The 72,089-nt window shown below is 46.0% G+C and overlaps 1 protein-coding gene across 1 annotated transcript; it reads left to right on the top strand.

Annotated features, from left to right (window-relative positions):
* Nucleotides 1–34,301: 34,301 nt before the first annotated feature.
* Nucleotides 34,302–65,899, top strand: LOC142924608 (uncharacterized). Its single transcript, XM_076067148.1, has 3 exons — nt 34,302–34,307; nt 58,552–58,702; nt 63,543–65,899. Exons 1-3 carry the CDS (start codon nt 34,302–34,304, stop codon nt 64,775–64,777), a joined length of 1,392 nt encoding a protein of 463 aa, XP_075923263.1. The 3' UTR covers nt 64,778–65,899.
* The last annotated feature ends 6,190 nt before the right edge of the window (nt 65,900–72,089 follow it).

Raw genomic sequence — 72,089 nt, 5'->3', positions numbered from 1 at the left:
TATTTGCTTAAAGTAATCACAGCATAACAGCATTAAGAGTCTATGTCTATATCCTGTTTCACTCATTATTCTATCCTTGCCCCCCTACCCATTCTCAAAATATACCCCAGTTATCCAATTCGGGTTTGTCACTCTCTTTGTGGCATCATTTCCACTTGCGCCATTGCTCGCACTGCTCAACAACATCATTGAAGTGCGGGTCGACGCGTGGAAGCTCGTAACAAAGATGAGGAGGCCTGTGGTTTCACGAGCAAGAGGAATTGGAGCCTGGGCCGACATTCTGAGTATCGTTGCCACCCTCTCCGTAATCACCAATGTAAGTCGCCAGATTGTCCGCTCGCTTTCTCGCTCAATATCCCATCTTATGAGTGACATAACATGTCATGTTAGCCGTGTGGGTTCTTTTTACCATACTTCACCATTCTGGTCATGGCAGGTTTGAGAAGAGGTGTAGTGGGGGACTAGGAGCGGTTCGGGTATCACTCGTCACTGATGTTAGTCGTAGCTGGAAGTCAATTGCATGTGTGCTGAATTCAAAGTGCAGTGCACGAATCACTGCACCACCGCTCCTATCCACTCTCTCCCAAAATCGCAAAAGGTAAAGCCTTGCAATTGCTTGCTCATGTCACTGCTGGCAGAAGGGCCTCAACTAAAGGTAGCTCTCGAGAACCCCTCTACACGGTATTTGGCCTACTCTTCCATGATGACCAGACATGTTGTAAGATGTGGAATTACCTGTGCTAAAACAGTGATGAACCCATTTATATTGCGAATTGGACAGAGGTGGGGGAGATTTAAGAAAATGATCCATTGCTTCAACTGTTGTGTCAGGAGATTGAACTGACGACTGCCAGATTGCAAGTCCTTATATGCTAACCATTACACTCTGGCAGCAACCCCCCAAATTGTATTTGTGAAAATGAATGTAATTGTCAAGGTGAGATGTTCAGAAGCCTTGGTAAAATCATTGCATGCTAAGTGACTGCTATCGCTGTGCCTCCGTATGCTTATTCCACAGTCATGCATCTTGGCGTTCACAACGGACATCATCCCACGCCTGGTGTATTATTATGGATATTCAGCAGAGTATGGAACAGGTTCGCCTACAATGCATGGGTACACGGAGGACAGCCTTTCAATTTTCAAGATCAGCGACTTCAAGGAGCAAAATCATCCCAACATCCTGCCAGCCTGGTTTGATCCGGCAATCCACACAACCTGCAGGTTTGTGCTATTCAGTGTCATGCCCAGCTATCGGGGGTGCCGTCCCTGCGAATGTGATGCACTGATGTCTGGGTGTGTTGTCCAGGTAGATGCGACATCCTTCTGGGTGTGGCGTCCTCCTGGCTCCGCCCCTTCCTGATTAGGCTCGTTCTCTTCCTCTTTTCACTCCGTGACTTTCCTTTTAAGACCCACACTTCCCCTAGGCCCCACCTCTGTTTATGCCCTGCCCCTTACCGTGGACACAGGGTTTGGCTTAGTTGGGTAGTAAGGGGTTGTGGTAGGGTTGGGGGAAGAGTGTGCGTGGTGGGCGGGGACAGTAAAGGGGGTGGGGGAGGGGGAATTGGAGGGGGGGAGCAGTGGGTACGGGTGGGATGGCTTCACAACCAAAGTCCCACTCAGAGAAGTATAATAATAGATTGATATAAATTCTAGCTCATTCTTACCTTGCTAAAGAGTAATGTTATTTATTTTTCTATCAATCCACGACTGCTTAATTGAGTCTCAAGATCCCTTTGCAGGAAGACTGCGCATTGGGATTCCAGTTTAAGTTGGTTTTATGCATGTGGGATGCAATAAGAGGTGCTGGAGAACCCATGATAATGAAATGAAGCTTAAAGGTCCACACAGACATGAAACCACTTGCTCTACAGCCATCTTCTGGTCACCTCACAGCACAGTTAGTTAAGAAATTGATGCGATCTACCAACCCTTTTCTCTAACGTTTTTGAATTGCTGACATACACAACTATAATCAATATAACCATATTGATCGATATTTAATATAACCTTCCTTGACTATGACCAAATCACCACGAATGCAGCTGATCTTAGATTCCGGAAGTCAAGCAGGCTTGAGCCTTGTTCGTGCTTAGATTTATGATCACCATGCACAATGCAGGTGCAGTAGGTGACTGCGGAGCTAGGTTGTCAGCAGTGGGTAGTTCAGCAAAATTAACAGTTGTGCTATATTGCTCTCCCATTATCTTTAATCCCTGCCTTCACCAACCTGGCACGGACCAGCGTGAACCATGGTCAAAAGAGCCCCCACAAGCTGCACGTTGTGGGAAGGCCCTCTTTCAGAAGCGGATTTTTTAAAGGGCTGTGAACGCATATACCGTTTGTGCACAACCATACTTGTTCATCTTCTTTGGTTCTTTCGGTAAAGTCACGTAGAATGAGAATAAAATAATAAATTGATAAAATAAAATAACACAATAATATTCTCACGACGTTTCGGCCACAACACAAGCGGCCTTCATCAGGTGAAGGGGGCGAGACTGTCTGGTAGGACAGCGCTGGAGTGAGAGAGCCACGTTCAGATCACGGCTTTTAAGCTGTGTGAGAGGAACAAAGAGCCTTGACGAAGGAATTAGCATAAAATTTAGCATTGAAATGGCTGAATGATTAGCTTGTGACTGGTCACAGAAATAGCTATGTTAAAAGTTAAAGCATACACATCCGCAGAGGCACCCATTGTTAAAAGGAATTAGCATAGAATTTAGCATTGAAATAGCTAAGTTAAGGCCACCTAGCAACATCAGCAAAGACGAACGTTTTGAATTATCTCAATTAAAAAAGAGGGATGATATTGTCGTTCTCTCAGCCGACAAAGGCAATGCCACTGTCATCATGGACAAAACAGAATATAACAACAAAATTCAAGAACTACTCAACGATGGCAGCTATACAAAAATAAAAAGAGATCCCACCAACAGCCTGGTCACCAAAACGAACAAAATTATCTCTGATTCAACAGCATTAATTGATGAGAACAAACAGTTCTCGTTGAAACCCTCTGCTGCCAGACCACCAAGATTATATGGCCTTCCAAAGATACACAAAGAAGATACACCCCTTCGTCCCATCGTCTCTACTATCAGCTCCCCCACCTACAAACTGGCACGTTTTCTGGCTGATATACTGTGACCTTTCACTGGAAAAACCACCTCTGCGGTACTAAATTCTACTCACCTGGTATCGACAATCAAAGACATTTCCCTGTCCCCAAACGACCTGCTTGTCAGTTTTGATGTGGTGTCCTTGTTCACCAAAGTCCCGGTACCTGACACCATCGCTATCATTGAAGACCTGGTTCATCAAGGACTGCATACTGATGTACCCCCCCTGGTGAGACATTGCTTAACCAACACATACTTCACCTGGAATGGAACTTTCTACAAACAAACTGAGGGCACCCCAATGGGCTCCCCCCTATCTCCGGTTGTAGCCAACGTATTCATGGAAAAATTTGAAACTGACGCCATCCAGACTGCCACTCTACGCCCGACCTTATGGAAGAGGTACGTTGATGACACCTTTGTCATCTGGCCACATGGCCAGCCTGCTCTAGACCAATTCCGCGACCACATCAATTCCATACACCCAGCCATCAGATTTACCATGGAGGTCGAAAAAGATGGCAAACTACCCTTTCTGGATGTCTTAATTAAAAGGAGACATGATGGTTCAATGAGCCACTCTGTCTACAGGAAAGCTACCCATACAGACGCTTACTTGAAACCGGATTCCCACCACCATCCATCCCAGAAGAACTGCCTCATCAAGACTCTATACCATAGAGCCCAATGCATTTCCGACCAGGAACACATTACCAGTGAACTCAAGCACGTACACCAGGCTCTCAGGGCTAATGGCTACTCCGACTACACAATCCGCAAAGCCATCACTCCAGTCATGAAGAAGGATCCTCTTGTGGAGCCACTCAAAACCATCACCTTACCCTACATTGCAGGGGTCACTAAAAAGATCTCCAAAATCCTGAATAAACACAAGATCCAGGTCCGATTCAACACAGTACACAAAATCCGTGATTTAGTTCCATCTGTAAAAGATGCTCTTCCAGACATACAGTACCCGGGCGTTTACAAACTAAAGTGCCTCTGTGGTAGTAGCTACATTGGAGAAACCAAAAGACATATCTCGGACCGCATCCGCGAACATAAAGCAGACTTGAAACACGGTAAGACGAACTCCTCTGCCGTGGCAGATCACTGTTACAATTCAGTGGGCTCACATGACATTGACTTCTCCAAGACGGAGGTTCTTTGCAAACCAACTGGCTACCATGAGAGATTCGTTCATGAGGCCATTCACATATACAAGCACAGAGACAATTTCAACCGAGAAGATGGATTCAGGCTTAGTAACCACTGGAAAGATGTGTTAAATCATTTCTGTTCTTAATTAATTGTAATTTTACGATCACCTTCAGACCGCAGCTCTTTCGCCAGCATTCCCTCTTAATACCTCTCACACCACGGTTAATAGTATGGTTTACAACATGGAGTATACTTGGGCTTCGCAGCTGTCTCTCTCCCCCTCCTCTGTTCCGACCATGGACGAACTCGTCCGTCTGAACGGGGCCCGTAGCTATCCGTGGTACGGAAATTTGAGGGTAAGAATCCACCCATTTTTTCGCCATATAGCATTGTGATATATAACGACTTATGGTTGGTAGCTTAGCTGATTGGAGAATATAGAGTTTATTGATAACATGAAGGTAATTTATATTTTAGTTTTTATTGGTTCACTATATAGTACTGTGAATAGCTCAGATGTGTAGTCATTTCTGTGACCAGTCACTAGCAAATCACCCAGTTATTTCAATGCTAAATTCGCCTAGTTATTTCAATGCTAAATTCTCCTGTTTGATTTGTACTAAGTGCCTCGGTGAATGTGTATGCTCTGACTTCAACGTAACTATTTCTGTAGCAGTTACAAGCGAATCACTCAGCCATTTCAATGCTAAATTCTATGCTAATCCCATTGTCAAGGGGTGCCTCTGCGGATGTGTATGCCTTAACTTAGCTATTTCAATGCTAAATTCTATGCTAATTCCTTTTAGCAATGGGTGCCTCTGCGGATGTGTATGCTTTAACTTTTAACATAGCTATTTCTGTGACCAGTCACAAGCTAATCATTCAGCCATTTCAATGCTAAATTTTATGCTAATTCCTTCGTCAAGGCTCTTTGTTCCTCTCACACAGCTTAAAAGCCGTGATCTGAACGTGGCTCTCTCACTCCAGCGCTGTCCTACCAGACAGTCTCGCCCCCTTCACCTGATGAAGGCCGCTTGTGTTGTGGCCGAAACGTCGTGAGAATATTATTGTGTTATTTTATTTTATCAATTTATTATTTTATTCTCATTCTACGTGACTTTACCGAAAGAACCAAAGAAGATGAATCATTGCAGTCACGAAAGCTTTAAATCGAAACATACTTGTTCAATTTAGCGCCAACTCTACTTTCGAGGCACTTTGCTCAATATAGTCCATGCGTGCTTGTGGTTGTACGTGTGTAGGTATCCTGGTTATCGCTACCCACCGGATCATCCCCAAGCCTACTCCGTCACCAAGCAGTACTGGCAAGTACTGACGGCAAAGCTGGCCTTTGTCATTGCCATGCAGGTACACATCAACATGCACACACACATTCATAAACCCATTGAAAGATAAAGGTACAGCCCTCCAATTACTTGCTCATGTCACTGATGGCAAAAGGGCTCGCTCCTGCTATAGTGAGCTCAAGAGAGACCCTTAAGATGTATTTTAACTGCTCTTCCACACTTGTCAGACGTCTTGGGAAGATGTGGGAGTTCCCACACTGGACAGCACCAAACTCAGCCGACCAATTGACTGGATGTATTCCATTTACACTGCTAGGTGGATAGAGGCAGTGGAATGTAAAAAAACTTTCACCATTGTTTACACTGCCACGACCAAAGATCAATTCACACCCGCGACCTCTGGATTGCAAGTCTAGTGTGCAAAGCCTTACACTACTGCACCATCGTATAGACTCATCTGTGAGCAGTTGTTAAGGTCAGCAGAGCAAACCGTGATCATTGTCAATGGGTCATTACAGATAATGTCAGTAATGCTATTACACCTCACAATTGCACAGTATTTCTGAGATCACAAATAATAGTGGTAATACAATACTCACTTTCATCATGCAGCAGACGATTCATGTTGTTGATGCAATTTGTCACACATTAGCATGTGTGCGTGTGGGTGGGAAGGGGAGCGGCTGCGTTGTTGTTTGTGAACTGCGCTACCAATCCTGTGTGACCGGAGTACTATTTCTGGCCACAGCCAACAACAGTGGAAAATATTAGAACCAGTGTTGAGCTTCCCTTAAGTTGATTCTGTCTTAAAATGAGTACTTGATGAAGTGTGTGAAAATCATCACTGGCGAGATAAAGGTGCACACCACCCCCACAGGCACTGTGCCACCCTTCATAGATGCACTTGTCTCAGTCTGTGAAAGGCTACACAGGGAATCTTTGTAGTGGTGACATGGCCGAGTGTGTTTGCTGATTGTTGCGGTAATTTGCGGCTGCCCAGGTGAATACGGTGGGTGCATTAACTGCACATCATAAATGTTGCCTGCTGCATAGTGAACGTAAAAAACCCATTAAGTAATTAAAAAAGTGCCTCGGTATAATTTGCCAAATGTTCAAAAATTACTCAAGTGACTTAATTTAATTTGGGAAAAACGACGTAACAATATAATATGCCTAGGCTGCAGGTCCCCGGAATAGTTGATCTGAGATGTAAAGCACTTTGAGATGCTGCCATATTATATTTAGTAAGCACCCTTTACATGCATATCCTGAAACTGAAAATCCTTTACCTGTGTGTGGACGTGTGCAGCACGTGGTGTTACTCACGAAGGCCTGCATTGCATGCATCATCCCGGACACGCCATCCCATGTGCGCGCCTGCATGCGCCGCGAGCGCTTCGTCGTACAGACGATTCTGCAGCAGGCAGAGCTGGGCCGTCTCCGTAACACCCTCCTCACCGATGCCCCCAGCTCACCGCCATCGCCTCAATTCCACGTTGAGGATGAGCAGGCAGAGATGGGCCTGCTTCGCTGCTCGCTGCATAAGGAGTCTCCTGGCGTATCGCACCCACCCCAGCGGTGCCACATGGAGAATGAGCAGGCAGAGAAGACTGGTGACGATTCACTGCTGAAGGGATCCGAGGAGGAATCAAGCAGCGAGGATTCGTCAACTGTCTTCTACAGCGTATAAATCTACTCTGACTTTTAAAGGAGGCTGCTATCCTAACTCTGTTTGCACGTGGACAAGGACATTGCTGTCGAGGACTATCTGTATATATATATTAATAAATAGTTTATGATTTAACATGTCTCAATCATCTCATGTCTTTTCATACGAATCACGATGTGAATGAGGAAAACTAGAAATTATTGTTATTTTGTATATATTTTTAATTTTGGTTTAACACGTAGGCTTTCGGGCCCAATATCATCCATAGAGGTGTTTTTTGGGTTAGATCGCGTACATATTTAAACGTGTCGTTAAAACCCGCCACCACTCGACACAGCCAATTTGTCACTGGTACTTTGGAGAGCCAAGCCACAACATTTACAATCGGAGTACGACGTTTTGCCAGTAATTACAACTAGCTTCATCAGGCGACAGCCAGATTTGTGACACTCTCGCGCAAAGTGGGGGCGGGGGGGGAGATTACCGAGTCAACGTACATTATGCATGTGCATTATGAGAGCCCTTTGATCTTGTCCTTCCTGTCTATTGTGTATTAAAATAGCCGTACCAATGGTAATCCCTATTGAAGTATGCTGCCCTTTATAGGCATGCATTTAAATAATGTATTATTTGTTGGCACCCGTGTTCAGCAGTAACAGAGCACACGTGCCAACAAGGACACTCAGTTGATTTTAATGTTGAAGTTCTGTGCAAAACTAGCTACTGCTGGCCAAGAATAATTCGAGAATCTATCGAAATTGAAAGAAAAATTTACAGTTCGGATAGCTACCGCCTTTGTGCTGTGTGGAAGCGACTCATCAAATAGTACATTAGATGAAACTCCGAGTACCCACTCAGGAGGTATAGTGGTAAAGCAGTGGAGGAAAAAAAAGCAATTTTTTAAATTTGCCCTTGTTGAATGATAGAGTCGATACACACAGCAAGCGAGATTAAGAAAGCGCATCAGAAGAAATAACGGAGGTGAGAGAGAGAAGACAATTGCCTGCTGGAGAAGGAAAGGCATTCCTACCGAGGCAGACAAGTTGAGAAAGATTTTGATCATGGGAACCGGTGGCGTGGCTCGATCTTCCCTATGTGCGCAACACGCTACCGAAATAAAACAGAAAATGCTATTCAAAGGCTAAAATAAGCTCCATTTTTTGTATAATAGCCCGATAAACAATAACCCCATACATAGACTGAGGAAGAAAGGGAAGAGCCTGAACAAAGGGGAGGAGATTACGATGGAGATGGGTTGGAGGTGGAGAGAAGGGGAGAGGGGAGGCCGTAAAGGCGGCTGCACATTCAAGGAAAGCGGCATAGAAAGAGTTGAACGGGGACATGGAGACAACAGACAAAGGGTGGAGAAAGAGGAAGAGAGGATCTTTCAGTACTCCCTACAGGAAACCCACAAAACTGAATTTCCTAAACTCGTGTCGCCTCCGTGACAGCAGCACCACCAACGCCACAGACTCACGCTCCCCTAATCGATAATACCATCTCCATTGCCGACCAGCCACGAGATGGCTGCTCTCAACACCTCGGTCGTGGTGTATGCAACAAAAGACTTCCGGCTGGTGAGCAACCGGCCATTGCGAGGGTTGGAAATAAACTGAAGCACGGGGCGACTCCCACAACCTTCGGGTATTTCCCAACTGGATGACGTCTTGGGATGAAGCCAAAAGTAAGCCAAATCCGCACTCAATAAATGGGACAAAAATCCCAGAGAAGCCTCCAGAAATGTCACAGGAGGCTCGGGTGTGAGAAACCAGACTCCATGTGGGGTCCTCCAGACCTTTGCCCTCCAGTTCATCAACATTTGTAAAAGCAGGACGTATCATAGGTACGTAGCATGGGTGAGGGACGATGTTGAGAACCACGTTCAAAGATTAGGCGCTTTGACAGGTTGGGGTCCGAGTAAACTTTTAATGGAGCTCACCCTACGACATTACGGATAGAAGGATAGTGTGCCGGCACAATCCGGACACCCTGCTACACCGAAACACTCTGCTGCATAAAACTCCCTGGTACAGCTAAACACTGGCACGATTACGCTCAAATACACACAAACTCTCGCTCGGCCAGTTGGTACACAGGTTGTCAGTTGTGGGGGACGCGGGCCCCCGGCTCCCCCCCCGGGGGAGGGCTGATCTCGAGAGGGCTGCGAGCTCCGGACTCCTCGGTCGAGTGAGAGCAGCCGCTACTCGATTCCTCGCTCGCGGGGAGAGGGCTGCCGCTCTCCGGCTCCTTTCCTCACGCCGCAGCCCCTCGGGTCCGCAGGTCCTTATAGCTCGGGGCTGGCACGTGGCTGCCTGGAATCAATCCGTCGCTTCTCAGCCACTCAAACGCGACGTCTCTGCTCACACAACCCCGCGCACCACTCACACGAGCTGAACGGGGGGTCAGGGGTCAGAGCGAATGACGTCCTTCGCACACGCATTGCCGCCGAGGGCGGGCAATGGAGATTGTTGAAAGGGCTGCGGGGCGGGGATTTTTTTAGAGCGACACACCAATCGCACGCGCGGGACGGGGGGGTCGGGGGTCAGAGGGCAGGGACGTCACTCGTACACGCGTAGCCGATTGGGGGGTTGTATTGGAGTTTATTTAAAGGGCTGGAGGGGCGGATATTTGGGATTGGTGATAGCCCACACGCAGCAGGGCGGGAGTCCGGGGTCACAGGACGAAGCGCTCACTCGCCGAGTCCTTCGGGCGCAGCGTTTCTTCTACCGTGACACCGCGCACCGACCACACGCGTTCCGGCGAGCGCAAACACACCACCATGCACTTTCCCCACACTCGTAGAAACCACACGAGGCTGTTATCGATCACTAACGATTTATTCCCGGTGTGTCTGCGAGCCATTATTACCCGAATCAGTCTGAGTCAGCAGGGTGTGGTGCCGCCGCAGCAGAGCCGCTCCAGCGGAGCCGTGCCCACAGCCGCGACGCCGTCACCGATGCCTCGGATTTCCCGCCACTCTCCCGGGGCCGGTGCCTTCTCAGACGTCCGCGTTTTGCCCACTGCACAGTCGTGAGGCCGCCGCAGCAGAGCCGCTCTGCCGAGGCCGTGCCCACCACCGTGAAGCCGCCACCGGGGGATGCCGACGCCGACGCGGTGCACCCTCGCCACACCCCCCCCCCCCCCGCACGAACGCACACACGCCCCACGTAGAGCCGGGAGGGGAGGTCACCCGGCCGATAGGTTTTTTTCCAGAAGTCCCTAATGGGATCGAACTTCATGGTTTCTTGCGGCCGGGAAATTGGGCGATCTTCCCCCTGTAGCTGACATGCACTGCGGCACCATGACCTAATATTAAAGTTGCCTGGTCACGGCAAGGGCCATCGTGCCACCGCGAGTGGAACCACGCACGCACAAGCACAGGTCAGTGGACTGGTAGCGGGAGAACAGAGAGCGGACGTCGGAGAGATCACTGCGGCGACATCACCCGAGCTGGGATCCGGGTATCGAAAGGGCGGGAAAATCCGAGCCCCTGATTGGACGGGAGGCCAAGGGAGCGAAACGGCGAAATTCCTTTGTTGTAGGTGGGATAAAGGGAGGGGGATTCAGGTAGCAAGACAGTCTTCTTCAAAAATCATCGCGGTCCACGCAGGAGGGGAGTCAGCCGTTCGAGACGTCCGCGTGACGAACTTCAGCGCACCCAAGCTCAACCCTCTACTGATCGCTTTGCTACAGCTTCCAGCGCAGCAGAGTGGAAGTACACGTGAGTAAGAAAGAGAGGTAAGTTTGGGCTATTTGATCGAGGGTAGAAAGCAGAGCGATAGGCAGATGAAATACAGTCTAGGATCCCAAGGGGAATAGGCTGACATCCACTGACCCACACAATTATGCGTAGCTTAACGGGTTGCTCGCAGTAAATAAAATAACTGGTAGGGGAATAAACTGTTTCGTGTGGTCCTTTGGAGGGTGAAGAGGAGGGTGGAGAGTGTTTTGTGTTCGTGCGCACACGCGGCTGTTTGCGGCGAATAAAGGAGTAGAGCGTGCTTGGTGTCCGTACCTGTACGATCGTTTACAGTATTGTTCAGCGCGCGCGTGCCTACACGACTATTTTCGGTGGTGCCCAGCGCTCGCGTACCTGCGCAATCGCCTACAGTAGAGCTTTGCGCTCGCGTGCGTGCGCGGTTGTTTACAACGAGGCGGAGTGCTCAGTGTGCGCGTGCCTACGCGTCTGGTTTTGGTTGCGTTTAGCGCTCGTGTACCTGTACGATTGTTTACAGTAGGGCTTAACGCTCGCGCACCAGTGTGATGGGGTGGCGGGGTGGCGGTCGCGCCCCCCGCGATTGTCTAATAGCGAGATAGCGAATTAAGCAACTAGCGTGCGCGAATACGCAGCTCTGTAAACAGCCCGTTAAATCGGAGCAAAGTAATCGCGGTGTGTTTGTTTTTGCTTAACCGCGTGGAGCGTGGGTGGGAGGGAATCCAATGGTGGCACGCCGCACCTGTTTATTCCCGTGCAGGACGGGGTTTTACTTTGCGAGCGCGCTCACCGTGGCACGCCGTCGTTGAACAGGGTAGCGCATCGCAAGCGCAAAGCGTACGAGCCGCTAATTAAGCTACGCAAACGTGGTCGACATCCCAGGCAGAGGTACAGGGGGGCGAGGCATTAGTGGTCAGTAGTCTGGACCTGACAAAGCAACCGGGGGGATAGCGGTATGAATGGACCGGGGGAGTCGGTGGACAACGGCCCCGACAATTCAGCGATGCCGGGGGACGGTAGCCCCCACAGAACCACCTCATGTAAGAGAAGAGCTCGTGGAAGGAGATATCATTGCACTACTCATGACATCCCTTCGTGACCGTTTCATATCCACTAGGAGGTTATTGCAATTCCTTACACATCATGCGACATCAGAAGTGTTTGCTGGAAGAAGTGTTTGGTAACTGGATAAGACCATCAATGAGAAGTCAGTTTAATCATGGCTCGGTGACTGAAACCCAGAGTTTCACGGTTTAACCCAACATCCGAGCAGCACCACATCAGATCTCTAGACTCCTCAGCGCAGGCATACAAATATGGTCAACATATGCGTACATTAACTAATTTGTGAAATTATCAATTACATCCAAATGAAATGCAGTGTGTGCATTACTAGGACGTACCTAAAGGTGCCAGGTTGGGTTCATCCACCTTGGGGATGCTCTGCTCCACGCAGCCTCCTGCTTCCGTGCAGTCCATCCTCTTGATGTCCGAATTCTGGATGTTGCTACTGCTGCAATTGGTGACGCTGGTGGTGGTCTTTTTTCTTTCAATGGACTTAGGTCGACTTCGCTTTTCCTTCTTCTTCTGCTGCAAGGCCATCAACACTTTCATGCTCGTAATAGGATCGAGAGTAGCGTATGGTTTATTCTCACTGACTGGTGAAGCAGTTTCTTGACGTGGAACTAGGCCAAAGCATTCAAGAAAATTGGATTTCATGTCATTTATCTTAATGCCGCTATCTTTTGTCGAAGTGTAATCATGTTCAGGCTTCGGTCTGTACATGAACTGTGTGTGAAGACTTTCATGAGTTTTCAGGATTTCAATAGGACGTAAAAATCCGCAGACTGAGCACATCTCATAGGGCGACGGTGGATTCAACACCGCATTGGCAAATCTGCCGTTATTCATCAAGCTTGGTGCACCCTTTATCATATAATCCTTTTCGTGGCTCTTCATATGCCTTTGAATTTTCCTAGCTGATCAAACCTTCGTCCGCATATGCCGCACCATTGTTCACAGGTCTCCTTGTGCGTTCTTATGTGGGCTTCTAGGCACCATGCCAGTTGGAATTTTTTCCCACAGACGTCACAAGAGATAAGTTTTTTCGCTCTTGTAACTCTACCGGATTGAGGTGGGGTTGAGATGGGTGCTGGTGAAGTGCCATCGATGGTGAAGGCAATTCTCCCAGCACCACCATGACTCGCAGCGGAGTTGCTCTCGCACATCTGAAACAAAAGACAAAGGTCACGCGCATGACACCCGTGTCACGAGTGTACTCACAAAGGCATACTTAAGGTGACATAAGATTCATATATACTAGAACTCATTATACCAGAACTCCACAATATTGCAGTTCTTATCATGTACGATTTTACCCTCTTATCCACCCAAATAATATTTTGTTTCTAAACAACAATGACGAACTACCTCCATTTTCGTAATGTTACCCACCTAATAGGGCTTTCTGTATATACACACCAACAATATAATGATTGCACCACACGTTCAGTCCACTATTCACGACACTCTGACTCGCAATCTCCATATAAGACTGTAATATAATTTATGTATGAGGGCCCGTTAAAAAGTTTTGATACGGACACTTTTTTTACAAACAACTACGTAAATTATAGTCTTCAATAAAAGTACAGTATAGTACTATTAATGGCATTTATAACTGAACGTCATTATCTCTCATGCTAATATTACAATGTCAACTAGTTACCCAGGAAAGCGTCATTGAGTCTAAGTACTGCATTTTCAGAAAGGTCCCATTGCATTGAGATGTGTGTGTGAGTGGAACCCAGAGAGACCCCATCTTGCATATGGAGAAATAACACAACTCCACACAGATGGATATTACAAGTCTAATATTATTATAATCTAAGGTAGTGTATAGTAACGCAGTGTATAATTCAATGTTGGTGTCTGTCTATGGCAGATCATAATACAAATATTATTTGGAGGCATATTATAATAATTTTTGCGACATAGAAGTGTAATGTATAATGACTTATTGTTAGTAGCTCAGCTTAGTGGAGAATATATTGAGTACATTGATTATATTTTGATTTAAAGCTTTCGTGACTGCAGTAATTCATATTCTTAGTTTTTTCGGTAAAGTCACGTTGAAGAGAAACAACAAAATAACAAAATATATATTGATGTAGTTTATATTTAGTTCTTTCACATCGGTTTATTGTATGATAGTTGGGTAGTTGCAGTTCTTTAGCGTCAATATACTAAATGCCTCTGTTGATATATAAACTCTGACTTTAACATAGCTACTTCCGTGGCAAGTTACATGCTAATTCCTCACATTAACATCATGCTAATATCCCAGTTACATGCTAATTTCTGACTTTACCATCCTGCTAATCTATCACATTAACACAGCTACTTCAATGCTAAATTCTTATGTTGATATGTAAACTCTTTTGGCAAGGCGCTCTGCTCCTCCCACCCAGCTTAAAATATGCTCCCAAGCTTAGCAGTGTTCATTGGAGCGCTGTCTTTCCGACAGTTCTGTTTCTTCACCTGAGGACGGCTGCTTGTGTTGTGGCCGAAACGTCGTGAGAATTGTATTTTATTATGTTTTATTTTTATTATTTTATTATTTCCCTTCTACGTGACTTTACCGAAAGAACCAAGAAGATGAATCCCTGCAGTCACGAAAGCTGTAAATCGAAATTATTCAAATCAAGTTGTTTTCTTTTTACCACAGTACTTTATGGGATCCTCAAGAATAAATGCATTTTTAGAAGTATTAAACTATACTTGAAGATGTGTGAGAATGTAATTCTGCAGATGCAAGCACAGGCAAACTCGTATCTGCATATACAAGTTTCTGGGCCTCCTCACTTCACCAAACCCGCATTGACCGGCATGGTGAAGTATGGTTAAACAACTCCCACGAACGACATGGTGTGGGGGAGGCCTCTATCAAAACGCTGGATCGACAAAGGGCTGATACATCTCACGACATTGTACGTTAAGATCGTTCTCTCGTCAGCACAAGCCGTCTATGTGGACAATAGAGGGCACGACACACGTGTACACGATGTTTGTGTGCGTATATTCAGCGTGTGTATCACGTCATAATTATATAAGGTCGCGATTATGCTCAAAACGAACCAAATGTATAACATCACGAATAACTTTGGAAGTCTCCAGAGCCTGAACAATATTTGAAGTAGACACTGACCCAGTTACTATTAATAGCTAAGATGTGTAGGCTTTGACTTTAACATAGCCATTTCTGTGACCAGTCACAAGATAATCACTCAGTTATTTCAATGCTAAATTTTCCTGTTTGATTTTTACTAGGTGCCTCTGTGAATGTGTATGCTTTGACTTTAACATAGCCATTTCTGTGACCAGTCACAAGCTAATCACTCAGCTATTTCAATGCTAAATTCTATGCTAATTCCTTTGTCAAGGGGTGCCTCTGTGGATGTGTATGCTTTGAGTTTAACATAGCCATATCTGTGACCAGTCACAAGCTAATCACTCAGCCATTTCAATGCTAAATTCAATGCTAATTCCTTTGTCAAGGCGCTTTGTTCCTTCTCACACAGCTTAAAGGTCTCGATCTGAGCTTGGCTTTGTTCGCTCCAGCGCTGTCCTCCAGACAGTCTCGTCCCTTCACCTGATGAAGGCCGCTTGTGTTGTGGCCGAAACGTCGTGAGAATTTTATTGTGTTATTTTATTTTTTCAATGTATTATTTTATTCTCATGCTACGTGACTTTACCGAAAGAACCAAAGAAGATGAACAAAGAATATGGCGTGTAGATGCTGCCATCTGCCGGCCATCAACGTGGCGTGTAGATTCTGCAAATTGAAATTAATAAGCAAAAATCCAGATTCATATTCTTCGTTCTTTCGGTAAAGTCACGTAGATTTGAAAATAAAAATAAAATAATTAAATGAAAATCATGAATTGTTATTATTATATTTTGATTTAAAGCTTTCGTGACTGCAGGGATTCATATTATTGGTTCTTTCAGTAAAGTCACGTAGAAGGGAAACAATAAAATAAAATAAATATTTTTTAAAATATTATTTAAATTTTTACTTTTCTTTTATTATTTATATTTTCTATCTACGTGACTTTACCCAAAGAACTAAGAATATAGCGTGTAGATTCTGCCAATTTAAAAATAAAAAAATGGAAAATAATAAAAGCTTTTATTATTATTTTCAATTTATTATTTTAAAATCAAAATTTTGTTTCATTTTTTTTTTATCTCTGTGACTTTACCGAAAGAACCAAGAATATGAATGTGGGTTTTTTGCTTTTATTATTTTCCATTTCACACTTTTTATTTGATTTTATTTGATATTTTTTTTTATTTTCTATCGACGTGACTTTACCGATAGAACCAAGAATATGGCGTGTAGATGCTGCGAATTTAAAAATTAAAATAGATGGAAAATAATAATCCAAATCCAGATTCATATTCTTGGTTCTTTCGGTAAAGCCATGTAGGTTGAAAATAAAAATAATAAAGTTAAATAAAAAATACAAAAGATAAATGGAAAATAATGAACGCTTTTATTATTTTCAATTTATTATTTTAATTTGCAATTTTTTTAAATTGGCAGAATCTACACGCCATATTCTTGGTTCTTTCGGTAAAGTAACGTAGATTTGAAAATGAAAATAATAGAATTAAATGAAAAAATACTAAATCATGATATTTTTTAACTTTTCTTTATTATTTATATTTTACCCAAAGAACCAAGAATCTGGCGTGTAGATGCTGCCACCTGCCAACGTTGGTGGCCACCAGATGACAGCATCTACACGCCATTGTATTGCTTCTTTCGGTAAAGTCATGTAGATAGAAAATAATAATAAAATTAAAAAAATGCAAATTATGAAAGCTTTTATTATTTTCAATTTATTATTTGTATTTTTTAATTAAATTATATTATTTTTATTTTAAAATCTACGTGACTTTAACGAAAAAAAACAAGAATTCGGCTTGTAGATGTTGCCACCTGCCGGCCACCAACGTGGCGTGTAGATTCTGCCAATTTATAAATTAAAATAATAAATTTAATATAACAAAAGCTTAAATAAAATTAAAAGCTTTTATTCAATTGATTATTTTAAAATTGTATTTTTTTTTATCTCCGTCACTTTACCGAAAGAACCAAGAATATTAATGTGGGTTTTTTGCTTTTATTATTTAAAATTTCACATTTTTATTTGATTTGATAATTTTTTATTTTCTTTGGACGTGACTTTACCGAAAGAACCAAGAATATGAATTCCTGAAGTCACGAAAGTTTTAAGTCACAATCTACACCCAACAATGGTGGCCAGCAGATGGCAGCATCTACACGCCAGATTATTGCTTCCTTCGGTAAAGTCATAATACTGGTAGGAACGAAGTTGTAAACTGTGTGTACCAGCCTGCAATAGATGAATGTGTCCGTCCGTCCCCTTTCAATACTTTAACGAAGTGAAATACTGGTAGGAACGAAGTTGTAAACTGAGTGTACCAGCCTGCAAAAGATTAATGTGTCCGTCCGTCCGTCCCCTTTCAATACTTTAACGAAGTGAAATCTCGTGCTGTTGGGTGTGAAATCAGCAATAGACAGCGCAGAGACTTGTCCTACCAGCCCACCCTGCAGGGACCTGTTAATAAAATTAAAATAATAAATTGAAAATAATAAATTGAAAATAATAAAAGCTTTTATTAGTTTAAATATTATAATTTATATTTTTAAATTTAATTTAATTATTTTTATTTTCAAATCTACGTGACTTTACCTGAAGAACCAAGAATATGGCGTGTAGATTCTGCCAATTAAAAAAATAAATAATAAAATTTAAACAATAAAAGCTTTCATTATTTCAAATTTTTTTGTATTTTTAATTTAAAAAGCTTTTAGTATAGCTTTTATTATAATATCATAATATTATAATCAAAGCTTTTATTATAATAAAAGCTTTTATTATTTTAGGATTCTCCTCCACGGCGGCCTTTGTCTCCCCCAGTAGCGATGTTTACGACACACCGCACCAGGTACTCATCTGAGGCTGAGTCGACCTCACACTCTCTTACTGTCTCAAAACAACAACCGCCATTCGCCACTAAGTGGCGGTGACGTCACCACGACGCTTGTGCCAGGCTATGTGCACCTTGAGGCTACGTGAAGTGTCGATCGCCGGCTGGCAGGAGGTCACGGGGCAGACCCAGGTGCCACTGGTCGACTGACTGAGATGACTGAGATGACTGGCTGATGCACCACCTGTTCCCCCTACTGTGCCAACTTGCTGAGCTTTAGCCAGCCGACGCTCCGCTCGTTTTTCTGAGCATCGCTCCTCCGCCCTCCGTTGTTGTTGGAGGGCGACTGCCTCCAACTGCCCAGTAGCGTCCTTCACGAGCCTCCTCCACAGAGGCCGATCTTGACACCGCTGGTCCCAGTCATTGGCAAGTCCACTCAGCTCCACATCCTCCTGTACCACATCACTCCATCTCTTCTCTAGTCCGTGCCACGCCCGTTTAGCTCCCTCGATCCGGCCGAACAAAAGCTGTTTGGGCATGCGGTGATTGGGCATGCGGGCTACATGGCCCAGCCAACGCAGCCTTGCCTGCTGGAGGAGCTCACCGATGGGACTTTGTCCAGATCTTTTGAGGATTTGTGAGCTCCTCACACAATCCAGCCTGGTTAAACCCAGGATTGATAGTAGGCAGGCCAGCCTAAATGTTTCTAACCGGTGAAGATGCTGCATTAGGAGGGTCCACGTTTTGCAAGCGTAGAGAAGGGAGGGAATGACTGTGGCCGAGAAGAACCGAAGCTTCATGCGGAGCGACAGACCAGGTAACTTCCACACAACGTTACACAACCGATGAAAAGATAATGCTGCTCGACTAATTCGGAGTGAGACCTCTGCTGTTAAACCGGAGCCGATCATGAGCACACTGCCCAGATATGGAAAAACTCTCCACTCTCTCCCCAACTGCCCCATCGCCGATTGGGAGTTGTGGGGGTAGAGTGCCCGATGGCACAAAATACCCAGGCAGGTGCTTCGTTTTGGTGGGGCTGATGGTAAGGCCCCACCTCTTAGTGGCACACTCCAGTTTCAGCAGCAGCGCCTCCAACTCCCCCTCTGAATGAGCAGCAATTACCAGGTCGTCGGCATACATAATGTGGTTGACCAATAGGGAGACATCCCTTGACCGCACCTGGGCATCGATCAGCCTCCCATTGTATCTGTACCAGACGTAAATTCCTCTGGTACAGCTACTGAAGGCTTCACGAACTATGTGGTCGAAATAGATGTTAAATAATGTTGGGGCCAGAGGACATCCCTGTCGCAGGGAATGGCTCTGACTCCCGGCTATGTAGTTTTACTCGGGTCTGCTCACCATCATGAAGGTCCTTAATGAGTGTGAGCAGAGGGTCAGGGACTCTGAAAGCACGAAGAACAACCCAGAGCCCAGGCCTACTGATGGTATCATAGGCCTTGACCAGGTCAATAAAGCAGAGATGTAGGTCTAGTTGGAATTCCCTCCACCTCTGCTGTAGCAGACGGACAGAAAATGACATTTTTGCAGGACCGCCCTTTCCTGAAACCGCATTGGGGCTCCGCAAGCCTCTCCTTAGCGTACCTAGCAAGGCGATGTTGAATAATCCTTGCCAGGACCTTTCCTGGCACACTGAGGAGTTAGATGCCCCTGTAGTTGTTACAGTCTGTGCGGTCCCCCTTCTTAAAGAGGGGGACCCCCAGGGCATCCTTCCAATCCTGCGGAACCCGTCCAGTGGCCCAGACTGTTGTTATGATGTCATGTAGGGCAGTCTACGCACAAACGCAACCCTCTCTCAGCATTTCGCTTGGGAGATCTCTCTGCTCGGTGCCTTTCCTGGTCTCAGACTCTGGATCGCCCTCAGTACTTCCTCAACGGATGGTACCTCAGCCAGCCACTCACAGAGGGTGACTTCCTCCTCTAATATTTGAGGCACTGCATCCTCAGCAGGGTCATCCCCACTTTGTCCCATGATGTTTTCCAGGCTGAGGGATTCCCCCTCCCCCAGGACCTCACAGAAATGCTCAGCAAATCTGCAAACCTGTCGCTGGGGGTCGGAGATTGGATCACCCTTCGTTCCCCTAATGATGGTGTAGTGGGTATAAATTGACGATGAAACTTCTGATGAGGCAACACGATATTTATTGTCTTGGCCCCTTTTTGGGCCATGGACATTAGCCCTGTCGTGATAGCGCTTCCGCCCCCTATTGACGATAAGGGGAAGCTACCAGCCCACAGAGTGGTGAGTGACTATTACCCCTACAATGGTAATAGGTGTGGCGCTGTAGGATACTTTTTTAATGGAGTTAAATAGGGATTTGTGATCGCGGGCCACTGAGGCAGACTCCATCTCCTCAGCAACCCGCGACCACCACCCATCCTTGCAGCGCCTCACGGCTCTCCGAACCTCCGAGCGAAGGCTGCGGTAAGCCTCCTCATTCTCTGACGTGGTATGCTGTAGACGATTAGAGTGGGCCTGTCGCTTTTTCTCAACCATCCTGAACACCTCCTCTGTCAGCCAGGGTCTCTGGGGAGGTCTGGACCGCCTATACAAAGCAGCCATTGCAGCTGCATGAGTCAGTCCTAAACCTCGCCCATTTTCCCTCGACATCAGGAGTGGGGGACGATGCTCTCTCACTCACACTCACTCACAGCGCGAGGCCGACTCATTACATCTCGCGGAGGATCGCGCTGCTGAACAAAAAAAGTTCCGTGGTTTCAGTTTGCAAGCGCGAGTTCGCGTTTTAAGGCGATGGGGGCCGTCCATAAATGACGTCACGCACCTGGGGAGGGGGGGGGGGTCAGACATTTGTGACGATGTGTGACGAGGAGGGGGGTTTGAGAAATGTGACGTCACGTCAAAATGCGCAACTTTAAATAAATATAGACAACACGTTCTATTTAGTTAAATAGACTTTTTAATGTTTTCTCCGACAACAACAGAGTGCAGCACCACATTAAATACGCGCTACAATGACAATAGTTTACAGCGATTTGAGTCATATTTAATTTTCAAAATGGAAATATGATTTGGGGGGGGGGGGGCGGCAGAGCTTTGTGACGTCATATTTGAGGGGGGGGGGTCCGACTTTTTGTGACGCCGTGACGAGGGGGGGGGGGGGTCAAAAATCGTCCAAAATCGCGTGGTCATTTATGGACGACCCCATATAAAATAATTATTTCATGGCAGTTGGTTCTGAAGTGCGACTGTTTGTAATTTGGGCGTTCATAAGTCGAGGACTGCCTGTAAATAAAAATTCCAATTGTGGATGTGGGACTTGCTGGTAACAGCTTCTCTTCACAAGGCAGCAGCAGACATCGTGCTGCTCGCAGCAGACATCGCGGCTGTCGCGATTTTCACCTGAAGACGATGGCTTGTGTTGCTATCGAAACATCGTGATTTATTTTATTTCTACCTACGTGACTTTACCGAAAGAACCAAAGAGTATGGATTCCTGCAGTGACAAAAGCTTCAAATCAAGATCGGTTTTAATTATTTATCGAGTGTGGGTAGAATCTGTGCAGAGTTGTGCTGTTTCCCCATGTGCAAGGTGGGGGTCTCTCTGGGTTCTACTCACACAGAGCCAAACGCTCATTAATGTAATTGCCAAATATCTCAATGCAATGGGAAACTTCTGAAAAAAATCAGTCTTTAGACTCAATGAGGCTTTCCTGGGTAAATAGTTAATATTGTAATAATTAGCATAAGCAATAATGAAGTCCACTTATGAGTGCCACGAATAGTACTATACTGGACTTTTAATTAAGAATATTTTACGTAGTTTTTTGAAAAAAGTGTCCATTCTCAACACTTTTTGACAGGCCCTCATGCAGAAATTATATTGCAATCTTACATGGGGATTGGGAGTCAAGTGTGTCATGAATAGGGACTGAACGTATGGTGCTATAATTAGCTTGCTGTTGTGTATATACAGAAAGGATCTCTGGTGGGTAACATTGGGAAAATAGAGATAATTAGTAATTGTTGTTCATATACAACATCTTATTTTGGTGGTGATTTGAAGCTTTCGTGACTGCAGAAATCCATACCCTTTTGTTCTTTCGGTAAAGTCACGTAGGTAGAAAAATAAAATAAAAAATAATATATTACGTTTCGATCGCAACACAAGCGGTCGTCCTCAGGCGGAAAAAATAATCCACTGCATCTCCGACCAGCGCCACCTAGCCAGTGAACTGGAGCACATATGTTGTGGGTAAATCATCGGCGGAGAACTTCTTGTGAGGCAACACGATATTTATTAACATTATTTTACAGGGTCCCTAACACAAAGGGGTAGCGGCCCCTTCACCCGATACCTGGGGAGGTATGGCCTCCGGACTACACGGGCCCTAACACTGGGAACCCGTTAATTCCCCGTCCTCCGGCTGGGGGCCCTAGGGGAGGCTATGCTGACCCGACCGTGCCAGGGTCTTCGGGTCCTGACCACTGGCCTCACTGAGCTCCAACCCTTGGAAGGACGACGGAGCTTGGGGTCCAGGGTCCTAACTTCAGCCCAGGTCTACAGTCTTCGGCTTGGAGATGCCTGAGCCGGACCCTTGAGAGGTCCGGCTTATATACTGGTTCGTGGCTTGCTCCGCCCTAGCCACGCCTCCCTTCCAAAACTTTCTGGAAGGTGACATCATCCCCCAGTCCCCCCTCCCGAGGTCCGGGGAATGTGTCTCAGGATCCACTTCCCAGGGATTGTCGTTGGCCGCTTGGGCCATAGTCATTAACAGTGGCGTGATAGCGCTTCCACCCCCTGTTGAAGAGAAGGGGGAGCTACTCGCTAACAGGATGGGCAGTGCCGATTAATGCCTCTACACATACACCAAGCCCTCAAGATGAATGGATACTCAGACCGCACAATCCGCAAAGCTGTATCTCCAGCTATGGAGAGACAACCATCTGAGGGCCCAATCAAAACCATCACCTTGCCATACATAGCAGGTGTTACCAAAAATATTTCCAAAATCTTAAACAAACACAAGATCCAGGTCCGATTCAATACAGAACACAAAATCCATGATTTTATCCCACCTGTGAAGGATGTCATTCCTGACATGCAATACCCAGGCGTTTACAAACTAAGCTGTGTCTGCAGCAGCAGTTATATTGGGGAAACGAAACGACATGTCTCAGACCGTGTTCGCGAACACAAGGCAGATTTGAAACATGGCAGAACCAATACCTCTGCCGTGGATGATCATTGTTATAACGCAGTGGGCTCGCACGATATTATTTTTTCCGAGGCCAAGGTACTCTGCAAACCTTTGGGCTACCATAAAAGATTTGTCCATGAAGCCATCCAGAAAAATAAACACGGAGACAATTTCAACTGAGAAGATGGGTATAAGCTGAGCAATCATTGGAAGGACGTTATTAACCAAGCAAAGTCGTAACTTGCTGTGGCGCTCCCATTCGTTCCTGCCGTTTGGCTGTTATCTCCGACTCTCTGAGTTGCATTGCCCTGTTAGGTGCCTCTGCATTAATGGGCTGCGGTCTCACTAACATGGCCACCTCTCAATTAAAAGCTTTCGTGACTGCAAGGATTCATCTTCAAGATGAAATAAATCATCAGGGAGTTCTCCGTGAGCATCGTGCGCGCTCCAAATCCAGAGTTGAGCCGTGGTCTCGGCACCCAGCCAGCCGCCTTCTCTTCTTGGCGCAGTCCGAGTCCAGCGCGCTATCGAAGGGCACGTGGTGAACGCTCAGGACGTGTCTCTTGAGCTTCGACTTCTGCGTCGCTCCGTACGATCAGTCGCTGCACGGGAAGGGCTTTTCCTCTGGAACACAAGACATCCACCGTTGAGCACACGCACGCGCTAATACATAATTTATTTATCACCATGCAGTGGATGCCATAGCATCACTATGCATATGGGACGTTTTATCAATCACGGTTGCTGACCACAGGCACAAAGGCCCAAAGGCCTAAAATGCCAAATGGCCAGCAACAAATACCTCCGATTAACACGGTTGGCTACGTATGGTATAAAAGAAGTTCAACATATTCTTGGTTCTTTTGGTAAAGTCACGTAGAATGAGAATAAAATAATAAATTGATAAAATAAAATAACACAATAATATTCTCACGACGTTTCGGCCACAACACAAGCGGCCTTCATCAGGTGAAGGGACGAGACTGTCTGGAGCACAGCACTGGAGTGAAAAAAGCCACGCTCAGATCACGACCTTTAAGCTGTGTGAGAAGAAACAGAGCGCCTTGACAAAGGAATTAGCATATAATTTAGCATTGAAATGGCTGAGTGATTAGCTTGTCACTGGTCATAGAAATGGCTATGTTAAAGCATACACATCCGCAAAGGCACCCCTTGACAAAGGAATTAGCATAGAATTTAGCATTGAAATAGCTAAGTTAAAGTATACACATCCACAGAGGCACCCCTTGACAAAGGAATTAGCATAGAATTTAGCATTGAAATAGCTGAGTGATTAGCTTGTGACTGCTCACAGAAATGGCTACACCACACACCGGTGTGCTGTACTAGTGATGAATTGGCATGTTCTGTTTACGTGACAACCCTTACTAGTTGGCTGTCGGGTGGTGGCGGGTTTAACGACACATTTAAATTGTAATAGGTTTTTACCCTTTTATCTGGCACCATAACTAACACCTTTATGCAAACATGATCCCTTGTATAAAGGTGTCAGTTTTGGTGCCAGATAAAAGGGTAAAAACCTATTACTATATCTTGCTACTGGAAAAGGAGGTCTCATAATGTAAATTCTTACCCCGAGCTCTCAATACTCTGATAGTGCGCTGTTTTTGAGTTGTATGCCTTTTGGCGTCATCTGGTCCAACACCAGTGGAGACTAGGCTCTAAGAAAAGCCATCTCGGGTGTGGACCAATCAGCTTCAAGGACAGTGTATATTATTATCAGAATTGTCTCTTTTTGTTTGCATTTTGACTGCTTGTGTTGTGGTTATTGCAAACATGATCCCTTGTATAAAGGTGTCAGTTTTGGTGCCAGATAAAAGGGTAAAAACCTATTACTATATCTTGCTACTGGCAAAGGTCTCATAATGACACATATATTTACGCGATCCAACCCGTAAAACCTGTATTATGGATATTTGTCGCGAAAGCCTACGTGTTAAACTGCCATGTATTTTTACGTCTATTGCTGTATTTTCTTACGTGCAATATATTTAATAAACCATCCTAATTTATTTATATTTTTGTTCATAGTTATATCATTGTTGCGCGTGCGGTGTGGTCAGTGGATATTGTTCAGTGGATCAAACCGAGACAAATATTTTTGCAGCAGCTGTGGCTGCACATTGCAACAGCGCATTCCGAATGGTGTAGAACGCATCGCCCATAATCTGTATCTGTGTGCAAACACCAGGTATGGTTGGTAAGAAACACGTTTGGTTTTAAATGAACAGAACTCGAGCTTCAGCCATATTGTTCATTATAGACCCCACTATGTAAGCATTAATCACGCAAACCTTGCGCCTGATTCATTTGAGTCGCTGGGCTCATGAGCAACAGGGCATTTGTGGCAAGGTGTTAATGTACCACAGATTAGCACGGTTGGCTACGTACACTGCGAAAGAAGTTCAACACATATTCTTTGGGTCTTTCCGTAAAGTCACGTAGATAGAACAATAAATAAAAATAAAGTGAATACAAAAGTAAAATATATCACGACGTTTCGATCGCAACACAAGCAATCGTCATCAGGCGAAAAATGATGAAGATTGCTTGTGTTGCGATCGAAACGTCGTGATATTTTTATTATTATTATTTTGTATTCACTTTATTTTTATTATTTTATTGTTCTATCTACGTGACTTTATCGAAAGACCCAAAGAATATTAATTCCTGCAGTCACGAAAGCTTTAAGTCAAGATTCAAGCACAACACACATTAATACATTTTGGAAAGCGAGTATCCTTGCACGTACAATGCACTGGACCGCATGTTCGTGTTAAGTGAGTCAGGGGCTTTGTCACTGCCTACCCCATGATATAAATAATCTCAGAGAATTCAATTGCAAGTGTGCAATCTCCCTTCCGGTGGGCATCGAGGATGAGTCATACCCTGGCTTGCCAGGAGGCAGTGGAACACAACTGTGGAATCCTTTCCATCTGCACGGGATAGAACGTTGCCCCCTTGCTCACATTCGTTCGTTTTCTGCGAGTGTACTGGTTTCCCCCCACATGTAAACACTCAGTAAGTGGCTGCAAATATCGGAATGCAAAGAGAACCGCAGATCTTGGGCGATTGTTGGGAGTGCCGGCTCACCGCCTGGCTGCTGTCTCCCCGCTCATCTGTGGGAGACATATAGAGGTACTGAATAAGATTTATATTCTCTACATAACATGATTCCTATCTACACAAAGAACTCACCGCGTGGAATACAGCAAGTGATATTCCACGAAATAAAAAATAAACGTACATGACCACAACAGAAGCCAATGGGTACAGCTGTGCATACACGTACACACATATACACGATTCCTACTGGTGGTTGGAACGATTCACCACTGCCGGAGAGTCAAGGAATTGTAATGATTCAGGATCATTAATGCAAACTGTCCCCGTTCTCAAACCTGAGTACGATTTAAAAGGTCATAGAACGCCTTTGTCGGAAGCAATTACTTCCCCATGTCACTGCGATGGGCAGATTCATGCCGTTGCAGTCGGCTTACACATTGTCAGTAGACCCCCATACGCAAGCGTACGCATTTGGGTTAACCCCTCCTCCCCCCTCCATGCATACATACTAAATGGATGCCCCCTAACAGCTACACCACCACTCCCCACACGAGACGAGCACGTGACTCTAGGTGTAAATGGAGCAGGAGCGCGAATACACGTGCCGATGCCCCAAGTACAGTTGCCACCATTTCCACGACAGAGCAAACCCAGGCACATTTCTCAGCGAGCCCAGGTCTACTGTTAAAACTGTGCCGTTCACGGTGATAAAATTTAACCATAGTCATACCCGGGGTACCAGATCTCGACACAAATCAATTCCTGCTGCCACCCGAACACTGTCCGGGGGTCAAACACAGACAGGTGGCAGCCCCAGTCGCGAGGCCACATCTGCGCCAACTCACGGTAAATGTGTGCAGGGCCAGCAGGAAGAGCCCCGGGATCTCGGAGCGCAGCCACTGGTTCCACGCGCTGTCTCGGTCCACGTCCTCGCGTGACGACGACACTTCAAAATCACCTGACCGGAAGGAGGGGGTGGGAGGGAGAGTAAGAAGGTACGAAGGGGAACCTTCTAACACTTTCACAGTGACGCGTTCTTTGCGCGCATCACCCTGCAGCCAACCTCTCTGCTCTCGTGTGTGAACGTGGGTCAGTTTGGTTTAATCGTTCAGAATGAATGGGGCATGACCCTGGTCCTTGTGCAACTTATTATTTTCCATGAGATAATACCAAACACATCATTCATGTGTGTGTGTGTGTGGCCTGCAAGCAAAACCTACATGCTCTCGAGTCATATATCGGGAGCAGTCACAGGTGGGAAAGCATTGCCGAATTCCTAGAAAGGCTCAGCTCTCTCCAACTTATGTTGAAAGCGTTTATGCATTAGTTCTGCCCGTACCTCTTTGTGCCTGTGTAGTGGGCAGGCAAGTGTGGTGGAGCAGCAGGTCCAGCACACGGGGTGTCCAGCAAAGGAGAGGAACTCCCCGTGGCCGTGGCCGGGGAAGCAGAGGTCGGCGGCGCTGGGAGCGGCGTCAGTTGCGCGGCGTCTGTGGGAGAAGGCACAGGCCTCTGCTGAAGATTATCATCCGCAGACACATCACACGGCTTGCCGGACACGTCACACACTCGGCCCTGTGATTGTGGAGGTGAGACAGGTTCGCGCGTGGCAACGAATGGCTTGTCGCTGGACAAACATCGACGGCAACATCGGGAGAACGCGGCACGAACTCGTGCAGAGTTTCTGGCACCGTATGAATTTACACTCCTTGTAGGTATGTGCGTTGAACCTCTTTCGCGCCGTACGTCAGCCAGCCGTGCTAATCGGAGGTGCAGATGGATGCAATTGAAGGAAGTGGAGCAGAGATTTCAAAATGAAACAAAAAAAATTGATACAGAAATTACACAAGTCCAGGGGACTTAACCAAGGCCGTGTTATCCCAGAATCTGACAGTGCACAAAGGAAGATTGGCAATGACAAAAAATGGCTTCATAACTATCATTGTCAGATGGCACACTTGCATCTTCAGTCTTCAGTCAGCGTCAGTAATTTAAGAATGCACGCATTATGCGTGACACCAACTAAAATGGCATCGATGCTGACTAATCACATCCTCTCCAAGATGTGGAACTCAAGAGACATGGATGCCTCTTCCAAACAGGACTACCGTTGACAATTGAGTTGTCGCTTGGGTAAAAATAAAATGAACTAGGAGATTTCAACTTGAAAATCCAAACCATCGCACCAACAGTAATGGATGGAATCCTATATGAGGCGCACACTGCAGTAGCTTCAGGTGGACTCTGGTACCTGCTTTAACGTCTGTGTGAGAAGCATCTTCTCCCACTGAAATTCAAACAAAGTGGACAGTTAGACAAGACATGTTTTAAAACATCCGCAATAAAATTCAAGTATGTATACCATTAAAGTAAACTATTTTTTGTTTACCAGGTAAGGCCCATTGAGAGCTATATAGCTCTTTTTCAGAAGCGACCTGGCCACAAATTATAGCTTAACGAAGTGGCTTATCACGTGGAAATTTATAGTAGCCAAATACTCTAAACGCATTACTTACAAATAGCTCACAAAGCGGTTATCCTCCCACTACCCTTGGGTTACCTCCTGTCCCGGTCCAGCCGAGACAGTCTGTGAATTGGCATCTGTGTTTGGGTGGCATGAATTAATTTGTACCGAGATCTGGTACAGGTACTGTGCTGAACTTTACTACTGCATGGTTGTTGACAGACCTAGACAGACTGAAACATAGGTCTGGGTTTGATCTCCATAGTGGAAAAGGTGGTAACCCGAAAACTAACCCAAACCCTTCCACATTCAACGATAAACACTTCTAAAACCGAGTTCGCTCGGAAATGACCCCACTAAACCGCACGTATTTAAACGTTTGACTTCAGTGGTTCCTCTGCCGCGTGCGAACGATGAAGTGCACGGCCTCTCGTGATGATGACCTCACACCCGCATGGCTGCACGAAAGGCGGTGCTGACGAGCATGAGGCAGGTGGAAGAGGCAAAACGAGGAGGCAAGATTAGAGTGCTGTAGTCGGTGGGGAATAGTGGGGCCTATTTCCAAATGATTGATTTATGTGGAAATGAAATTGGTCAAGAGCCCGTTACTTTGTAAACATTAGCATGTATCTACTTTAATACCAAGTCTGCAGGGGTGGGAAAGATGAGGTCTATTCGTTCTGGTGGGCAAAGAGAATTTAGACACTCCAAGTTAAGTCTGGTGGCATACGGATAAAATGCACCTTACAAATGTAAATAATGATTATTAATCCATCTTCTTCTTCACTCCCACGGTGTTTCCAACCAGGGTTAGGCCATGTAATGATCTGACGTGCTGTACACTTGTACAGTGTTACTGAATTATTGTATCATTATGAATTCAGTGCCCCTTCTGTGACCTTTCCCTAGATCCCCCTCTTGTGTATAACCTGGCCTGCTGACGTCAGGGCCGTAAGCCTCAGCTCCCTTTCCCTGCCAGCAGCAGGCGCTATGCTGTTACATTACCATTCTATGCCACTACACAGGGACTCCTCTACTTACGAACATTCGACTTACGAACTTTCAGAGATATGAACAAACCTGTCCGTATGTCCAGTTTCCTGTTCGGACCGAGAGTCGCAAGTTCAACCACCGCACAATAGGTGGTGATGGTGGCATCTACATCTGCAGAACGTGAAGAACCAGAGGCAACTGTTAAAGCCATTCCCCGTTTTTAGTGTACAAGTCGTAAAACGTGTTTGAAATCGACGGGAGTAAAGTTGGACTCACGAACAAATCGACTTACGAACAGACCTATGGAACCGAACTCGTTTGTACGTACAAGAGTCTGTATATGGTGGTCACTCTGAACAACACAGACCCAGCCTCCTTTTTACTATTTTTGGTCCATTAGGACATTACCAGATGCATCTTTCTGTGCTAACGACCACACAATACACATTAGACGTGTCACAACAGGTCACGTTTAATTGTCTAACCTTGTCTGGAGTAAGTCGCATACGGTAGACATTTCTGCACATTTGCAGAATTACATGCCTATGACAAAGGAACCATGTCTATTGCATTAGACAGGGGTGCTTGATCATGTGTGGATGCAGATTCCCGCAGCAATAGAGGGAATAGGTTGTTCGCAGCGCCACTGATTAATCAGAATCAGAATCTTTTTTATATCCTGGAGGAATCCGATGAGCTATGAAGATCTTTTTCACATATGTCCAGTAGGGGAGGGTCAGCGAGCTATTTCCAAAACCGATGAGAGGCAAGATGGAGAAAATGTAAGCAAATTGCTAAAAATACAATGTACATACATTCCTGCCAATTTGTCAACAAATGCAAGCTTGGGCAAGGTAGCCACACAACAACCACAGCTCCAGACCACGACAAGACTCCACAAAGTCCCTCAATTGCATTGCATTAAAATTGAACGTTTAATGAGCGATATTTGAAATAGCGTTACCAAATGACAATATTCCCTTCGAATACCTGACTAATGAATGAGGCTAAGACGCTTGCAGTAATGTTCAAATATGCATCACAAGCCATTCAGAAGTGGTAGGCCTCACGTGACCACAGGGCACCACAGTGGCAATATGTTAACTACCTCGCCTGGTACGCAGGAGGCCATGGATTCAATCCGGACCCTGTCGCCTGCTGTATATTTTGAGGTTGCATGTCTCTCTCACTACATTTAGAATAAACATCACGCGTTTAGAGTATTTGGCCTCTATAAAATTCCACGGGATAAGCCACTTCGTTGAAGATAACATTTGTGATAGCCAGGTTGCTTCTGAAAAATAGCTCCATAGCTCAGTGGGGCCTCACACTGGTAAAATAAAAAATATAGTTTGTATTCTTGGTTCTTTCGGTAAAGTCGCATAGAAGTGAAACAATAAAATAATAAAAATATAAAACAATACAATTCTCACGACGTTTCGACTGCAACACAAGCAATCATCAGGTGATGATGATCATCATCAGGTGATGATGATTGCTTGTGTTGCAGTCGAAACGTCGTGAGAATTTTATTGTTTTATATTTTTATTATTTTATTGTTTCCCTTCTACGTGACTTTACCGAAAGAACCAAGAATATGAATCCCTGCATTCACGAAAGCTTTAAATCAAAATATAGTTTACTTTAAAAGTCATAGTTTGAGAATGGCGGTCCGATGGGAGGGAGTGAAGGGGTATTGTGAGGAGGCGTCATCGGGAGTGGAAGCTGCTGGTGGGAGCATGGGAGGTGTGGGGAGTGTGAGGTGCATCGGCATTGTGGAGAGGGAAGGGGTGAGAGTGTTGTAAGCGATGGGTCTGGGGGAGGAGTGGTGGATATGACGATGTGGAAGCTGTGTCGGTGATGAGGTGTGTGCTTGAAGTGAGGATTACATGGGGAGCGGTGCCGAAGTGGTTAGCGCACCGAGCGACGGGATCCGGCGACCCGAGTTCTATTCCCACTCACGGCCAACATTGGTGACGAGTATCTGAACCAATCTCGGTCCCATCCCAGGTCTATTCTGCCTTAAAATGAGTATCCAGGTTCGGTGAATGGGAGGAGACAAAGGCGGCCAGGCGTGGTGCTGGCCACCCATCCCATCTCAGCGTGTCACCCCATGGCACCTGGGTAATGGAGGTGGTGATGAAGATGGTGACGACGGTGATGATGATGTTGATGACGATGGTGATGACGAGTCACTCACTCAGACTCACAGAGCCACACTCAGAGACTCACAGCCACACTCAAGAGACTCACAGCCACTCACTCAGACTCACAGAGCCACACTCAAGAGACTCACAGAGTCACTCACTCAGACTCCCAGAGCCACACTCAGAGACTCACAGAGTCACTCACTCAGACTCACAGAGCCACACTCAGAGACTCACAGAGTCACTCACTTAGACTCACAGAGCCACACTCAGAGACTCACAGCCACACTCAAGATACTCACAGAGTCACTCTCTCAGACTCACAGAGCCACACTCAAGAGACTGACAGAGTCACTCAGAGAATCACAGTCACTCACACAAACTCACACTCACTCAAGGAGACCATCATCAAGTGATGATGATCATCAGGTGATGTTGATTGCTTGTGTTGCAGTCGAAACGTCGTGAGAATTTTATTGTTTTATATTTTTATTATTTTATTGTTTCCCTTCTACGTGACTTTACCGAGAGAACCAAGAATATAAACTATATATTTTTTTATTTTACCAGTTTGAGGCCCCACTGAGCTATGGAGCTATTTTTCAGAAGCAACCTGGCTATCACAAATGTTATCTTCAACGAAGTGGCTTATCCCGTGGAAATTTATAGAGGCCAAATACTCTAAACGCGTGATGTTTATTCTAAATGTAGTGAGAAAGACATGCAACCTCAAAATATACAGCAGGCGACAGGGTGGGGATTGAATCCACGGCCTCCTGCGTACCAGGCGAGGTAGTTAACATATTGCCACTGTGGTGCCCTGTGGTCACGTGAGGCCTACCACTTCTGAATGGCTAGTGATGCATATTTGAACATTACTGCAAGCGTCTTAGCCTCATTCATTAGTCAAGTTTTCGACGGGAATATTGTCATTTGGTAACGCTATTTCAAATATCGCTCATTAAACGTTCAATTTTAATGCAATGCAATTGAGGGACTTTGTGGAGTCTTGTCGTGGTCTGGAGCTGTGGTTGTTGTGTTGCTACCTTGCCCAAGCTTGCATTTGTTGACAAATTGGCAGGAATGTATGTACTTTGTATTTTTAGCAATTTGCTTACATTTTCTCCATCTTGCCTCTCATCGGTTTTGGAAATAGCTCGCTGACCCGCCCCTACTGGACATATGTGAAAAGATCTTCATAGCTCATCGGATTCCTCCAGGATTTAAAAAAAGATTCTGATTAATCAGTGGCGCTGTGAACAACCTATTCCCTGTATTGCTGCAGAAATCTGCATCCACACTTGATCAAGCACCCCTGTGTAATGCAATACACATGGTTCCTTTATCATAGACATGTAATTCTGCAAATGTGCAGAAATGTCTACCGTATGCGACTTACTCCAGACAAGTTTAGACGATTAAACGTGACCTGTTGTGACACCTCTAATGTGTAATGTGTGGTCGTTAGCACAGAAAGATGCGTCTGGTAATGTCCTAATGGACCAAAAATAATCAAAAGGAGGCTGGGTCTGTGTTGTTCAGAGTGACCACCATATACAGACTCTTGTACGTACAAACGAGTTCGGTTCCAGAGGTCTGTTCGTCAGTCGATTTGTTCGTGAGTCCAACTTTACTCCCGTCGATTTCAAACACGTTTTACGGCTTGTACACTAAACACGGGGAATGGCTTTAAAAGTTGCCTCTAGTTCTTCACGTTCTGCAGATGTAGATGCCACCATCACCACCTATTGTGCGGCGGTTGAACTTACGACTCTCGGTCCGAACAGGAAACTGGACATACGGACAGGTTTGACCATATCTCTGAAAGTTCGTAAGTCGAATGTTCGTAAGTAGAGGAGTCCCTGTGTAGTGGCATAGAATGGTAATGTAATAGTATAGCGCTGGCTGCTGGCAGGGAAAAGGATCTGCGGCTTACGGCCCTGACGTCAGCAGGCCAGGTTATACACCAGAGGGGTATCTAGGGAAAAGGTCGCAGAAGGGGCACTGAATTCATAATGATACAATAATTCAGTAACACTGTACAAGTGTACAGCACGTCAGATCATTACATGGCCTAACCCTGGTTGGAAACACCGTGGGAATGAAGACGAAGATGGATTAATAATCATTATTTACATTTGTAAGGTGCATTTCATTCGTATGCCACCAGACTTAACTTGGAGTGTCTAAATTCTCTTTGCCCACCAGAATGAACAGACCTCATCTTCCCCACCCCTGCAGACTTGGTTTTAAAGTAGATACATGCTAATGTTTACAAAGTAACGGACTCTTGACCAATTTCATTTCCACATAAATCAATCATTCGGAAATAGGCCCCACTATACCCCACCAACTACAGCACTCTAATCTTGCCTCCTCGTTTTGCCTCTTCCACCTGCCTCATGCTCGTCAGCACCGCCTTTCATGCAGCCATGTGGGTGTGAGGTCATCATCACGAGAGGCCGTGCACTTCATCGTTCGCACGCGGCGGAGGAACCACTGAAGTCAAACGTTTACATACGTGCGGTTTAGTGGGGTCATTTCCGAGCGAACTCGGTTTGAAAGTGTTTATCGTTGAATGTGGAAGGGTTTGGGTTAGTTTTCGGGTTACCACCTTTTCCACTATGGAGATCAAACCCAGACCTATGTTTCAGTCGGTCTAGGTCTGTCAACAACCATGCAGTAGTAAAGTTCAGCACAGTACCGGTACCAGATCTCGGTACAAATTAATTCATGCCACCCAAATACAGATGCCAATTCACAGACTGTCTCGGCTGGACCGGGACAGGAGGTAACCCAAGGGTAGTGGGAGGATAACCGCTTTGTGAGCTATTTGTAAGTAATGCGTTTAGAGTATTTGGCTGCTATAAATTTCCACGTGATAAGCCAATTCGTTAAGCTATAATTTGTTGCCAGGTCGCTTCTGAAAAAGAGCTTAATAGCTCTCAATGGGCCTAACCTGGTAAATAAAAAATAGTTTACTTTAATGGTATACATACTTGAATTTTACTGCGGATGTTTTAAAACATGTCCTGTCTAACTGTCAACTTTGTTTGAATTTCAGTGGGAGAAGATGCTTCTCACACAGACGATAAAGCAGGTACCAGAGTCCACCTGAAGCTACTGCAGTGTGCGCCTCATATAGGATTCCGTCCATTACTGTTGGTGCGATGGTTTGGATTTTCAAGTTGAAATCTCCTAGTTCATTTTATTTTTACCCAGGCGACAACTCAATTGTCAAGGGTAGTCCTGTTTGGAAGAGGCTATCCTCGTCTCTTGAGTTCCACATCTTGGAGAGGATGTGATTAGTCAGCATCGATGCCATTTTAGTTGGTGTCACGCATCATGCGTGCATTCTTAAATTACTGACGCCGACTGAAGACTGAAGATGCAAGTGTGCCATCTGACAATGAAAGTTATGAAGCCATTTTTTGTCATTGCCAATCTTCCTTTGTGCTCTGTCAGAGTCTGGGATAACACGGCCTTGGTGAAGTCCCCTGGACTTGTGTAATTTCTGTATCAATTATTTTTTTCATTTTGACACCTCTGCTCCACGTCCTTCAATTGCATCCATCTGCACCTCCGATTAGCACGGCTGGCTGACGTATGGCGCGAACGAGGTTCAACGTACATACCTACAAGGAGTGTAAATTCATATGGTGCCAGAAACTCTGCACGAGTTCGTGCCGCGTTCTCCCGATGTTGCCGTCGATGTTTGTCCAGCGACAAGCCATTCGTTGCCACGCGCGAACCTGTCTCACCTCCACAATCACAGGGCCGAGTGTGTGACGTGTCCGGCAAGCCGTATGATGTGTCTGCGGATGATAATCTTCAGAAGAGGCCTGTGCCTTCTCCCACAGACGCCGCGCAACTGACGCCGCTCACAGCGCCGCCGACCTCTGCTTCCCCGGCCACGGCCATGGGGAGTTCCTCTCCTCTGCTGGACACCCCGTGTGCTGGACCTGCTGCTCCACCACACTTGCCTGCCCACTACACAGGCACAAAGAGGTACGGGCAGAACTAATGCATACAGTGAGGGAAAAAAGTATTTGATCCCCTGCTGATTTTGTACGTTTGCCCACTGACAAAGAAATTACTAGTCTATAATTTTAATGGCAGGTTTATTTGAACAGTGAGAGGCAGAATAACAACAAAAAAATCCAGAAAAACGCATGTCAAAAATGTAAAAAATTGATTTGCATTTTAATGAGGGAAATAAGTATTTGACCCCCTCTCAATCAGAAAGATTTCTGGCTCCCATGTGTCTTTTATACAGCTAACGAGCTGAGATTAGGAGCACACTCTTAAAGGGAGTGCTCCTAATCTCAGCTTGTTACCTGTATAAAAGACACCTGTCCACAGAAGCAATCAATCAATCAGATTCCAAACTCTCCACCATGGCCAAGACCAAAGAGCTCTCCAAGGATGTCAGGGACAAGATTGTAGACCTACACAAGGCTGGAATGGGCTACAAGACCATTGCCAAGCAGCTTGCGGAGAAGGTGACAACAGTTGGTGCGATTATTCGCAAATGGAAGAAACACAAAATAACTGTCAATCTCCCTCTGCCTGGGGCTCCATGCAAGATCTCACCTCGTGGAGTTGCAATGATCATGAGAACGGTGAGGAATCAGCCCAGAACTATACGGGAGGATCTTGTCAATGATCTCAAGGCAGCTGGCACCATACCAAGAAAACAATTGGTGACACACTACACCTTGAAGGACTGAAATCCTGCAGCACCCGCAAGGTCCCCCTGCTCAAGAAAGCACATATACATGCCCGTCTGAAGTTTGCCAATGAACATCTGAATGAATCAGAGGACAACTGGGTGAAAGTGTTGTGGTCAGATGAGACCAAAATGGAGCTCTTTGGCATAAACTCAACTCGCCGTGTTTGGAGGAGGAGGAATGCTGCCTATGACCCCAAGAACACCATCCCCACCGTCAAACACGGAGTTGGAAACATTATGCTTTGGGGGTGTTTTTCTGCTAAGGGGACAGGACAACTTCACCGCATCAAAGGGACGATGGACGGGGCCATGTACCGTCAAATCTTGGGTGATAACCTCCTTCCCTCAGCCAGGGCATTGAAAATGGGTCGTGGATGGGTATTCCAGCATGACAATGACCCAAAACACACGGCCAAGGCAACAAAGGAGTGGCTCAAGAAGAAGCACATTAAGGTCCTAGAGTGGCCTAGCCAGTCTCCAGACTTTAATCCCATAGAAAATCTGTGGAGGGAGCTGAAGGTTCGAGTTGCCAAACGTCAGCCTCCACATCTTAATGACTTGGAGAAGATCTGCAAAGAAGAGTGGGACAAAATCCCTCCTGAGATGTGTGCAAACCTGGTAGCCAACTACAAAAAAACGTTTGACCTCTGTGATTGACAACAAGGGTTTTTTCACCAAGTACTAAGTCATGTTTTGCAGAGGGGTCAAGTGCTTATTCCCCTAATTAAAATGCAAATCAATTTAGAACATTTTTTACATGCATTTTTCTGGATTTTGTTGTTATTCTGTCTCTCTTACTGTTCAAATATATCTACCATTAAAATTATAGACTGATCATTTCTTTGTCAGTGGGCAAACGTACAAAATCAGCAGGGGATCAAATACTTTTTCCCTCACTGTAAATGCTTTCAACATAAGTTGGAGAGAGTTGAGCCTTTCAAGGAATTCGGCAATGCTTTCCCACCTGTGACTGCTCCCGATATATGACTCGAGAGAATGTAGGTTTTGCTTGCAGGCCACAGACACACTCACACATGAATGATGTGTTTGGTATTATCTCATGGAAAATAATACGTTGCACAAGGGCCAGGGTCATGCCCCATTCATTCTGAACGATTAAACCAAACTGACCCACGTTCACACACGAGAACAGAGAGGTTGGCTGCAGGGTGACGCATGCGAAGAACGCGTCCCTGTGAAAGAGTTAGAGGGTTCCCCTTCGTACCTTCTTACTCTCCCTCCCCCCTCCTTCCGGTCAGGTGATTTTGAAGTATCGTCGTCGTCACGCGAGGACGTGGACCGAGACAGCGCGTGGAACCAGTGGCTGCGCTCCGAGATCCCGGGGCTCTTCCTGCTGGCCCTGCACACATTTACCGTGAGTCGGTGCAGATGTGGCCTCGCGACTGGGGCTGCCACCTGTCCGCGTTTGACCCCCGGACAGTGTTCGGGTGGCAGCAGGAATTGATTTGTGTCGAGATCTGGTACCCCGGGTATGGCTATGGTTGATTTTATCACCGTGAACTGCACAGTTTTAAGAATAGACCTGGGCTCGCTGAGAAATGTGCCTGGGTTTGCTCTGTCGTGGAAATGGTGGCAACTGTACTTGGGGCATCGGCACGTGTATTCGCACTTCGTCTCCATTTACACCGAGAGTCACATGCTTGTCTCGTGTGGGGAGTGGTGGTGTAGCTGTTAGGGGGCATCCATTTAGTATGTATGCATGGAGGGGGGAGGAGGGGTTAACCAAATGTGTACGCTTGCGTATGGGGGGTCTACTGACAATGTGTAAGCCGACTGCAACGGCATGAATCTGCCCATCGCAGTGACATGGGGAAGTAATTGCTTCCGACAATGGCGTTCTATGACCTTTTAAATCGTACACAGGTTTGAGAACGGGGACAGTTTGCATTAATGATCCTGAATCATTACAATTCCTTGACTCTCCGGCAGTGGTGAATCGTTCCAACCACCAGTAGGAATCGTGTATATGTTGTGTACGTGTATGCACAGCTGTACCCATTGGCTTCTGTTGTGGTCATGTACGTTTATTTTTTATTTCGTGGAATATCACTTGCTGTACTCTACGCTGTGAGTGCTTTGTGTAGATAGGAATCATGTTATGTAGAGAATATAAATCTAATTCAGTACCTCTATATGTCTCCCACAGACGAGCGGGGAGACAGCAGCCAGGCGGTGAGCCGGCACTCCCAACAATCGCCCAAGCTCTGCGGTTCTCTTAACATTCCGATATTTGCAGCCACTTACTGAGTGTTTACATGTGGGGGGAAACCAGTACACTCGCAGAAAACGAACAAATGTGAGCAAGGGGGCAACGTTCTATCCCGTGCAGATGGAAAGGATTCCACAGTTGTGATCCACTGCCTCCTGGCAAGCCAGGGTATGACTCATCCTCGATGTCCACCGGAAGGGAGATTGCACACTTGCAATTGAATTCCCTGAGATTATTTATATCATGGGGTAGGCAGTGACAAAGCCCCCGACTCACTTAACACGAACATGCGGTCCAGTGCATTGTACGTGCAAGGATACTCGCTTTCCACAATGTATGAAAGTGTGTTGTGCTTGAATCTTGACTTAAAGCTTTCGTGACTGCAGGAATTAATATTTTTTGGGTCTTTCGGTAAAGTCACGTAGATAGAACAATAAAATAATAAAAATAAAGTGAATACAAAATAATAATAAAAATATCACGACGTTTTGATCACAACACAAGCAATCGTTATCATTTTTCTCCTGATGACGATTGCTTGTGTTGCGATCGAAACGTCGTGATATATTTTACTTTTTTATTTACTTTATTTTTATTATTTTATTGTTCTATCTACGTGACTTTACGGAAAGACCCAAATAATGTGTTGAACTTCTTTCGCAGTGTACGTAGCCAACCGTGCTAATCTGTGGTACATTAACACCTTGCCACAAATGCCCTGTTGCTCATGAGCACAGCGACTCAAATGAATCAGGCGCAAGGTTTGCGTGATTAATTCTTACAAAGTGGGGTCTATAATGAACAATATGGCTGAAGCTCGAGTTCTATTCATTTAAAACCAAACGTGTTTCTTACCAACCATACCTGGTGTTTGCACACAGATACAGATTATGGGCGATGCGTTCTACACCATTCGGAATGCGCTGTTGCAATGTGCAGCCACAGCTGCTGCAAAAATATTTGTCTCGGTTTGATCCACTGAACAATATCCACTGACCACACCGCACGCGCAACAATGATATAACTACGAACAAAAATATGAATAAATTAAGATGGTTTATTAAATATATTGCACGTAAGAAAATACAGCAATAGACGTAAAAATACATGGCAGTTTAACACGTAGGCTTTTGCGACAAATATCCATAATACAGGTTTTATGGGTTGGATCGCGTAAATATATAAATGTGTCATTATGAGACCTCCTTTGCCAGTCGCAAGATATAGTAATAGGTTTTTACCCTTTTATCTGGCACCAAAACTGACACGGTTATACAAGAGATCATGTTTGCAATAACCACAACACAAGCAGTCAAAATGCAAACAAAAAGAGACAAATCTGATAATGATATACACTGTCCTTGAAGTTGATTGGTCCACACCCGAGACAGCTTTTCTTAGAGCCTAGTCTCCACTGGTGTTGGACCAGATGACGCCAAAAGGCATACAACTCAAAAACAGCGCACTATCAGAGTATTGAGAGCTCGGGGTATGAATTTTCATTATGAGACCTCCTTTGCCAGTAGCAAGGTATAGTAATATGTTTTTACCCTTTTATCTGGCACCTAAACTGACACATTTATACAAGGGATCATGTCTACATACAGGTGTCAGTTTTGGTGCCAGATAAAAGGGTAAAAACCTATTACTATATAAATGTGCCGTTAAACCCGCCACCACCCGACAGCCAACTAGTAAGGGTTGTCACGTAAACAGAACATGCCAATTCTTCACTAGTACAGCACACCGGTGTGTGGTGTGTTGGAGAGCCAAGCCACAACATTTACCATCGGAGTACGACGTTTCAGTAATTACAACTAGCTTCATCAGGCAACAGCAAGATTTGGGAGAAGTCCACCTGTTTAATTCCTTGTATAGAGGCGTAGATGTGATGACAACACTTGTGCGCTCTTTGAGCGGGGGGGGGGGGGGATTAATGAATCAACGTACATTATACATGCACATTATGCTAGCCCATTGATCTTGTACTTAGTGTCCATTGTGTGTACTAAAATAGCCGTACAAACGGTAATTTGATTATTCTCTTCCATGCAGCACTAAGTCGGTAGCTATCCAAACGATTACAATTATTTTTATTTATTTAAATTTCGATAGATTATGTAATTAGTCTTGGCTAGTAGTAACAAGTTTTGCACAGAACTTCAACATTATCAAAATCAATTGAGTGTCCTTGTGGGCACGCGTGTTCTGCTACTGCTGACAGTTGTATTTGTGAGCATTTCATATTTCTGTGGTGTTCTTTTAGTCTCGTGCTGATCATTCATCCTGTTTGCCCAACATAGCATTTGCCACAAGTGCAATTAATCTGGTACACAACTTCTGTTGATAACTTCAGTAATAGAACAGCAAAGAAATATCCAATAGTCCTTTTCTTAGGTTTCCATATGCCTTCTGAATTTGCCTGGCTGATCAAAGTTTCGACCGCAGATGCCATTGGTCAGGGGTCTCTTTGTCCGTTCTCATGTGGGACTCTAGGCATGATGGCAGTTGGAATGCTTTCCCACAGACTTGGCAAGACATTTGTTTTCTCACTCTAGTGACTATGGGAGTGAGGTGGAGTCGAGACGGGCGCTGGTCAGGCGTGGCGTTTCCCAGCAGGCGCCTTCGTTCCATGCGCGGTCGCTGTGATAGCAATAACTTCGTTGCACGCAGGTGCGCCCTTTGCAGAAGGTGGCATTGTCTGCAACTCTGCCTCCTCACCACCAGGACTCGACAAGCTGCTGCTGGAGCTGCTGGTGCCATCCATGGCAAAGGCAATTCTTCCAGCACCATGACTCGCGGCCGAGTATGTCTGACACACCTTCAACACCGCATTGGCAAAATTGCCGTCATTCACCATGCCACGTGCGCCCCTTGAGTTCTTTACGTGGGTTACTCCATATGCCTTCTGAGTTTGTAGGGCCGATCAAAGCTTTTATCGCAGATGTTGCAGCTTTGACCACCGGTTCCAACTGGCACCATGCCAGTTGGAATGTTTTCCTGCAGACGTCGCAAGAGATTCGTTTTCTCACTCTAGTGCAGTGGTTCTTAACCTTGTTGGAGGTACCGAACCCCACCAGTTTCATATGCGCATTCACCGAACCCCTCTTTAGTGAAAAATAAAATGTGATTTTTTTCAAATTCAAGACATAGATATGTTTTTTACTGGTACACAAAATGAGCCGTGCATGAACATTACCTTGTTCAAAGAATAAAACCAACACAATGCATGAACTCACAACAAATTACATACCTGGAAATCAATGTGACTTCTGCTGTTGCCTTTGAGAGATCAGTTCAGATATGCGTGGCTTCACCTTGGCAAGTGCCACTCTCATGTCATTTTCACAGCAAAGTCTGTTCCTTTTCTTCGTTTTTATGTCCAGCATCCTCGAAAAGGATTGCTCACAAAGATATATTGTAACAAATGGTATAAAAAAATCCAGGGCTTTCTTAGCAATAACTGGATACTTGTTCATTTGTCGACACCAAAACGTTGAGAGCGTTGTTGTTCTGAAGAGTTGCTGTTGAACCTGGCTCTGCTGAATTTCAATTATTTCGTCGAGGAATTCATCATTGACATCTGCTGTTTCAACAGCAAACGTGAACGGCTGTCTCACCCATGCTGGATATTACTCTCTTGTAGGGAAATATCCGTCGAGAGACTTTGCAAGCTCATCTAAGTGCGTGGCAATTGTTTGCTTCAGTTCCGTGGATACAGAAATATCTCCGATTCCAGACACATCTTCGATCTTACTTGCACAGTCGTCCAGAAGCGGGAAGTTTGCGAAGTTATTGTTCTCTGTTCGTCGTTTCCATAACGGTAGCTTTTTTGAAAAGCCTTCAGGTGTTCTTCCGCTTCCATGATATTGACTCCACCACCCTGTATCTGCTGATTGAGATGATTGAGAGCTGCGAATATATCAGCCATGTACGCTAAAATGAGAATGAACTCAGGATTTTTGAAGCAATCTGCATGGCAGTGTTGGTGCTCTTGCAAAAACAGGGCTAATTCCACACGCATGGCAAAAACACGATTCAGCACCTGTCCCCGGGATAACCACCGAATATTAGAATGGAGCAGAAGTACCTCAAATTCAGAGCCCATTTCTTTACACAGCTCACTGAAGATGCGGTGCCTCAGAGCACTTTTCGCACATAGTTCACACATTCCACCACAGTTTTTAATACTTCTGCCATTTTTGGAGGTAAGGTTTTTGTTGCCAACGCATGCCTGTGCAAAATACAATGCGTCACAATGATGTGTGGTGCATCGGCCTTTACTAGCGCACCAAAACCAGACTTTCTTCCCAGCATGACTGGAGCTCCGTCCGTAGAAACTGCAGAAACCATATCCCATGAAAGATTGTTGTCTCTGAAGAAGTCATCCACAAGCTTCTTCACATCGGCTGCCTTCGTTGTTGTTGTAAGAGGCTTACAAAATAAAAACTCTTCTTTTATCATGTCGTCTTTCACATAGCGTACAAAAACAGCAAGCTGGCTTAGATCAGAAACGTCTGTGGTTTCGTCGAGTTGAAGGCTGAATTTTGCCGGGCTTGAAATCAGATCCGCGACTACTTGAGCCAAGATGTCTTTACTCATCTCTTCTATTCTGTCACTGACGGTGTCATTTGAAAGGGGAATTTGGGATAATTTACCTTCGGCCGCTGTTCCGAGTATCAGATTCGCCATCTTTAATGCAGCTGGTTTCACAAGTGTTTCACCAATGGTGTGTGGCTTGCCCTGCTTTGCGATCAGGTAAGCAACTTCGTACGATGCTGTCAGGATCGGTTTGTTAACAGGTACAAATCCAAGAGCAGGCAGAGTGGCCCTTTCATCGAATCTGGCTCTCTTCACCCTGAATTCAGCAAGTGTTGTGTTCTTGTATTCCCCGTCTCCATGCAGCTTCAAGAAGTGTTCCTTTAGTTTTGCCGGTGCAAGACTAGAGTTGCTCAACTTGGCGTTGCAAATCATGCAGATAGGACGCTCACTCCCATCACGTTCCGTGATACATGAGAATCCATGTTGTACATATTCGTCCGACCACTTTCTTCTTTTGCCCGACATAGTTAGTATAGATAAAATATTAAAGAAATCACACGACGTACGACAACAACAGTCACACGTTGAGTACTGAGTACGCCCTAAATTCCCCGCAGCGCTGATTGGCCAAGCAGTGTAGCATGATCATCTGCAGCCAGTGATGGCCAAGCGGGCCGTGTGTGTCATCACAAATTTACACAATAATTCAAGTGTGTCCGGACCTCTGTGGCGGGGGCTCTGCCGAACCCCTGAGATCGACTCACCGAACCCCTGGGGTTCGATCGAACCCAGGTTAAGAACCACTGCGTACAACTCAAAAACAGCGCACGATCAGAGTATTGAGGGCTCGGGGTGAGTATTAACATTATGAGACCTCCTTTGCCAGAAACAAGATATAGGAATAGGTTTTACCCTTTTAACTGGCACAAAAACTGACACCTTTATTCAAGGCATCATGTTTGCAATGACCACAACACAAGCAGTCAAAATGCAAACAAAAAAGACAACTCTGATAATAATATGCACTGTCCTTGAATTTGATTGGTCCACACCCGAAACAGCTTTTCTTAGATCCTAGTCTCCATTGGTGTTGGACCAGAAGACGCCAAAAGGCGTACAACTCAAAAACAGCGCACTATCAGAGTATTGAGGGCTCGGGGTGAGCATTAACATTATGAGACCTCCTTTGCCAGAAACAAGATATAGGAATAGGTTTTACCCTTTTTAACTGGCACAAAAACTGGCACCTTTATTCAAGGCATCATGTTTGCAATGACCACAACACAAGCAGTCAAAATGCAAACAAAAAAGACAACTCTGATAATAATATGTACTGTCCTTGAATTTGATTGGTCCACACCCGAAACAGCTTTTTTTAGAGCTTAGTCTCCATTGGTGTTGGACCAGAAGACGCCAAAAGGCGTACAACTCAAAAACAGCGCACTATCAGAGTATTGAGGGCTCGGGGTGAGCATTAACATTATAAGCACTTTGCTCTGCCCTGATACGCCTCTCTAAATCATTTTCATTCCTCTTCCCATTCAACAACCGCCCTACGTGTCAATGCACTTCTGTGTTTTCAAGGCTGTGTCCCTGTTCTTTTTGCGTTCAGTTTGTCATTCCCCCGCACCTCCAATTAAAGCATGGTTGGCTGCGTACGGTGCGAAAGAAGTTCACCATGCAAACATACGCTGCGTTGAAAAATTATTCTACTGACTGCAGACCAATCCTGGACAGATTTCTCAATACGAGTGCAATATCGAGGGTACAGATCAATGCCACCTGAACACAGATGCTAATTCCCGGACGGGTGGCAACTCTAGCCATGCCCATGAAAACATACACAACATCTTGACCATGAATCGCCTATGCGGCAGATTAAATGTCAAGCATCTAACATTGAATTCCGATCTACTTTTGTTCGTTTTGATTTATTTTGGCGCAGTTTCAAGTAAGTATGTTTGATAAAATTATTGCATTGTCATTTACTGTATAATTATGATAATAGACCACGCACTGAGACATTGCCCAGGAATGGTCTACAATCGAAAAGGTGGCAACCCCATAGCACACCCTAACGTGTTCCAGTGTTAACACATCGTATATTTGTATCTTGAACTTCTTTCGCACCGTACGTAGCCCACCGTGCTAATCGGAGGTATGAGGTAAGGACAAGAAACTAAACACAATAAGCAATTACTTAAGAAGAGTTTTCAATTGAGTATGGGATGGTTGCGAGTGCTGTCAATGTGGCGGTGTTGACAACAAGCATCCACTTGAAACGAACGCGCTTCCTAAAATCCGCGATTTTTCATTTCATGCCGATACGTGGAGATGAGCGGGTTCACCGCGGGTCTTAAACAGCCCTTCCCCAGCCAACATGCACTGGGGGAAATTCCATCAATATTCTCATTAATTATCTGCTTTGGAAGACGAAGAATAAAAAAAGCTAATCCTGCAGGCATCGCGGATAATAAGATTAGATTTAAACTTCGCCCCACATCACGGCGGATACGCACGAATGTTGAACTTTTTGGGGCCGTTCATAAATGACGTCACGCACCTGGGGGGGGAGGGTTCAGACATTTGTGACGATGTGTGACGAGGGGGGGGGGGGTTTGAGAAATGTGACGTCACATCATAATGCGCAATTTTAAATGAATATAAACAACACGTTCTACTTAATTAAATAGACTTTTTAATAAATGTTTTCTCCTACAACATCAGAGTGCAGCGCCACGTTAAATACGCACTACAATGACAATAGTTTAAAGCGATTTGAAGGATGTTTTATTTTTTTAGGGGGTGGGCAGAACTTTGTGACGTCACATTTGATGGGGGGTCTGACTTTTTGTGACGCCGCGTGACGATGGGGGGGGGGGGGGGGGGGTCAAAAATAGTCAGAAATCGCGTGACGTCATTTATGGACGGCCCCATTGGCACCGTGCGTCGCCGAATCATTGCTCATCGGAGTGTCAGCTGTATGACAACGCGACGTGGCACGCAGTGCCAACTTACACCTGTCACCCCTTAACCATTGCCTCTCTTATTACAGACCAATTCAGACCTTATTGGTCACCCCGTGCCCTTTACAAATCTCAACGTTCATCCTACAAAGTCCCATCAAACAAAACATTGGTTTGCCCGTTTTGAAACGGCTGTAGTAAGCCGTATGGACCTGAAAACTCAATCTCCCTGTACACCAATACGGGGTAACCCCGTACGGGTTGACACGGCATGCCAACGTGATACTGGATCGCGCCTTCGGCTCTAAGAGATTCGTTTGTGACTGAACTGGAGATTAATGAATGATAAACCAGCCAGGGCTTCCCTCGCTGTACGCGGGTTCGGTTTGTTGCGCTATTTCACGCTGTGGAGGCGTCCATAAATGACGTCACGCGATTTTGGACGATTTTTGACCCCCCCTCCATCGTCACACGGCGTCACAAAAAGTCAGACCCCCCCCCTCAAATATGACGTCACAAAGCTGTGCCCCGCCCCTCCCCAAAAATATAAAACATGTTTCATATCGCTTTAAACTATCGTCATTGTAGTGCGTATTTAATGTGGCGCTGCACTCTGATGTTGTAGGAGAAAAGATTTGTTAAAAAGCCTATTTAATTATGTAGAACGTGTTGTCTATATTTAATTAAAGTTGCGCATTTTGAGGTGACGTCACATTTCTCAAACCCCCCCCCCCCTCGTCACACATCGTCACAAATGTCTGACCTCCCCCCCCCCTAGGTGCGTGACGTCATTATGGACGGCCCCAGTGCAATGCGGCTACCTCTGACCCAAAAGTTGCTCTCTGGAGCTGCTGTGCGCGTGTGTTGTGGGGGGAGCGGTGGCGCAGCGTTTAGCGTTTAGCACGCTGCGCTACGAACCCCGACTACACGAGTTCGATTCCCGCTCACCTCATACCTCCGATTAGCACGGTGGGCTACGTACGGTGCGAAAGAAGTTCAAGATACAAACATACGATGTGTTAACACTGGAACACGTTAGGGTGTGCTATGGGGTTGCCACCTTTTCGATTGTAGACCAACCCTGGGCAATGTCTCAGTGCTTGGTCTATTATCATAATTATACAGAAAATGACAATACAATTATTATATCAAAAATACTTACTTGAAACTGCGCCAAAATAAATCAAAACGAACAAAAGTAGATCGGAATTCAATGTTAAATGCTTGACATTTAATCTGCCGCATAGGCGATTCATGGTCAAGATGTTTTGTATGTTTTCATGGGCATGGCTAGAGTTGCCACCCGTCCGGGAATTAGCATCTGTGTTCAGGTGGTATTGATCTGTACCCTCGATATTGCACTCGTATTGAGAAATCTGTCCAGGATTGGTCTGCAGTCAGTAGAATAATTTTTCAACGCAGCGTATGTTTGCAGGGTGAACTTCTTTCGCACCGTACGCAGCCAACCATGCTTTAATGGAGGTGCGGGGGAATAACAAACTGAACGCAAAAAGAACAGGGACACAGCCTTGAAAACACAGAAGTGCATCTACACGTAGGGCAGTTGTTGAAGGGGAAGAGGGATGAAAATGATTAACGAGACATATCAGGGCAGAGCAAAGTGCTTATTGTTATCTTGACTTAATAATGAAACGTTAATAATGAAACGCTAATCACTCAGCTGTTTCAATGCTAAATTCTATGCTAATTCCTTTGTCAAGGCGCTCTGTTTCTTCTCACACAGCTTAAAGGTCGCGATATGAGCGTGGCTTTTTCGCTCCAGCGCTGTCCTCCAGACAGTCTCGTCCCATCACCTGATGAAGGCCGCTTGTGTTGTGGCCGAAACGTCGTGAGAATTTTATTGTGTTATTTTATTTTATCAATTTACTATTTTATTCTCATTCTACGTGACTTTACCGAAAGAACCAAAGAATATTAATCCTTGCAGTCACGAAAGCTTTAAATCGAAATGAAACGTAACTGAGCCATATGCCTTAGGCAGAACGTTTTTTTTCAAACAGATGCATCACAAACGGAAAATAGAATCAATGTTTAGAAATGCACAAGGAAGCGTAGAGATGATGCACATCCTAAGAATTACACTGATACTGGAAGACGGACACGTCAATTGGACATCATATGCAAATTAAGGACGTAATTTTAGTTTAGAAAGGTGGGGTGAGGCAGGACACACAACTTGAAGTGATGAAGGCCGGTGGTCGAGACTAACGTGGGAATGGGAGCTAAGGAGGGAACACAACCGGCAGTGTCAACTGCGGAGATGGAGAGAATAAATCAACAGTATATGAATTTTGACATGTGAGAATTTTATTGTTTTATATCTTTATTATTTTATTGTTTCCCTTCTACGTGACTTTACCGAAAGAACCAAGAATATAGTATATGATTTAGATCATTTATTTATTTTGCTAACTTTACAATTAATCGTACATTTTAATTGTACTAGTTTAATGTCCTAAGGTTTAGTTTCTAAATCTCTAGGATAGAACAAGTTATTTTTTCAAAAAGAATGACGTTAATTGGCGCATACATTGAAAGTGCATTTTTATATTAACCGTGTCAGTCTTCAAATACTGTTCTGGTAATTCCCACCTTGTTGGTGTCCCTATTGTCTCCTGCACCCACTAACAACGGAGTTATTGTTGGGGTGGAGAGAAGCACAGCCAGCAGCCAGCCAGGAAACTCGAGACATAGAATATTTTAATAGCAGCGTGACTTACACTGCTACAGCAGCGATGTTGTCATGTAACTATTTGCATTCTCTGTGTCGCAAACATTAAACGGCAACTAATTTTTCCGTGGTAGGCTTGTCCCCATGATTTGACGACAAATTCATTAGCGAAGGATTAACTACTAATTGAAGGATAATACAAGTGAAATGTGAAGTGGTAAGATTGATCATAGACAGTTGCAAGCCAATCCCAAATTCTGAGTGCGGAGTGACTCGGCAGGGCCGACGGCGTGAGCCTGGTACCTTGGGAGTTGTCACGGACAGGGAGCAATGAGGCCGCGTTAACGGTTGTCTTAGTTTTGGGGAATTCTGTGTCCAGAACTCTGATCCACAGTAACGATGAAACAAACACAATGTAGAAAAAAGAACAGTTGCAACTGTTGCAGGAAATTGAAAGGCATTTTATTACAAAAAACAAACATCATTTACCATTCACACAAATAGTATAGTATTATAGTAGTTCGAAAATTAGACTGTGCAAAATAGTCATTTGTAATGATGAAAAATAATTGAAGATAACATTTATCATTATCTTATTGCAATATATGAACGTGTAATGGCAAATTAAACGAAGCGATACGATTTGACAATCCTTTACAGCGATACACTTAATCCAATGAAGGTGAATGTGAACGCTGAAACACGTAAATATTACTAAACATATCGTGAATAGAAGAAACTGATTTAACAAAATATCCACGCAATTAAAACATCAATAAAGTAGGCTGCTGGAATGGATGCTCCAGGCGCCACTCTACGCGTGAGTGGTGCCAGTGGACTGAGAGGCCGTGCCAGGAGTCGCTGTCGCTGGCTGCTCAATGACCACCACCCTCTCGGCCGCTGCAGGGAGGGCGCGGCGCTGAGCCTTGAACTTCAGCTTCCCGTCTTCAGTCAAGCAGCAGCTCACGCTCTGCGGGTCCACGTCCCTGGGCAGCTGCGTCTCCCTGTGGAACTCCTGGCAGCTGTGGCTGTAGCTGCCGCTGCTGACTTCTCCGCTCTTCACCTCGCGCCGTCCGGCCACCACCAGCTTGTCTCCAGACACCTTCACGGCCAGGTCCTGTGGGGAGAAGTCCTGCACGTCCAGGGACGCGACAAACCCGCCTCCCTGCTCCTGTGGATCTTCAATCTGGAACCCACTGCTCACGGCCGGCTGCTGCAGCAGTGCGTCTCCGAGGCTGCCCGGAGCCCGCGTGTGGCTGCTGAGCTGATCGACTCCACGGAAGATTCTCTCCATCCTCTCAATCTCGCTCCTCATGTCTCGCTGCAGCTGCTGGAAGAGACTTTCACCGCGGGGGTTCCAGACCGGCCAGCCTGGCCAGACGTTCCTCTCCTTCACGTGCATCGCAGGGAAGTAAACACTCAGGGCCATGCTTGTTGATGTGCTAGTTTAGAGAAGGCGTCACACAGCTGAACCCCAGGTTTGAGTCACTGCTATTTGCTGTGGATGAGGGAAGCCCTGGGAGCAGCTGCGTCATTCTGGACGCTTCTGGCTCCCCTGGAATCTGCTCGTAGCTACTGCCAGGGCTATAAAAGCAGCTCCTGTAGCTGCACTGGCAGAACATCGGCAGAGGAAGGAGCAGCGCTCACAGCTGAAGCGAGCCTCACTGTGAAGCACATCAACAAGCATGGCCCTCAGTGTTTACTTCCCTGCGATGCACGTCATGGAGAGGAGCGTCTGGCCAGGCTGGCCGGTCTGGAACCCCCGCGGTGAAAGTCTCTTCCAGCAGCTGCAGCGAGACAAGAGGAGCGAGATCGAGAGGATGGAGAGAATCTTCCGTGGAGTCGATCAGCTCAGCAGCCACACGCGGGCTCCGGGTAGCCTCGGAGACGCACTGTTGCAGCAGCCGGCCGTGAGCAGTGGGTTCCAGATTGAAAATCCACAGGAGCAGGGAGGCGGGTTTGTCGCGTCCCTGGACGTGCAGGACTTCTCCCCACAGGACCTGGCCGTGAAGGTGTCTGGAGACAAGCTGGTGGTGGCCGGACGGCGCGAGGTGAAGAGCGGAGAAGTCAGCAGCGGCAGCTACAGCCACAGCTGCCAGGAGTTCCACAGGGAGACGCAGCTGCCCAGGGACGTGGACCCGCAGAGCGTGAGCTGCTGCTTGACTGAAGACGGGAAGCTGAAGTTCAAGGCTCAGCGCCGCACCCTCCCTGCAGCGGCCGAGAGGGTGGTGGTCATTGAGCAGCCAGCGACAGCGACTCCTGGCACGGCCTCTCAGTCCACTGGCACCACTCACGCGTAGAGTGGCGCCTGGAGCAGCAACCTGCTTTATTGATGTTTCAATTGTATGGATATTTAGTTTGACCGACCCTCTGTGCTGCATATTATTGTTTCCAAACTTTACTAAATCTTGTTCAATTTGACGTGCTTCTCCATCTCTCTGTGTTTCCTCTCTCTTAAATTTAGCTATTCTATACCTGATGATGATTGCTTGCGTTGCAATCGAAACGTCGTATGCTATTCTGAAATTTTATTTTATTATTTCTTATTTCTACGTGACTTTACCGAAAAAACCAAAGAGCAGTTTCTTCTATCCACACTATGTTCAGTAATATTTATGTGTTTCAGCGTTCACATTCAACTTCTTTGGATTAAGTGTATCGCTGTAAAGGATTGACATTAAACTGGTACAATTAAAATGTACGATTAATTGTAAGGTTAGCAAAATAAATGATCTAATTCATATACTATATACTTGGTTCTTTCGGTAAAATCACGTAGAAGGGAAACAATAAAATAACAAAGATATAACACAATAAAATTCTCACAAATCAAAATTCATATAACGTTGATTTATTCCCTCCGTCTCCGCACTTGACACTGCCGGTTGTGTTCCCTCCTTAGCTCCCATTCCCACGTTAGTCTCGACCACCGGCCGTCATCACTTCAAGTTGTGTGTCCTGCCTCACCCCACCTTTGTAAACTAAAATTACGTCCTTAATTTGCATATGATGTCCAATTGACGTGTCCGTCTTCCAGTATCAGTGTAATTCTTTGGATGTGCATCATCTCTACGCTTCCTTCTGCATTTCTAAACATTGGTTCTATTTTCCGTTTGTGATGCATCTGTTTGAAAAAAAAAAGTTCTGCTTAAGGCATATGGCTCAGATATGTTTCATTATTAAGTTAAGATAACAATAAGCACTTTGCTCTGCCCTGATACGCCTCTCTTAATCATTTTCATTCCTCTTCCCATTCAATGCACTTCTGTGTTTTCAAGGCTGTGTCCCTGTTCTTTTTGCGTTCAGTTTGTCATTCCCCCGCACCTCCAATTAAAGCATGGTTGGCTGCATACGGTGCGAAAGAAGTTCACCATGCAAACATACGCTGCGTTTGAAAAATTATTCTACTGACTGCAGACCAATCCTGGACAGATTTCTCAATACGAATGCAATATCGAGAGTACAGATCAATACCACCTGAACACAGATGCTAATTCCCGGATGGGTGGCAACTCTAGCCATGCCCATGCAAACATACACAACATCTTGACCATGAATCGCCTATGCGGCAGATTAAATGTAAAGCATTTAACATTGAATTCCGATCTACTTTTGTTCGTTTTGATTTATTTTGGCGCAGTTTCAAGTAAGTCTTTTTGATATAATTATTGTATTGTCATTTACTGTATAATTATGATAATAGACCAAGCACTGAGACATTGCCCAGGATTGGTCTACAATCGAAAAGGTGGCAACCCCATAGCACACCCTCGTGTTCCAGTGTTAACACATCGTATATTTGTATCTTGAACTTCTTTCGCACCGTACGTAGCCCACCGTGCTAATCGGAGGTATGAGGTAAGGACAAGAAACTAAACACAATAAGCAATTACTTAAGAAGAGTTTTCAATTGAGTATGGGATGGTTGCGAGTGCTGTCAATGTGGCGGTGTTGACAACAAGCATCCACTTGAAACGAACGCGCTTCCTAAAATCCGCGATTTTTCATTTCATGCCGATACGTGGAGATGAGCGGGTTCACCGCGGGTCTTAAACAGCCCTTCCACAGCCAACATGCGCTGGGGGAAATCTCATCAATATTCTCATTAATCATCTGCTTTGGCAGACGAAGAATGAAAAAGCTAATCCTGCAGGCATCGCGGATAATAAGATTAGAATTAAACTTCGCCCCACATCACGGCGGATACGCACGAATGTTGAACTTTTTGGGGCCGTTCATAAATGACGTCACGCACCTGGGGGGGGAGAGTTCAGACATTTGTGACGATGTGTGACGAGGGGGGGGGGGGGGTTTGTAAAATGTGACGTCACATCATAATGCGCAATTTTAAATGAATATAGACAACACGTTCTACTTAATTAAATAGACTTTTTAATAAATGTTTTCTCCTACAACATCAGAGTGCAGCACCACGTTAAATACGCACTACAATGACAATAGTTTAAAGCGATTTGAAACATGTTTTATTTTTTTTAGGGGGTGGGCAAAACTTTGTGACGTCACATTTGATGGGGGGTCTGACTTTTTGTGACGCCGCGTGACGATGGGGGGGGGGGGTGAAAAATCGTCAGAAATCTCGTGACGTCATTTATGGACGGCCCCATTGGCACCGTGCGTCGCCGCATCATTGCTCATCGGAGTGTCAGCTGTATGACAACGCGACGTGGCACGCAGTGCCAACGCACACCTGTCAACCCCTAACCATTGCCTCTCTTATTACAGACCAATTCAGACCTTATTGGTCACCCCGTGCCCCTTACAAATCTCAACGTTCATCCTACAAAGTCCCATCAAACAAAACATTGGTTTGCCCATTTTGAAACGGCTGTAGTAAGCCGTATGAACCTGAAAACTCAATCTCCCTGTACACGAATACGGGGTAACCCCGTACGGGTTGACACGGCATGCCAACGTGATACTGGATCGCGCCTTCGGCTCTAAGAGAGTCGTTTGTGACTTAACTGGAGATTAATTAATGATAAACCAGGCAGGGCTACCCTCGCTGTACGTGGGTTCGGTTTGTTGCGCTATTTCACGCTGTGGAGGCGTCCATAAATGACGTCACGCGATTTTGGACGATTTTTGACCCCTCCTCCATCGTCACACGGCGTCACAAAAAGTCAGACCCCCCCCGTCAAATATGACGTCACAAAGCTGTGCGCCGCCCCTCCCCAAAAATACATGTTTCACATCGCTTTAAACTATCGTCATTGTAGTGCGTATTTAATGTGGCGCTGCACTCTGATGTTGTAGGAGAAAAGATTTGTTAAAAAGCCTATTTAATTATGTAGAACGTGTTGTCTATATTTAATTAAAGTTGCGCATTTTGAGGTGACGTCACATTTCTCAAACCCCCCCCCCCCCCCCTCGTCACACATCGTCACAAATGTCTGACCTCCCCCCCTCGGTGCGTGACGTCATTTATGGACGGCCCCAGTGCAATGTGGCTACCTCTGACCCAAAAGCTGCTCTCTGGAGCTGCTGTGCGCGTGTGTTGTGGGGGGAGCGGTGGCGCAGCATTTAGCGTTTAGCACGCTGCGCTACGAACCCCGACTACACGAGTTCGATTCCCGCTCACCTCATACCTCCGATTAGCACGGTGGGCTACGTACGGTGGGAAAGAAGTTCAAGATACAAACATACGATGTGTTAACACTGGAACACGTTAGGATGTACTATGGGGTTGCCACCTTTTCGATTGTAGACCAACCCTGGGCAATGTCTCAGTGCTTGGTCTATTATCATAATTATACAGTAAATGACAATACAATAATTATATCAAAAAGACTTACTTGAAACTGCGCCAAAATAAATCAAAACGAACAATAGTAGATCGGAATTCAATGTTAAATGTTTGACATTTAATCTGCCGCATAGGCGATTCATGGTCAAGATGTTGTGTATGTTTTCATGGGCATGGCTAGAGTTGCCACCCGTCCGGGAATTAGCATCTGTGTTCAGGTGGTATTGATCTGTACCCTCGATATTGCACTCGTATTGAGAAATCTGTCCAGGTTTGGTCTGCAGTCAGTAGAATCATTTTTCAACGCAGCGTATGTTTGCATGGTGAACTTCTTTCGCACCGTACGCAGCCAACCATGCTTTAATTGGAGGTGCGGGGGAATAACAAACTGAACGCAAAAAGAACAGGGACACAGCCTTGAAAACATAGAAGTGCATTTACACGTAGGGCGGTTGTTGAAGGGGAAGAGGGATGAAAATGATTAAGAGAGGCGTATCAGGGCAGAGCAAAGTGCTTATTGTTATCTTGACTTAATAATGACACGTTAATAATGAAACGCTAATCACTCAGCTGTTGCAATGCTAAATTCTATGCTAATTCCTTTGTCAAGGCGCTCTGTTGCTTCTCACACAGCTTAAAGGTCGCGATATGAGCGTGGCTTTTTCGCTCCAGCGCTGTCCTCCAGACAGTCTCGTCCCGTCACCTGATGAAGGCCGCTTGTGTTGTGGCCGAAACGTCGTGAGAATTTTATTGTGTTATTTTATTTTATCAATTTATTATTGTATTCTCATTCTACGTGACTTTACCGAAAGAACCAAAGAATATTAATCCTTGGAATCACGAAAGCTTTAAATCGAAATGAAACGTAACTGAGCCATATGCCTTAGGCAGAACGTTTTTTTTCAAACAGATGCATCACAAACGGAAAATAGAACCAATGTTTAGAAATGCACAAGGAAGCGTAGAGATGATGCACATCCTAAGAATTACACTGATACTGGAAGACGGACACGTCAATTGGACATCATATGCAAATTAAGGACGTAATTTTAGTTTAGAATGGTGGGGTGAGGCAGGACACGCAACTTGAAGTGATGAAGGCCGGTGGTCGAGACTAACGTGGGAATGGGAGCTAAGGAGGGAACACAACCGGCAGTGTCAACTGCGGAGATGGAGAGAATAAATCAACAGTATATGAATTTTGACTTGTGAGAATTTTATTGTTTTATATCTTTATTATTTTATTGTTTCCCTTCTACGTGACTTTACCGAAAGAACCAAGAATATAGTATATGATTTAGATCATTTATTTATTTTGCTAACTTTACAATTAATCGTACATTTTAATTGTACTAGTTTAATGTCCTAAGGTTTAGTTTCTAAATCTCTAGGATAGAACAAGTTATTTTTTCAAAAAGAATGACGTTAATTGGCGCATACATTGAAAGTGCAATTTTAAATTAGCCGTGTCATTCTTCAAATTCTGTTCTGGTAATTCCCACCTTGTTGGTGTCCCTATTGTCTCCTGCACCCACTAACAACGGAGTTATTGTTGGGGTGGAGAGAAGCACAGCCAGCAGCCAGCCAGGAAACTCGAGACATAGAATATTTTAATAGCAGCGTGACTTACACTGCTACAGCAGCGATGTTGTCATGTAACTATTTACATTCTCTGTGTCGCAAACATTAAACGGCAACTAATTTTTCTGTGGTACGCTTGACCCCACGATTTGAGGACCAATTCCTTAGCGAAGGATTTACTACCAATTGAAGGATGATACAAGTGAAATGTGAAGTGGTAAGATTGATCATAGACAATTGCAAGCCAATCCCAAATTCTGAGTGCGGAGTGACTCGGCAGGGCCGACGGCGTGAGCCTGGCACCTTCGGAGTTGTCACGGACAGGGAGCAATGAGGCCGCGTTACCGGTTGTCTTAGTTTTGGGGAATTCTGTGTCCAGAACTCTGATCCACAGTAACGATGAAACAAACACAATGTAGAAAAAAGAACAGTTGCAACTGTTGCAGGAAATTGAAAGGCATTTTATTACAAAAAAAAAAACATCATTTACCATTCACACAAACACTATAGTATTATAGTAGTTCGAAAATTAGACTGTGCAAAATAGTCATGTGTAATGATGAAAAATAATTGAAGATAACATTCATCATTATCTTATTGCAATATATGAACGTGTAATGGCAAATTAAAACGAAGCGATACGATTTCACAATCCTTTACAGCGATACACTTAATCCAATGAAGTTGAATGTGAACGCTGAAACACGTAAATATTACTGAACATAGCGTGGATAGAAGAAACTGATTTATCTAAATATCCATACAATTGAAACATCAATAAAGCAGGCTGCTGGAATGGATGCTCCAGGCGCCACTCTACGCGTGAGTGGTGCCAGTGGACTGAGAGGCCGTGCCAGGAGTCGCTGTCGCTGGCTGCTCAATGACCACCACCCTCTCGGCCGCTGCAGGGAGGGCGCGGCGCTGAGCCTTGAACTTCAGCTTCCCGTCTTCAGTCAAGCAGCAGCTCACGCTCTGCAGGTCCACGTCCCTGGGCAGCTGCGTCTCCCTGTGGAACTCCTGGCAGCTGTGACTGTAGCTGCCGCTGCTGACTTCTCCGCTCTTCACCTCGCGCCGTCCGGCCACCACCAGCTTGTCTCCAGACACCTTCACGGCCAGGTCCTGTGGGGAGAAGTCCTGCACGTCGAGGGACGCGACAAACCCGCCTCCCTGCTCCTGTGGATCTTCAATCTGGAACCCACTGCTCACGGCCGGCTGCTGCAGCAGTGCGTCTCCGAGGCTGCCCGGAGCCCGCGTGTGGCTGCTGAGCTGATCGACTCCACGGAAGATTCTCTCCATTCTCTCGATCTCGCTCCTCATGTCTCGCTGCAGCTGCTGGAAGAGACTTTCACCGCGGGGGTTCCAGACCGGCCAGCCTGGCCAGACGCTCCTCTCCATCACGTGCATCGCAGAGAAGTAAACACTCAGGGCCATGCTTGTTGATGTGCTTCACAGTGAGGCTCGCTTCAGCTGTGAGCGTTGCTCCCTCCTCTGCCGATGTTCTGCCAGTGCAGCTACAGGAGCTGCTTTTATAGCCCTGGCAGTTGCTACGAGCAGATGCCAGGGGCAGATAGAAGCGTCCAGAATGACGCAGCTGCTCCCAGGGGCTTCCTCCATCCGCACAGAATCTAGAGCGTCACTCGTGTCTCAGATGTGAATAATTAGTATTGTATTACAATTCTATAAACAATACAGTGTTGTAGTGCATCACGTGTTGATGTTCAATTGCACAGCCACGTTCCTAATGCTATAATGACGTAAAAGCCGTGGAAACCTCTGACGTCCCGGTGACGTCATGGCCCGGTGACGTCACGGCAGAGGTCAGAGTGGAGTCGGCTCCTGGAGAGGCAACCACCTCGCCCCACGCTGCTCCTCCACTTCGAGTTCTTCAGAGAACTTCGCCACCACCACCACCATGGCGATCTTCACGGCTGTCCTCACTTTGGTTCTGCTGCTCACGCAGCCGATGGTGGAGCTCCTCGGAGGATCTCGGCGTGGGGGTTCGGACATTAACGGCTCCAACACCACCACCACCACGATCAACTACTCCGGACTCATGAAGAACGTCTCTCCACCAGCAGGGGTCGCCACCTGGGGACCGATGTTCAGTAGCCACAGTGAGGACATTGTGGACAGCGTGCTCCCTGCCCTCCTGCAGGCTATGGGTGAGCTGAGCAGCAGCTGCCAGGCCATAGTGGACAGCGCGCTCCCTGCTCTGCTCCACGCTGTGGGTCAACTGTACAGCGGTTGCAAGGAGGCCATCAGCTCCACCGTGCTGCTGAACACCCTGCACATCGCCGTGCATCTCTGGCGTTTCATACGTCGCCAAGTGAGTGAGCAACATCCATCATCATCACCACCATCAGCCATGGTCAATCCACTAGTGGGTAGAGACCAACACGACCCGTCGCCACCTCCCACGATGCCGCTGTGCAGTAATCCACCCAGCACCTGAACGTGGAGCGATTTCATTGCTTCATCTCCCCACTGGGCACCCTCTCGGATGACCCCCTCGCAGCCCGTCGGCATCACTCGCCGCCTAAACACCTCCACCGATCCCCCTCAACTCCACTCACGGTGTCTTCAACAGCCTGGTTGGGCACTGGAACAGTATCCCGGACAGTGCCGGATTAAGCTCGTGCGGGTCCTGTAGCTTATATTATAAAGGTGCCCAGAATAAATAAAAAAACACAATTATAAAACACGAAGTTTTTAACTTGCATTGTAAAGTAATTGTAATTTTACTATAGTAATAGAGCAAGTACAGAATCACTGAACCGGGATTTATAGCGTGAGATCATTTAGCACGGGGCCCTTGAAAGTGCGGGGCCCCCAGCTAATGATTATTTTGTTCCGAGGATAATCCGGCACTGATCACGGATTGAGTATGAGGAGCAGTGATGAGATTTAAAGTATTTTTTTACATGTTATTAAAATGTTATGTTTAATAGAAAATATAATGTTGCTTGTCTCTTAGCTGTGATTCTTAAAAACACTGTTGTTACTCAATGGTCTTTCGGTAAAGTCAGGTAGAAAAAATAAAAAAAATAGAATACGACGTTTCGATTGCAACCCAAGCAGTCGTCATCAGGTGAAACTAAATTTGAGAGAGAGAGACCAAACACAGACAGGGAGACACAAAGATCCCCCGTATAGCCTGAACAGACTGTAGGGGCAAGTGCTGTTAGCGAGCACCTGTGAAGGCCGGAACAGTACACGAGGGGGTGGGTGGCCAGCACCACGCCCGACCGCCTTTGTCTCCCTAGTGGCGATGTTTACACACCGCACCAGGTACTCATTTGAGGCTGAGTCGACCTAGGGGAGGCCCGGGACCGGTTCAGATAATCGTCACTGGTGTTGGCCGTGAGCGGGAATCGAACCCGGGTCGCCAGGTTCATAGCGCAGCGTAGCGCTAACAGCTGCACCACCGCTCCCCACAACAGGGAGACACACAAGCAGAGAAGGACGGTGATCAACCAGGCAAAGTATTATTTGTTGTGTTGGCCGACTCAATGAGTTGCATTACATTTCTAAGTTTGCTGAGTTTGATCTTCTTTCTATCAGCTTGTACCTCTGTAAATTTCACCCCCACTATCTCGCCCGTTACGGCAGCCCGTCCGCTCCCACTCCCCCTCGGAGTAGCCGAGGGATTAGCCGGGGTATGCTTGCTCTGCGATCTTACATTTACTTGCAAATCCCACCACAAAAGTATATAGTGTAACCTTTGGTTGCAGTAGCTCTCTCGCTACATTTCTTCCTGTCTCAGCAGTCCGCCTGCTGTATTATTTCACCTGAAGACGATTGCTTGTGTTGTGACCACGTGTATACTGTTTACTACAGTACTATGGTGTTGTGACCACGTGTATACTGTTTACTATAGTACTATAGTGTTGTGACCACGTGTATACTGTTTACTATAGTACTATAGTGTTTTGACCACGTGTATACTGTTTACTATAGTACTATAGTGTTGGGACCACGTGTATACTGTTTACTACAGTACTATAGTGTTGTGACCACGTGTATACTGTTTACTATAGTACTATAGTGTTGGGACCACGTGTATACTGTTTACTATAGTACTATAGTGTTGTGACCACGTCTATACTGTTTACTACAGTACTATAGTGTTGTGACCACGTGCATACTGTTTACTATAGTACTGTAGTGTTGTGACCACGTGTATACTGTTTACTATAGTACTATAGTGTTGGGACCACGTGTATACTGTTTACTATAGTACTATAGTGTTGGGACCACGTGTATACTGTATACTACAGTACTATAGTGTTGTGACCATGTGTATACTGGTTACTATAGTACTATAGTGTTGCGACCACGTGTATACTGTTTACTACAGTACTATAGTGTTGTGACCACGTGTATACTGTTTACTATAGTACTATAGTGTTGTGACCACGTGTATACTGTTTACTACAGTACTATAGTGTTGTGACCACGTGTATACTGTTTACTATAGTACTGTAGTGTTGTGACCACGTGTATACTGTTTACTATTGTACTATAGTGTTGGGACCACGTGTATACTGTTTACTACAGTACTATAGTGTTGTGACCACGTGTATACTGTTTACTATAGTACTATAGTGTTGGGACCACGTGTATACTGTTTACTATAGTACTATAGTGTTGTGACCACGTGTATACTGTTTACTATAGTACTATAGTGTTGTGACCACGTGTGTAATGTTTACTACATTACTATAGTGTTGTGACCACGTGTATACTGTTTACTACAGTACTATAGTGTTGTGACCACGTGTATACTGTTTACTACAGTACTATAATGTTGTGACCACGTGTATACTGTTTACTATAGTACTATAGTGTGACCACGTGTATACTGTTTACTACGGTACTATAGTGTTGTGACCACGTGTATACTGTTTGCTACAGTACTATAGTGTTGTGACCACGTCTATACTGTTTACTACAGTACTATAGTGTTGTGACCACGTGTATACTGTTTACTATAGTACTATAGTGTTGTGACCACGTGTATACTGTTTACTACAGTACTATAGTGTTGTGACCACGTGTATACTGTTTTCTATAATACTATAGTGTTGTGACCACGTGTATATTGTTTACTACAGTACTGTAGTGTTGTGACCACGTGTATACTGTTTACTATAGTACTATGGTGTTGTGACCACGTGTATACTGTTTGCTATAGCACTATAGTGTTGTGACCACGTGTATACTGTTTACTACAGTACTATAGTGGTGTGACCACGTGTATACTGTTTACTACAGTACTATAGTGTTGTGACCACGTGTATACTGTTTACTACAGTACTATAGTGTTGTGACCACGTGTGTACTGTTTACCACAGTACTATAGTGTTGTGACCACGTGTATACTGTTTACTATAGTACTATAGTATTGGGACCACGTGTATACTGTTTACTACAGTACTATACTGTTGTGACCACGTCTATACTGTTTACTATAGTACTATAGTGTTGTGACCACGTATATACGGTTTACTATAGTACTATAGTGTTGTGACCACGTGTATACTGTTTACTACAGTACTATAGTGTTGTGACCTAGTGTGTACTGTTTACTATAGTACTATAGTGTTGTGACCACGTGTGTACTGTTTACTATAGTACTATAGTGTTGTGACCACGTGTATACTGTTTACTACAGTACTATAGTGTTGTGACCACGTGTATACTGTTTACTACAGTACTATAGTGTTGTGACCACGTGTATACTGTTTACTATATTACTATAGTGTGACCACGTGTATACTGTTTACTACAGTACTATAGTGTTGTGACCACGTGTATACTGTTTACTACAGTACTATAGTGTTGTGACCACGTCTATACTGTTTACTACAGTACTATAGTGTTGTGACCACGTGTATACTGTTTACTATAGTACTATAGTGTTGTGACCACGTGTATACTGTTTACTACAGTACTATAGTGGTGTGACCACGTGTATACTGTTTACTACAATACTATAGTGTTGTGACCACGTGTATACTGTTTACTACAGTACTATAGTGTTGTGACCACGTGTGTACTGTTTACCACAGTACTACAGTGTTGTGACCACGTGTATACTGTTTACTATAGTACTGTAGTGTTGTGACCACGTGTATACTGTATTTGCTATCGTACTATAGTGTTGTGACCACGTGTATACTGTTTACTACAGTACTATAGTGTTGTGACCACGTGTGTACTGTTTACTACAGTACTATAGTGTTGTGACCACGTGTATACTGTTTACTATAGTACTATAGTGTTGTGACCACGTGTATATTGTTTACTACAGTACTATAGTGTTGTGACCACGTGTATACTGCGGGATTGTGGGTAATCGTCTCCCATGCTCGGTCTCAGTCGGTGTGCCTCACTCGTATAGTCAACATCCGTGCGAACTTATCTTGTTTACTATAGTACTATAGTGTTGTGACCACGTGTATACTGTTTACTACAGTACTATAGTGTTGTGACTACGTGTTTACTGTTTACTACAGTACTGTAGTGTTGTGAATACGTGTGTGTGCGTAAAGCATTTTTTTATTTTGTGTCCATGTGTAGTGACTGTTCTTTAGTAACTGTACTGCAAGTGAAAGTCGTCTTACACAATAACCATCCTCTATCTCGTCTCCCTCACACCAGCCACAATTAAATGTAATTAATAAATTTGATTACTTTATATTAAATAATACAAATATAAAAAGGTATTTTGTATTAAAAATTTTTATATGAATACGGTATTTTTGGTTTGTGGAACGAATCATCTGAGTTTCCATTATTTCTTATGGGGGAAATTCGCTTTGATATACGAGTGCTTTGGATTAAGAGCACGTTTCCAGAAGGAATTATGCTCGCAATCCAAGGTTTCACTTTATTAGTTATTTTTCTATCTACGTGACTTTACCGAAAGAAACCAAAGAGTATGCTGTTGTTAGTTTAAATGTTTGGTAAGTAAGACTTAGTCTGTGCTGCTCTCCAGTTGCCTGGATGAAAAGTGGCCCAAGTTTTTCCCAATCCTGGCCTCCTGGCTCAAAAACGTAAAAAACAAACTCGCAAGTCTGTCCCCAGGGTCACAACGCACTCACAGACACGGAGCAGGGAGATTCAGCTAATGACGCAGTTGATGTTTTTCGTAACTTTTGCAGAGAGCGATGAGAATGAGGATGAGGACCGGAAGGAGGAAGATTTCCCGGGCGCTGCAGAGAAAGAAAGGTGGAGGTCTCGGCCGAGCACCGAGTCCCCGGGCTCATATGGCCGCGGCACGGAGACGAAAGCGGCGGGCGCAGGGGAGGGGAAGCAACCCCGGCACCAAGCAGAGCTGCGCTTCTCACCTGAAGAATCCAGCTCCACTCAGGCCATCGCTCCCACTGGGGCCATCGCCTCCACCTCCACTCGGGCCATTGCCTCCATCTCTACTCGGGCCATCGCCTCCACCGCGGCCATCGCCTCCCCCGCTGCCATTGCCTCCACCTCCACTCAGGCCATCGCCTCCATCTCTACTCAGGCCATCGCCTCCCCCACTGATATCAGCTCCACCTCCACTGCTTACATCGCCTCCACCTCCACTCGGGCCATCGCCTCCACCTCCACTCGGGCCATCGCCTCCACCTCTACTCAGGCCATCGCCTCCACCTCTACTCAGGCCATCGCCTCCACCTCCACTCAGGCCATCGTCTCCATCTCTACTCAGGCCATCGCCTCCCCCACTGATATCAACTCCACCTCCACTGCTTCCATCGCCTCCACCTCCACTCGGGCCATCGCCGCCACCTCCACTCGGGCCATCTTCTCCACCTCCACTCGGGCCATCGCCTCCACCTCTACTCAGGCCATCGCCTCCACCTCCACTCGGGCCATCGCCTCCACCTCTACTCAGGCCATCGCCTCCACCTCTACTCAGGCCATCGCCTCCATCTCTACTCAGGCCATCGCCTCCACCTCTACTCAGGCCATCGCCTCCACCTCTACTCAGGCCATCGTCTCCATCTCCACTCAGGCAATCGCCTCCACCTCCACTCGGGCCATCGCCTCCACCTCTACTCAGGCCATCGTCTCCACCTCAACTCAGGCCATCGCCTTCACTTCTACTCAGGCCATCGCCTCTACCTCTACTCAGGCCATCGCCTCCATCTCTACTCAGGACATCGCCCCCACTGCTGCCATCGCCTACACCTCCAATCGGGCCATCGGCTCCACTGCTGCCATCGCCTCCATCTCTACTCAGGCCATTGCCTCCACCACTGATATCAACTCTACCCCCACTGCTGACATCGACTCCACCTTTACTCCTGCCATTGCCTCAACCTTCACTTCTGCCATCGCCTCCACTGCCACTATCGCCACCACCGCCACTCGCACCATCATCTCCACCCATGAGTAATCAAGCTAACCCCCAGGATTGGGAGCTCCCTGCTTTCCACCTGCCTCCACCTCCACCAGAGCCCTGGGCACCTCCACCCCACCGTGATACCAGACCGGGCCCGGCACACGAGTCTTTTGCTCCCTGTTCTTCACGGCAGCGTTACCGCAAGTCCCGCAACAGCCGCCTTCCTCCCCGCCTCCGCAAACCTCCTCTCGAATCCTCAACTCCACTGCTGCCATCGCCTCCATCTCTACTCAGGCCATTGCCTCCACCACTGATATCAACTCTACCCCCACTGCTGACATCGACTCCACCTTCACTCCTGCCATTGCCTCAACCTCCACTTCTGCCATCGCTTCCACTGCCACTATCGCCACCACCGCCACTCGCACCATCACCTCCACCCATGAGTAATCAAGCTAACCCCCAGGATTGGGAGCTCCCTGCTTTCCACCTGCCTCCACCTCCACCAGAGCCCTGGGTTCCTCCACGCCACCGTGATACCAGACCGGGCCCGGCACACGAGTCTTTTGCTCCCTGTTCTTCACGGCAGCGTTACCGCAAGTCCCGCAACAGCCGCCTTCCTCCCCGCCTCCGCAAACCTCCTCTCGAATCCTCAACTCCATCCGCATTGATTCGTCCCAACCACCCAGACCGAGAGCACCTTCCCCCCCGCCTCGCTCCACCTGCAGGGCAGTGGATCCCCCCCCAGCCCAGGTGCAACGGCCGGGGTCCCGCGTACGGAGTCCCAGGTGCCCCTTCTGCCTGGCACCACTCCCACGAGTCGCGCTTCACGCGGCGTCCCGCCCTCCTCCCCACGCCTCCACCGGATCAGTGGATTCCTCCCCACCTTCGTCCCAGCCGAGCGGCTCCTGCTCCACACTGGGCCACCCATCCCACTTTTGTTCCGTGCCGCTCCACAGATTTCCACAATAGACATCATCATCCGCCCCTTGTTCAACCCACACCACTGCATCACCATAGCCCGGCGACATTCACGGACTGCTCACACACGTGACTCCTGCTGGTCGGGTGACCGTGATGAACTATATGTGTCGCGTTGATGGCCATGTGATGGACATTGTTTTGAGTGGCAGAGCAGGTGGTTGTCAGGATTAATACATTTGTGTTGTTATTGGACACTGCAGTGTGCGTGTGAGTTGCTGTGCGGTGCAACAGAGCACGTATTTGGTGTCGATCTTCGCGTGTGTGTGATTGTGGGGAGCGGTAGTGCCATGGTTAACGCTACACCGCGCTTCGAAACCCAGGTTTGACCCGAGTTAGCTTTCCGCACACGGCCACAGCCGGTGCAAGCAGTTGCGCAACTCGGTTGCACACAACTGAAGTCACTCTACACGTGGAAGTCTCTGCAACAAATTTGCTTGGCGATTGGTGGCCAGAACCACGAGCGATCCACACAGCACAGGGTGCTGGTCAGTCTGACCAACCACCCATTTCACCTGACTTTCCACAAAATCACCATTAATGTTCCTTTCCGGGGCAGTGACACCAACTCTGCCAAAGTGTTTTAGGAACTAATGCTGTGTATGTTCGGCAGAAACTCTGCACGATTCTGCTGATAAGACACTTAATTTCGAAACCATTTGAGAATGTCGTATTTATAATAAACGTGCACCATTTTTTAGCTGCTTGCCGCCCCTGTACATAGTACCTCTGTATTGATTACAAGTCCTGTGTGCTCACCATTGTACCATGGCATGTGCCTAGGTGGCACTACCGGATGGCTCCCATCCATAGCTGCCAGGCCATCGGCCAGCGCGATAAATATTCGACGCCAACCAACAAATATTTATTCCCACGAGGGGTGATGGGAACCGAACCAGGGATGTCCAGAGCAATCAACTCGTTAATGCGGGAGACCTGAATAGTTCCCGGCGCGTGACACAGTAACGCTGTTCGGCTGGCGACAGCACTCTGCTGCCGTATGCAACAACACACTCCACCCCGTTGACAACCTGGGACAGAACCGCGCCAATGCTGGTGTTGGTTGCGTCAGTATCAAGGACACATGGCATGGCAAAGTCAGAGTAGCGGAGGGGAATTGCGAAGCGCAACAAATGCGGCTTCCTCCTCCCCCCAATGAAACCTCTGACCCATAACCGTCAAGGCGTGGAGAGGTTTTGCGAAGGTAGCGAACCCAGTGACAAACCGGCGATAATAAGACGCAAAACCAATAAAACTCTGCACCTGCATCATCAACGTGGGGGTCGGCCACGTCCGAACACACGTGGTTTTGTCGGGATCTATCGCAATGCCCGATTTACTGACAATATGACCGAGATACTGCACGGATTTCTCAAGGGGGTAACACTTCTGCGGCTTGAATTTGAGATGGGCCGCTCGCATTTTAAGAAAGACAGCGCGTAACCAATCAAGATGTTCTTTGAACGTACGGCTGAAGACGATGACATCGTCGAGGTATTGTAAGCATGAGTCCCATTGAAGTCCAGCCAGCACCAGCTCCATCAGTCATTGGAACGTAGCCGGTGCTGCGTGGAGTCCCATGGGAAGCTGATTTAATTCAAACAGGCCTTGAGGTGTTCGAAAAGCCGTTTGGGTTTAGAGGCCTCATTTAGTGGCAAATGCCAAAATCCGGACAGGAGATCAAGGGTGGAGAAGTTCTGTGCTCCCGCCAGAGCGTCCAGGGAATCGTCCATCCGAGGGAGAGGATACGCGTCAGCCACCGATATCTTATGAAGCTTCCTAAAGTCGACACACAACTGCAAGCTACCATCGTGCTTCTTAATGTGGTGGGTAATTGTCAGGCGTAATACGCCGCCACCACTACTGGAAAATATGTAGCTGCAGTCAGGGCCCAACAGGGGGCAATAGCGGGTCCGGCCTGTACCAAGTAGGACTCGTAGGTAAGGCAATTTGGAGGGCGGTTTGGAACCGGAGGTGGACACCCCAGGCCCCCAGTGGGGGCTGGGGGATTGCGCCGACATCCCCGGGGCCGGTGGGTCGTCGTCCTCTTCATCTGGAGACCTGGTGCGTATTGTTCGCCTAGTCTCCATAATCTATAGTTAATTAACTAACGTTTGGCCACTTCCAACACCAGTTGTAGTGGGCTCAAATGGAGACTCAGGCTTCTATAGGAGAGAACACGTTTATTTAACATTAACACGCTAAAACTAGATTCAAAGTTTTCGTGACTGCAGGAATTACTCTTTGGTTCTTTCGGTAAAGTCACGTTGACAGAAAATAAATTAAATAATAGAATACGCCGTTTTTCCAGTGTCGCTCCTATAATTTTGTTGACGGACAAATGGACAAAGGGCACAATAGCTTAGTGTTTGTGTATGTTATGTTTTTAAGAGAAGACAAGTTTGTAAATATATTTTTCCCCCGGGAAACGCTGGGTACTTCCCGCTGGTACTGATATGAAAATATATATTTTAAACTGTGCCAAAATCAATCAAAACGAACAACAGTAGATCAGAATTAAATCTCCAATGCTTGATATTTTATCATCCGCATAGGCGAGTGATGGTCAGGATGTTGTGTATGTGTAGTCACATAGAATTGGTCACTACGTAGCATAGCGCTGGCTGCTGGCAGGGAAGGGGATCTGCAGAGTGAAGCAGCCCTGATTGACAGCAGACCACGTAATAGACCTGAGAAGGATCTCGGGTAGGACACGTCGAGAGCCTGCTAGTAGATTCTAGAAGGGGAGCGTGGCCGGAGTGGAGCGAGGCCACGCTAACAGGATTAAAGGGGACCCCGAGCAGGGGATGAGGGCCATCGTTTGGAGTGGGATCGCCGTCGTCGTCGTCGTTGCTGTTGAAGATCGTCGCCTTCGCCGCTGTCGTCATCCACTTGATAATTGTGCTGCTAGCAGTAGTTGCCTGTCTTAGTTCAGCGCCATCAGTGTCAGATGGCGAGCGTTGTGTTGTAGGCTAGCCACGAGTGCAGAGTTGCGTTTAAGCGAGGGACAGAGCGTTGTATTACAGCAGAGAGTGTGTAACAGTATGCTCGGTGTGTAATTAAAGAATTGCCTCGAAGAAGTTACGTCTCCAAGTTAGTCACTATATATTTTTTCATGGGCATGGCTAGAGTTGTCACCTGTCCAGGAATTACCATTTGTGTTTAGGTGGTGGGTATTCATTCTTACGAGATATAGCACCCGCATTGTGTCGTTTACTGTGTAGTTCTGATAATTCTAGACTGAGTGCTGACTGAGAAATCTGTCCAGGCTTTGTCTACAGTCAAAAATGTGGCAATCTCATAGCAGCACCCTCCTGCGTCTCCAGTGTGAATATGCTGTAGAGTAAGTTTTCAACGCAGCGTATGTTTGCATGCTGAACTTCTTTCGCACCGTACGCAGGCAACCATGCTTATTGGAGGTGCGGGGGAATAACAAAATGAACAAAAAGAACAGGGACACAACTTGAAAACATAGAAGTGCATTTATACGTGGGGCGGTTGTTGAAGGGGGAGAGGGATGAAAATTATTAAGAGAGGCGTATCAGGGCAGAGCACAGTGCTGATTGGAATCTGAACTTAAATCATGAAACGTAACAAAGCCATTTTCCTAAAGCAGAACGTTTTTTAATCAGTGGATATGACCTGCAACAACAGATGCATCACAAACATGGCCATTGACGAAGACAATGGAACCAATGTTGAGAAGTGCACAAGGAAGCATAGAGATGCACATGCTAGGAATTAAACTGAGAATGGAAGACGGACACGTCAATTGGGCATCATATGCAAATTAAAGGCATAATTTTAGTTTAGAAAGGTGGGGTGAGGCAGGACACACAACTTGAAGAGATGACGGCCGGTGGTCGTGACTAACGTGGGAATGGGAGCTAAAGGAGGGAACACAACCAATAGAGTGTCCACTGCGAAGATGGATCGAATAAATCAACCGGTGGGCAGTAGCCAGACAGATTTTTGCATTGCAAATCCGCAAGAGATGGTGATGGCTTCGGACAGAAGTGGAGAAATCACGGCTGGAGATGGTGACGGCTGCATAAGCAGCTTTGGAAAACATTTACACGATATCACCTTCAAAAACAACCATTCACTAAAACACATTTTCATTAAATGTATATTCAGAAAGATAAACTAAAACAGTACAGGAATTATATCGTCTTTATTTTGCTAATTTTACAATAAAGGGTATTTTTTTCATTGCACTAGTTTAAGATAAAAACATTTTTTGCCGAAATAATGACATTAATAGGCACATTAATTGAAAGTGCAATTTTAAATTAACCGTGTAATTATTCGATAGTTTTGGTTAGAGTCTGTGCCTGTGTTAGAGTGCCGGAAAAAGTCCTGGCAAGGATTATTCAACATCACCTTGCCAGGCATGCTGAGAAGAGGATTGGGGAGCCCCATTGTGGTTTCAGGCCAGGGCAGCCACAGATGCCACATCTTCCTTCCGTTTGCTACAGCAGAGGAGTGTTGAATTCCGACAGGACTTACATCTCTGCTTTATTGACCTGGTCAATGCCTATGATACCATCAACAGGTCTGGACTCTGGGTTGTTCTTCATGCTTTCGGAGTCTCTGACTCTCTGCTCACAATAATTAAGGACTTCCATGATATTGAGCAGGGCCGAGTAAAGCTACTTTGCCGGAAGACGAAGCTATTCCCCGTTAACCTTGGGGTTCGACAGTAATGTCCTCTGGCTCCGTACACTGTTTAAAATATTTTTGGTCCACGTCGTTCGAGAAACCTTCCATGTCCGTACCGGAGCAATCTATATCTGATATAGATACAATGGGAGGCGGATTGATGCCCGGGTGCGCTTGAGAGCTTGCTCCCGATTTGTCATCCATGTTACGTATGCGAATGATCTAGACCTGGAGCGTGCCACTAGACAGGGGTGGGGAACGTCCGGCCGGCCGGCCATGAGGCCTGCGAAATCATTTGGTCTGGCCCTGCCAAGGCAACCGCAGGCGGGACTCGAAATTCAATCAATCTTGGAGCAAACCTGGAAAAGCAGTTGCGAGTAGCAACATCATCAATACCAGCTAACATCATCAATACCAGCTAACATCATCAATGCCAGCTAAAATCTCCACACGCCTCACCAAAGAGAAGCAGTTCCAGCCATCGCATTAGGGGTGAGTTAATTAAATGTTTGACCAAATATAATAGGCTATTTTTTAAGTTGATGATTTTGTATGGCCCCCGAATGATGTTATAAATATCCAAATGGCCCTTGGCACAAAAAAGGTTCCCTTCCCCTGCACTAAGAGGTGGGGCATTAACCATCAGCCCCACCAAAACTAAGCACCTGCCTCGCTATGTTGTGCCATTAAACAAGGGGTGGGCAATTTTTTTTACTCGCGGGCCACAATGGGTTCTAAAATTTGACAGAGGGGCCGGGCAAGGAACAGATGGATGGAGTGTTTGTGTGAACTAATATAAATGACATGTAAAAATCATTACATGAAAGGATTTGGCCTTTAACAGGTAGCAAAGCATTTATTTGCAAGGCAATTTAACAAATTGCACGAACATGAACAATACAAAAACATGTCGTAACGTGACTGATCAAATATCATGAAAACATCTGAGGCCTGCGCCCAAACCAATTACCACACTCCCGGTCAAAGTGCTCCATCTAATGGGGAAATGAGGGCATTACAGGTGAAAGGTAAAAATTAATTTAATAATATTTGTACACGTTCAGGGGGCCGGATTAAAAAGCCCAGCCCATGTCTGCATTAAACCCTCCACCCCTTAACTCCCCATTGGTGATGGGGCAGTTGTAAATTGGATAGTTTTCCACATCTGGATAGTGTGCTTATGACCAACTCCGGTTTGACAGAAGAGGTCTCACTCCGAATCAGTCGAGCGGCATTATCTTTTCATCGGTTGCATAACGCTGTGTGGAAGCTACCTGATATCTGTCGCTCCACAGCAGTCTTCGGATCTTCTCGGCCACGGTCATGCCCTTCCTTCTCGATGCTTGCCAAACGTGGACCCCCCTAATGGAACATCTTCGCCGGTTATAAACATTCAGGATGGCCTTCCTACGATCCATCCTGGGTTTAACCAGGCTGGATTGTGTGAGCTCACAATCCTTGACAGATCTGGACAAAGTCCCATCGGTAAGCGCCTCCAGCAGGTAATGCTACATTGGCTGGGTCATGTACCACGCCTCCCTAACCACTGCATTAAAGGGGGATAAACAGGCGCGGCACGGGCTAGAGAAGAGATTAAATGATGTGGTACAAGAGGATGTGGAACTGAATTGACTTGCGAATGACTGGTACCAGCAGTGTAAAGCGCGGCCTATGTGGAGGAGACTCATGATGGACGATACTGGGCAGTTGGAGGTAGTCGCCC

The sequence above is a fragment of the Petromyzon marinus genome, chromosome 15 (assembly GCF_048934315.1).
Source record: "Petromyzon marinus isolate PM22_M1 ecotype Great Lakes invasive population chromosome 15, UKy_Petmar_22M1.pri1.0, whole genome shotgun sequence".
Lineage (NCBI taxonomy): Eukaryota > Metazoa > Chordata > Hyperoartia > Petromyzontiformes > Petromyzontidae > Petromyzon > Petromyzon marinus.
Note: the sequence above shows the minus strand (reverse complement) of the source record. Positions and strands in the feature narration are given on the sequence as shown.

What these genes read in the sequence shown, in the direction of transcription:
- LOC142924608 (XM_076067148.1), top strand. An exon ending in GGCGTTTCATACGTCGCCAA is followed by an intron (nt 58,703 to 63,542) that starts GTGAGTGAGCAA and finishes TAACTTTTGCAG; the next exon opens with AGAGCGATGAGAATGAGGAT.